This window comes from Cornus florida, unplaced genomic scaffold, assembly GCF_030987335.1.
Source record: "Cornus florida cultivar Cherokee Brave unplaced genomic scaffold, ASM3098733v1 CherokeeBrave_3.0.0_Hap2_Chr03, whole genome shotgun sequence".
NCBI classification, from domain to species: Eukaryota; Viridiplantae; Streptophyta; class Magnoliopsida; order Cornales; family Cornaceae; genus Cornus; species Cornus florida.
In genome coordinates this window covers 87,247,332-87,319,420 of record NW_026775573.1, presented here as the reverse complement: position 1 = coordinate 87,319,420, position 72,089 = coordinate 87,247,332, and positions in this window count along the sequence as shown.

Sequence of the window (72,089 nt, the reverse complement as noted above, 5' to 3'; positions counted from 1 at the left end):
GAGATGTTGGTTTTGCTGTGTTGAGGGTTTGGGGCCTTAAGCATAGCGGTACCTATCGCATTATTGTCAGAGTTTTGGGATTGGCTAGGATGGTCCAGCTAGATATCTTTAGACCATATCTCAACTCTAACAAAATGTTAGTCTCCATAGTGCTTTTGGCAATGATCATTTTTTTGACATTGATGTCATTTGTATCGAGAGGTTTCTTAGGTAGACCTAGTGGGGGGCAGGTTATGAATTAGTGCCTTATACTGTCATGCTACCGTACAAAGTTGTGTGTTATGGGCGGGTACTAGTTGTCGTCGATGCTACCTTACTGACGTAAGTGTGGGCGGGCACTAGGTAATATCATTGCTACCACACATTTGAGTGCATTGTGGGCAGGTTTTGGTCACCATTCATACTTCCACATTGTGTTTATTCTATACCCTGATTTGATACGTAGATATCTTGGAGTTCTTTTGGTAGTTGTTTTCAGATCCGTACGATAGTTCGTCAGAAGGGATGCTTACGGTTGTGGTCTTCTGTTCCTTTGTTTGACCTTAGGTTCTGTGTGTGACCTTTGACTTGTTGTGTGGCCATGTAGTCGCTTTTCCTTTAAGAGGTTGTCTTGTCATAAGCACGTGGGTGCAAATGACACTAGGTTGTGGGGTTCCTTTCAACTTTGAGGTCGCTGGTATAGCGTGTTGTGTGGGATACTCGGAGATGTACTCTGTGGTTTTCTTGGTTTCGCCTTTTGTTGGTTGGGGCTGGATTTCGGGGACAAAATCCTTTTAAGGTGGGAAGGTTGTAATGACCTGGTCATTTTCCTTCCTTTCCTTTTCTCAGATTTTCACGGATATTTTTTTTTCCGTTAATCTTTTCCTTTCTGAGTTCAGTTTCTCAGCACTTAGTGTCATCTTGAGTACTCAAGAATGGTTTCTGAGGCTCTTTTCAGTGAATTGACGACTTCCTTTGAGGACCGAGTCATTTTCATTTTTTCACTTTTGTGACACTATTCACTTTCGTCTTTTTTTCGGTTGTCACTTTGTTGGCATAACCTCACTTTTCGTGTTCGGATTTGATTCCGGTTTTGCATGCTTCCACGATATTTAAATTCCATACTATGTGTATTTTCACTTTTGTAGAAAAGCATGCTAAGTGCTTACTTTTCTTGTAAAGGGTATAGATGCATGACTATTTTGTAATTTTCTAAACTTTAGGGGTTTTGTGTAATTACTGTAAAGTAATTATTTTTCGTTTTAGGGACCATTTTGCAATTTAATTTGGAAGATATTTTCAAAAAGGATTTTTTTGCAATTTTTAGAAAGTGTGACAAGTGTCACACTCTCATTGGTCCACTTGTTAACATGTGTGTGGAAACACTTTGAGGCCTTGGATGAGGACATGTGGAGGGTGGAGATTTAACCACTTGTTGGCTTCGATGGTTGACAAGTGTAGGCTTGAGATTTAACCTAGGATGGAGCATTGGATTTATGACAAGTGTAGGCTCACAATTTGATCTTGCATTAGTGTGTGTGTGAGAGGTAGTGTAAGAGCACATAGGGAGTGGAGGATCTCTATCCCCTCCACTCACATTTAATCTTGATCATTTTTCATTTCCTCCCTCTTTTGTAAAGAAAACCCTAGCCTCTATGGATAGAGCCTAAAGCCTTAAGCTTTGACCTTGATTTTTAAGAGCCTTCCATTGATTTCCAAGCTTGAACTTGGGAATACATTTTGTTCCCCTCATCTTCCTCTTCATAACCCTAGAAGGGTTTGCCATTTTGTGTTGATTTTGCCTTGGATTCTAGAGAGACACTTCTCTAGTGAGGTAGGGAATGTTATAGGGTTATATGTTTGTTGTCTTGCATGTTTTTGAAGCTTATAGAACTTGTATATACATGTAGTGTATTAATTTAAGAAATTATGATTAATATTAGTTTGCTTATAACTCATTTTAGACTTGGTAAATGGCATGGCCCTGAGTTAATCTTTGATATATATTAATTTGGGTTAATTTAGATGAGTTTTCAAATCTAGAGATTAAATGGATTTAATTTGGTTTAAATTCTAGTAAATTGTGTTTTGCTTGTAATCCATCTTAGACTTGATATATGGTATGACCATGACTTAGTGCTTGATATAAATTAATTTGAGATCATTTGGACAACTTTTGAAATCTAGAGATTTAATTGATTTAAATTAATTAAATTCTATTTAATGATATCTTGCTTATCTTGCACTTTTGATTTGATATATGTAAAGACTATGATATGTTGCTTAACATATATTAATTTGAGGTTATTTGAAATCTAGAGAATTTAATCACCATGTTTAATTAAATTCTATCTAATGGCTCAATGGATCTATTGGTATTTTAGAAGTTGTTTCTATATTCAAATCATGGACTTGAACTTGTTATGTATTCACTTTATTGTGTTTTGAGCATTGGACAACTTTGTTGTTATATTTATATTTATAAGAACATGTTTTTTTTATAGAATATATTGATGCCATGTGTAGTGAATTGCACACTTTCTAATTCACATTACGTATGTCATTTTAGAATTGAAACTCTAAGGCATGGATTGTGTGGTTTCAACCTACTTATGCATGGAAGGTGTTTTCATGCATTATATAAGTTATGTATAAGTTGTGAACTTATTTGGTTTAATTTTGGAATCTTGGAACATTGTTGAGTTGAGATGGCTAGGGTTTGGCTCTAGTACGGGGACGTGAGTCCTCTAAGTCATTGAGATAGTGCGCACTTAGGGTGGTCTTCCCTGCGGGTTAGTGCCCGGAATAACCATTGAGGTCTCGGCAGAATTCCGAGCGTAGATGTCCAAGTCTTCCATTATTTGTTTTCACATTCAATTCCAAGTTAACAATCATGTTTATATTGTAACTTGTGGTTTTAGTTATTGGCGATTTTGATGTTGTTAAGTACATCCATACTAAATTAATATATTTAGTTGATTTCACACTTTTAGATTTCTAGTTGATAACCTAGAGAACCTATGTCTTGCTTTGTGTAAGCATGCTCCTATGTTGTTGCTTTGTGTAAGCATGACCCTATGTTGCTAAAATTGCATGAATGAGGTGATTGATGCTAGAAATGATCACAGGTAGCTAGGATGCTCCTTGAGTCTCACCTTTGACATAGACGTTAGGTGGAATGAACCACAATAATTAAATCATGCGAACTTGTAAAACGTAGGTCGATGCATGCTCATTTCTACGAGTAGCTTTATGTTACTCACCCCTACGATACTGGGGCATATTTCAGGTACAAGAATCAAGGTTACGATTCTCGTCATGCTTGGATAATTGGTGGACTTAAAGATTTTCATTTCTTGTAAAGGTTGGCTTGAAAAGCCATTTGTAGCCTTATATGTCAAAAAATGTATATTTGAATTTAACTATGTAGTGTGTACATGAGTACACTCCTTATAATGTATTTGACATGTATGAGATGAGGCCAGAGGCCAATGACATGTATTTGTGTCCTATGTAGTTTTGGCTTCATGAAATATTATGAAAATATTGAAAAATGTTAAGTTATTGTCTCACTATGTTTGCATCGGGTGTGGGAAATCCATTCTTACTCTTTCATAGGATTTCATTAATCATGTATGAAGTGTGGCCAAGGGCCAAATGGTAATTTCCAATCATTTGCTAATTTGGTTTTCAAAATTTCCATTTCATTTTCATTTTCGCCTTTTTGGCCGTCGGGGGGTCGGATTTTGACTCAACCATTTCCGGGAGCCGCGGACCATTCCCGCGTGCTCAAAATAATTTATTACGTTTGCGTGCATATTCATGCCAACCTAGAAGTGCACTTGGGGTCAAAAGTATGTTTGGTGCAAACTTACATTTTTTGCCGTTTTGAGCCTAAATTGAGCATAAGGGCATTTTGAGGTTTTCACTTGAAAAATAAAGTTTATTTTGGCATGGTTGGCTAGAAAACATGATTTTGAGGGTTGTTTCTTCTTTGTGTTTTTCCCAAAAAGGCCCAGAAAGTCCTCAAAATTGCATTTCAAGTTAGCATTTCTGGAGCAGCCTACAGGAGTTCGAGCGCTCTAAATGGGGAGTTCGAGCGCTCGAACTTTGGGAAGATTTCTTAGGGCAAATTTCGAGCTCTCGAAGTCCTTGTTCGATCGCGCGAAGTACTATTCACGGGTGTGTGTGTCTTGGTTCAGCACTGCAGCTCCGACTTCAAATCATCATAACTTCTTCGTTTTAGCTCCGAATTGGTCCGTTCTTGAGTCTAAATTGATCGCGTCGAAATAGTCTTTCCAATGGTACTAATTAGAGCTTCAGATTCTTCTTGTGCCTTAAGTTATTCAAGTTTTAGTAAGGTAGTGTCTGTTTTTGGTTCGAACCGAGATAGAGTTTTCCTTCCTTCGACTTCAGAACTTGATATCTTTGCCGTCCGGACCCCGAATCAAGTGATTCTTGAGTCTATATTTATTAATTTTTCGTTGTATTTCCAATGGTGTGCACAGTAGCACCCATTTCAGGGTGGAATGACCATTTTGCCCCTAGGTTCATTCTTTTCCATTTTTGAAACGTTGCTTCCGCATTTTCTTCCTTTGGGTTTCGTGACCTCGTTGAGGGTCACATTGGTGTCTTAGAGGAGTGTTGTATGTCTAGAGACTATTGTTTTATCTTTTGCTTGATCATTTTGGATCCGTTTTGGGTCATCACAGGACACAGTGGGTTGAAAAATCCAGGGTTGTCACACATTTGGTATTATGATATATCTCTATGCTTATATGCTTATGTGTTTAAAAGCATCCTTGTTTGGCATGTATGCTTAATTTCTTCAGTGCTTAACTATTTAAAAGGCTTTCTTTGATTTCTTTAGCATGACCGTATGTTGCATACCTTGTCTTGCTTCGTGTTTTGTGCATTCATAGTGTGAGTTGCATTCGGTCATAATAGCTTATGTTATTGTTGACCTCTTTCCTTTCATACCTTTAGCATCATGGTTGTCACGTGTGGAGAGTCTTCACGTTAGGGCATTGAAGAGTAGGTAGATGACACTGCGTTTATAAGCTGAGGAGGCCCGGGATTCCAATTCGTGCCGTGGATGCTAATCCGCCGCGAGCACCGACTTATAAGGAGCGGGTGGCTTAGGGAATTAATCAGGGGATCGTTGAATCCCTACAGGAATTCATACGTAGGCAGGTGGCAGGGATACAGATTCTGACATCGGCACCAGCACTGATAGTCAATCAGGCAATGGAGTACTTCATGCGACTACAGAGGGTTAAGGTTGCTCCATTTGCGGGGAGTTCAAATTCGCTAGTCTCCGAGGCTTGGTTGGACCTTATGGTTCACAAGTTGGACAATATAGCGGTACCCCCTTATGGTTCAAATTCGCTAGTCTCCGAGGCTTGGTTGAACCTTATTTGATCTATGTTCATGGGAGATGCAGTTATCTGGTGGAGGTCTATGACCAATGTTCACAATGTTAAGTTGATGACATGGAATGAGTTTAGAGATTTGTTCTTCGAGTGCTTCTTTCCTAGGGCTATGAGGCGAGAGATGAGGATACAGTTCACAGGTCTTTATCAGGGTACTATGAGTGTCATTGAGTATGAGACATGATTTACTTCTCTCTCTCATTATACTGAGGATATGGTAGCGACAGATGAGGCCAGGGCAATTAAGTTTCAGGATGGACTACACCTTGATATCAGGCCACCAGTCTCAATTCTTGATTTGAGGACTTACAGAGAGGTAGTCTAGAGGGCTATGCTAGCTGAGGTAGAGTAATGGGATCAGTTACGGATTAGGGGTTCACAAAAGCAGCCTCACGGAGACACTCCGTTATCATTTGGGAGTCAGTGGAAAAAGGCTAAGGCAGGGAACAATACATATTCACAAGGGGCACCACAGTAGGTTCGTTCTGCACCCACACTTCCAGTATCTTTGGGATCAGCCTGGGGTGTGATTTGTCACCATTGTTAGCAGTCGGGGCGCATCAAGCCTTATTGCCCACAGATTCGACCATAGGCCAGTCAGACATCAGTTTCTACGAGAGCAGGGCAGAGAGCTTGCTTCTATTGTAGGCAACCAGGCCATCTTAAGAAGGATTGTCCAAAGTTGTTGAATAAGTCACGCAGTGGCATAGATTCATAGGTAATACCAGCACAGTCTACAGTGGTTCAGTTTGGTTTTAGAGTTCCTCTAGCACCATAGCCAGTGGCCACAGTTGACCCTTATCCATCTAGGGGCTCTACACCTACTGTTTCTACACATCAGTCAGGCTACCATGGTAGTTTACAGCAGGGGACGAGCCTACGCTCTTCCATAGGCTGACGAGCCTATTTTATGAAAATTAGGGGACATGTCAAAATTTGAAAATGGATTATAATAAGGCCGTGGGCCATTGTAGCAGGTCTACTTTATCATTTTACATTTCTGTGCATGCTCACATCCCATAGAACTCTTAAGCTTCAACTTTTGAACTATTTATGGATGATTTATGGAATTTTATGCAAAATTCGTGCATTGGAGTGTGGCTTAGAGTTCCTTTTTGATTTAGCATGTTATGGACACTTGCATGAGGCTAGGGAGTATTTTAAAACTTGTTCGGATCATTTAAGATGCATGCACAACCTTAGGAATAGACCGAACACCTTTTCCTTTCATTGCAGCAGCTTTTTCTGCTGTTGGCAGGTGCGTCGGCCGGCTAATAGCACACATCAGCCGGCTGACTAACTCTCAAAACCAAATCCAGTAGGCTTTTAAGGAAAAGAGTCATTTTGGCAGGCTGATGATTGGGGTTCGGGCTGCTGATGTTGGGGGTTCAGCTGGCTGGTCGTTGCCATTGGTCAGCTGATCCTCCCTGGAGCCTTCATCTTTCAGTTTTCTTAAACAGTTTTGTTGCATCAACTTCAGAGAGTCATAACTCTTTCATTTCTAATCCAAATCAGGTCGGTTCTGAGTCTAAATTCAAGAGCTTGAAGTCAGCTTTCCAATGGTACTAACCATAAAAAAAACTCTAACCATAGTGAGAGTTATTGTATTTTTAGTGAGATAGGTTCGTGGTATCTCCTAATCGGAGAATGTCACTTTGTTCCAATTTCATATCTTTTCCATCAATCGGAGAATGTCACTTTGTTCTAATTTCATATCCTTTTCGTCTGGACTCTGAATTAGGTGATTTTTTAGTCTAATTTTATTCATTTTTCATTGTCTTTCCAATGGTGTGTACGGTAGCACCCATTTCGGTTAGAAATTTTCATTTTACCCTTGGTTCATTACTTTTCGAGTTTGATATCTTTGCTTTAGTTCTCAACTCATTTGAGGTCCTTGGCTTCGTGGGGAGTCATTTTCATGCCTTAGGGATGATGTCCATCTCTAGAGGCCATTTTGCTTCTTTTAAGATCCGTTATCGGGTCATCTTTAAGTCATCACTGATGCACCGGGTTTATAAAACTTGGGCCATCACATAAAAAAAAAAATTTGAAATTTGATATTCAAAAAGAAGTCAAAGTCAACAGGAAGCACATAGATCGATCGAGCTTAGAATATAGATCGATTTAAGCTCGATCGATCCAATAGGTGAAAACCTATAGACATGATCGAACGATACACAAAGAGGTGATTTTTCATGGTTTCAAAACTTTTTCTAGGTATGGGACACAGATCGATCTAAGGAAACGCGAGATCAATCTAGGAATACTCAGATTGATCAGGAAGAATGTTCGTACGAATACACAGAGAGCTAAAGTATGCAGGAAATTTACGCACGATGGGATAAAGAGATGATTGGATGCAGGGATGATTATTCGATCGATCTAACTTCTTCTTAGATCGATCGAATAAACACTAAATTTCAAATTTGAAAATGAAAGTGCAAGCATTCTCAATCAAAGTCTCAACAATGTGTATGAACCCAGAATATATCTAGACGACGCAAGAAATGAAAGATAAAATAGAAATGAGGGGGGAATAGGGTTATGAACCCTATGAAGCACTAGTGTTTAACGTCTCTAGCAAGACATTGGGCTCTTTTAGCCCAAATCAAAAATTTTGTTATGTATCCCCTCCTTAATGGGGTGAAAAGCACTTTGAACCCTACCCAACAAATTATTCCCTAGAGAACTCATTAGATTTGATTCAAAGGAGATTGACGGTCCTTTGTCAAAGCAATTCTTGGGCTTCCATTCCCTTATAACATTAGGTTTTAAAACAACATCTTTTGAAATCAAGTTTGAAGATAGACCTTTCGAAATTCTACTTTCAGGCGAAGACTCAACTCTTTCTAAGTCATTTTCAAGACACTTTTCCACAACACACACTTCTTCTTGCTTGTCCATTGAATTCGAGGTTGGATTAAATATGTTCTACTTCACTTTCATATGGCCAAATGAAATTTTCATTATCCCCGTCCTACAATATATGTTGGCATTTGCGGTTACCAAGAAAGAACAGCCAAGGATAACGGGAATTTGGCTCTTGGTATTTGGATCCGGTTCCGTGTCAATGACAACGAAGTCAACCAGGAAGAAAAATTTATCAATCTTGATCAACACATCCTCAATAATATCCCGGGACTTTTTGATGGATCGGTCGGTAAGTTGCCAAACTACCGACGTCGGTTTTAAGTTTCCTAAGCCCAATTTCACATACACCGAATATGAAAAAAGGTTAACATTTGCTCCTAAATCAAGAATAGCCCGATTAATGACATGGTCACTAATGATGCAAGAAGTAGTGGGTGAACTGGGGTCTTTAAATTTTGGGAAAGTGTTGTGTTATGAAATGGAGCTCATTGGCTCGGTCAAGACGACTTTCTTTGGTGCTTGGCTCTTGTTCTTCCTCTTTTGGGTGCAAAGATCTTTCAAGAATTTGGCATAAGCCAGAATTTGTTTGATTGCATCTAAGAGCGGAAGATTAATGTTTACTTGCTTAAATATTTCAATTATTTCATTAGCTTTGATCTTTTGCTTTTCAATAGAGATGGATCCTTTCAAGGCATCTGGAAATGGAACTCTTGGCTCAAAATTTTGTTCAAAACCTTTTTGAGAATCACTTCCAACACAAAAAAAATTCAAATTATCTTTCAAAATGCAATAAAGTAGGAATAAGATGTGAAATGGGATGGGTGTCAACTTTTCGTTGCACCGGTTCACTCTTTTCATTAGAAACTCTAACTTGATTGTCAACAATTTTTTCACTTCTCAAGATTGTCACCGCATTGACATACTCAATTGTGTGACCTTCCGAAGAGGAATTGGTCTCCACAACAAACTGTTGCTTGGGTGGTGGGTTTAAAGGCATCTTCCCTTTTTCTCTAGCATTCAATGTACTAGCTATTTGCTCGACTTGGGTTTTTAGATTAGCAATGGATTGGGAATGAGAATAAAGTAATTGAGTGTTTGTCTCTAAAGTACCCAAAGCGGTCAACACTTTCTCCTCAAAAGCGGGACTCCTAGAATTTCCTTGAGAATAAGATGATTGATTAGGAAAATGAGGCAAATTGATTTCCATGTGATGATTGAAAAGATGATCTATAACCTTGGGAACCTTAGCCTTGCATTGGGGGCAGAACATACTTGCCTTAAAACCACTTTGGGGAGGGTTTGAGCCTTCCCCTTAGCTTTTCCAAGATAAGATTGGATGGTTCCTCTAATCGGGATTGTAATGAGTGTCATAAGGGTTATTCTCTTGGTTGACAAATGCGGTATTTACTTGTTCTTGGTTCTCACTTTGCACATGTCCATGGGGACAATAGGAAGTAGAATGTAGGATACTAGAACAAGTCATGCAAGATTCATTAGAACTGCGATAAGAATGATTAGGGGAGGAAGATACTTAATTGACCGAATTTTGGTTGATCACAAATTAATTAAACCTTTGAGATAAGGGTTTCACCTCGGCGGCCAGGTTATTGGAATTGCCAACTTGATATAAGCCGACATTCTTCCTTCCACCTAGATTTATACCATATTTGGAAGACAAGGATTGATGCATTGAATTCTTACTCATGCTCTCATATCGATGCCATACAACATCCTCATGCCTATCAAAATAAGAGCCTCCCATAGAAGTATTAACCATTCCTTTAAAGTAATCAGACAAACCTTCAAAGAAAAATTGAACTATTTGCCATTTATGCATGTCAGGGTGTGGACACTTCCTAAGTAAGTCATTGAGGCACGCGCATGCCTCATGACACAATTCCCCATCCCCTTGAGAAAATTCTCTAATTGAAGTTCGCATGGCATTGGTCTTTGAAACCGGATAGTACTTCTTCAAAAACTCTTGTTGCATCTTCGCCCAAAAAGTTATTGAAAAAGGCCTAAGATTGTTGAACTAATATTTTGCCTTATCTTTAAGGGTGAAAGTAAAAATTTTAATTCTTAAAACCTCTTACGGCATGTCCATGTACTTCACGGTGGAACACACTTCAAGAAACTCATCCAAATGCTTGTACGGTTCTTCACTTGGAAGTCCACGATAGTTGGGAAGCATCTGAATGGTTTATGGTTTAATCTCATACTGATGTGCTTCAAATGGGGGCAATTGAATGCATATAGGTGCATTATATTCATTTGGCACATAATTGATCGGTTGGTCAATTAAACATCAACCTTCGCAATAGCACGAATCATTGTAAAATAGGGCTATTGGTCGGGTAAGTCGAACCACTGGGACTGCGCAAGTCTAAGGCAACCTAAGTGTCTAGAGTTATTCTTAGGATGATGAAGGGGTATAGAGTGTTTGTTTGTCACTAAAGATAGGAATGTAAACTTGCATAAATTAAGAACTTGCAAGAATTTAAAAGAGATAAAATGTGGGTAAAAGAGACTAGGGAAGTAACTTCACCACCTACAATATAAACATGCTAGAATATGATTCATTCGGGGAAAAACAACATAAATATGTGGCTATGATAAGTAGTTACTCATGGTTACTACATTACCTTCAAAGGATTCATGGAATCAATAGGCAAGAACAATTTATCAAAGATTTTACATGCTCAATTACCTAAACTAAAGTGTAATTTAAGACATGTTCACTAAGCTAGAAATTGTGAAACCATCAATCACATGATAAGAGCACATGAAGCTAAGAATTAAGAATAAGCCATTAAAGGAAGAACCTAAGCTATGGCCTATCAAATCTCTCAACAACATGCCATTAAAACCATTCAAAAAATCTCATCTTCATTGTCACCATGAAAATGTAAACCATATCATGAAAACATACATTCTAAGACAAGAAAGTAGGTCCAACATGATCATTAAATCAAAATCAATTCATTACATCAAGTAAGAGTTCTAGATTATGGAATCACCACAAAAATACATTATTTTCCCCAAACTAGAATCAAAAGTAAAGCATGCTTACAATGAGGGGTTCCATTACCTCCCTAGAGGAGGAGTTAGTTACACATGAGAGCCTTAGAATGAAGAAGAACCATGGATCCTCCTTCCATTTTTGAGCTCCCCTTTATTTGCTCCAAGAACTCTCTTCTTGCTCCTCTTTCTCCCTCCAAAAATCTGATCCAAAAGTGAGATTAATAATGTGTGGCCTCCCTTCTCTTCTTTTGTATAGGTAAGGCCTCTCTCTCCCTTCCAAAAACATTCCCAACCACCTCATAAAGAAGTAAGTAGAAATGAGGAAACCAATGCACAAGTGGCTACCAAACTGAGAATTCCCGAAGGTAATTCTGCCTGAATTTTGAGCACTCGAAGCAAGGCCTCGAGCACTCAAAATTGGAGCAAATTGCTCCATGCTTGCTTTGCTTCGCCCTGGACCTACTTTGGTAAAATGGCTATAACTTTGTGTTCTGAACTCCGAATGACAAACTATTTAAAGATTTGGAAAACTAATTCAGAGGTCTAAAAACTTTATGTTTTGGTGGAGATCCAATTCTCAAGTTTGGTTGGTATAAATTGAAGAACAAGGCAGACTTTCATTGCTGCCAGGCAGTTCTGAGCACCTCTAATAAGAAGATCATAACTCTCTGCTCCAAACTCCGAATGATGAACCACTTGAAGAATTGGAAAGCTGATTCAGAGCTCTAAATCTTTCATGCTATGAGGAAAGTCTAGTTCTCGAGTTTGGTAGGTCAAAATGGCGAACAAAGTTCGGGCTTCACTGCTGCTAGAATTTCAGAATTGGCACCTTGATATTCAAAAACTCTACAAAACACCCTTCTTGCTCCTTTATTGCAATTGAACCTGAAAATGCACAAAAACATACAAATGAAAGTAATCTACATAATTAAACGAACAATGGACTTTACTAATGCAATTAAGGGAGCTTGAATATGCAATATTCGGCGCTTATCACACCCCCAAACTTACATTTTGCTAGTCCCTTAGCAAAACTACAATGAAAAACTTAATGAAAAGACAACCATGGGCATGCTACTACAAAAATATCATCCATGGTAAAATGAGATATATACATAGCTTTAAAATAACTTGAAACAGAAAAAGAGCTGGAGATGGGGTCATTGGGAAGACTACCTTGCATATATGAAGCATTGATACAAAACACATTTCAACATGCATGTATCAACATCATAGACTATATAAATAACTCAATTATCATCTCTTGAATGGAAATCAACTCTAGCTTCAGTGAAAGTGAATTAGATTCTCAACATGCGGCTTTTACTTTCTTTTCCAATTTCCAAGCACAAGTTTTCGAATCATTGAATTCCCCTTTAAATGAGGTCCCTAAGGCATGATTTTATTTACAAGACAACTTTTGTTGCTTGTTGACAATTTATTGTAACTCATAAGCGAAACATAAAATGGTTGTGCAATGCTGAAGTCCCTTAAGCTTTCTAACCAACCTATGTAGCAAGCGTTAGGCCAACAACTCCCAAACCAGATGGCTTTAGGGTGTTAAGTGTAGAGACACTCCTAGGGCTTAATAGCTCAAGTTGGAAAGACTACGAACTCCAACGAACCATGTTTATTACAAATTTTTTTTTTTTTTTGAATGACCGTGCAATGTTTAAGTCCTTTAAGCTTTCTAACCAACCCATGTAGCAAGCGTTAGGCCAACAACTCCCAAACCAGATGACTTTAGGGTGTTAAGTGTAGAGACACTCCATAGGGCTTAATAGCTCGAGTTGGAAAGGCTACGAACTTCAACTGGTCATTATTTTCTTTCTCTCATTTTTTTTTTTTTTTTTTTTTTTAGACAACTTAAATCATGCCAAAGATATTCATCTATCAGGTTCATCAAATCAGATTAACTAGGCCAAGGTCAAGGTTGATCAAGTTGCATGCCTCATAGTTAAGTTTCCAATGTGCATCTGTGCATTGTGAAGCTTAAAAGAGTGTCAAATCCAGTGAGAATCTAATTAAGACATTTATACAGACTAATTTGAATCCACATGATCATTTCAACTCAAATTTTTCTTTATTTTCAAAAATGTCAATTGCTTCTATACACAAAGTATTAAACATATGCTTCATCTCCAACCAGTGTCAAGTTATACTATCATTGCTTAGCAAAAATTATGAAACCAAAAATGCATAAATGCACCCCCAAACTTGAATGTCACATTGTCCTCAATGTGAGAAGACAAGTAAATGAAAATAAGAACAGAGAGGGTTAAAGAACAATAATACCAAGTCGAGTGATGATGACGTAAATGTTCAGCCATGTGAGTGCGCAACGGCGTCCCCCAAACTTGGATATGAAGACCTATCAAAACACAACTAAAATATACAGGTAAAAGCATTGGTCTCGTAAGGAGAACGAGAACAGACAAAAAATAGGACTAACAGGAATTGTAATAAAAGATAGAAATCTATAATAATTTTTTTTTTTTAAAGAGAATGCAAGAAGGTTGGATGGGTGGTGGGTTTTGGAGGTTGAAGCCGAGATGGGTTTGGGGTGGTGGGGTTGCTTGGTGCAGCGAGGGGTGGTAGAGGAAGCAAGGATGGTGAATTGGTTAGTGAGAGAGAGAGAAGCCGAGAGAGAGAGTTGCTGCAGCGAGCACTAGAAGTGAGCTCGCATGGGGTTGGTTGAGGTGTGAGGTTGAGCAATGCATGGGGAGAGTTGGTGCTCGGCTGGGTGGGTGGTGGGTGACATGCAATGCATGCATGAGGGGGTGGTTGGTTGTTTTGGGGGGGTGAGGTGGTTTGGTGTAGGTGGTGAGGTTGGTTGCTGTGGGTTGTGAGGAGGTTGGTTTGCAAGGAGTGAGCATTGGGTTTACATGCAGGATGGGCTGCATGCATTGAGGAGGTGGTGGTTTGTGAGGGTGGCCGAGAATGGGATGCATGAGGTTGGAGTTGGTGTGAGGTGGAGGGGCTCGGTTGTGTAGAGAGAGGTTGTTGTGGGTTGTGAGAAGGTTGGTTTAATGCAGAGGGTGGAGGTGAGATGGTTGGTGTTGAGGTTGATGAGGTTGAAAAGAGTTAGGGTAGTGAAGTGAGGGATGCCGAGAGCTGGGTTGTTGGTTTGGGTTGTGGTGAGCATGCATGGAAGTGGTGGACAAGAGAGTGAGGAAGCAGATTCGAGTGCTCAAATTGAGCCTGCGAGCACTCGAATTGAAGGCAGTGGGCTCGGCATGGTTAGTGCAGGAAATTCGAGCACTCTAACAGGAATTGAGAGTGCTCGAAAATGAGGCAGTGGGTTGGGAAGTTGGGCTGAAAATTTGGAGCAATCCAAATGGAATTTAGAGTGCTCTAAAATTGGGCAGTGGTGCATGCAAGATTGGTTCACATTTAGAGCACTCTAAAATGGAATTAGAGTGCTCTAAATACAAGCAGCAGCCTCGGAATGATGGTGGAGAAGTTTGGAGCAATCCAAATGGTAGCTAGAGTGCTCTAAATGAAGGCAGTAGGCTCAGGATTGTGGGTTGAAGAATTTGGAGCACTCAAATTGGAATTTAGAGTGCACGAAATTGGCTCAGTAGCTTGTAAATGAATTGGCACATGGAGATGGAATGTTTCAGCCAACTTGAATGCATGGATGATCTTGCATGGATGTATTGCATGGCTGCATTTTGAGTGCATGGATGAATGCATTTGATGGATTGCCATGCATGGTGCTTCCAACAATCCATCCATCATGTAAGATTGCAACAAAGAAATGCATGGAATGCATGCAACATAGAAATGCATGTAACATAAAAAAAATGCATGCAACATAGAAATGAATGGAATACATGCAAGCAAGGTGTCTATGCATGCAAAAATGCAATATTGCATGGATGAACTTTCAACTTTTGAACTTCAATCCATTCTAATGCAAAGAGGGAAAATTGTCAAACTCTACACTTCATTGCAATGCATGGAAAATTTTGAAAATTTTTCAAATTGTGCAAATTTTTTTTTTTTTTTTTTTTTTTCAATGAGTGCATGGATGATTTCAAGAAGATTTCCCAACTTTTGAAACCTCACACAATGCATGGATGATTTTGAGAAAATTTTCAAGCTTTAGAACATCTCTTCAATGCATGAATGAGATTAAGAACATTTCAACAATGCATTGAAGATGAGAGGTTATGCATGTGAGTGCCATGTCGAAAGTCCGAGAAAATTGCCTGATAGAGCCGGAAACTTCGGGGAATGAAAACAAGAGTTGAGAAGGTCTAAGAAGCCGGTCTAAAATTATGGAACACAACTGAAGAGCATTCCAGGAAAATCAAATTTTTGGCTTTTCGAAACCATTTCCCAGAAAATTTCAAGGCTCAGGCAATTGAAAGGAGGGAAGCTTGGAAATTGAAAGAATTGTTTCCCATGAGTGCTAAAGTTAACGTCGATAGCTAGACGCACCGAGATCAGGTTAGTCCTTATCACCCTATACCATGTCTCTCTAGAGAGTCATGTTTCCCCAAATAGGATAATTCTTTTAAAAGCGGAGGAGGAAGAGCTTGAAGACAAAAGTGGAAAAGAGGTAACGGTAAGACCTTAACCCACTCTTCATCCTCAATGAAGAACTTTGGATTATGGGGCTTATTTAGATTTTGGGAAGATGGATTAGGTGAGGGTGCACCAAGCAAAGACTGATGAAGTGTCATATTGAGCACGGGAATGCTCGACAAGTTATCCTTTAGACTTTCAACATCCTCCTCACACTTATCCGGCAGTTCGGGCTCAACAGCCTGAGATAACTCAAGTGAGGGAATGGGATGAGATACAAGCTCCCAAGAGAGGGGTGCATTTGATGTTGCCCAAGGAAGAGAATGAATAGGTGGAGGAATTTCAAACAAAGAATTTACCTCCAGAATAGAATTGTCAACATCAAAATCCTCATAATTGAAATGAGCTAAGCAACCTTTTAGAGGATCCTCCATTAAAGGAGGTGCATTAAGCAAGGGATTATGTAGGGGTCGTGCTGGATTTTTATAGGATACAATCTCATCATCATTAATTTCCTCATTTTGAACCACAAATTCTTCAATTTTTTGTGTGGCTACAATTTGATCTTCACCCACTATTTCTTCATTTTCACATGCAGTAACCACTTGAACATTCTCGTGATGAAAATTACTAGAAGTAAACTCATCATTCATAGAATTCTCTTTTGGATTGACCACAAGTTCAATTGGAAATTCTTCTTCCTTTTCCTGATTTAGAACATCAACCATTTGTTGAATTTGGGCTCTTTGGTCATCTAAATCAACTCTAGATTCGGAATGAGAATAGGCGGTGGATTGCATGCTAACAATGTCATCCAACAGTTGCTTGTTGGACTCCATCATTTGTGTATGCATATACTCTATCATTTGTTCGTTGGCAGCTATTAACTCATCCAATGGAGACGGTAGAAAAGGAGAAGAAGAGGGCTGGAAATAATGATCATTGGGTTAAAAATTGGAGTGAAAATGTTGCCCAAGAGATTGTGGGGCGGAATTTCCTATGTCAAGCCACAAGAAGTTTTGATGATCTCCTGAACCCGAGTTATAACCATTAAAGTATGGATCACTACCCGGTTCAGAGAAATTTGCATTTGGTTGCTCTAGATAGAAATCCGAGAATTGTCTCGTTGGAAGACAATCTCTTGTATGATGTGTATTACTAGAGCAAAAAGCACAAAACGCATGTGGTGTGTAGAATTGAGTTGGGAGATAATTATTCTCCATCTAGGAGTAATTCAACAACACACAAAGCAATCAACACAACACTTCATCACCATAACCTCCACATATGATATTCCCTCTCTCCTCAATTGTCAAGACAGAAAATAAATGGCCACGACAAGGACCGATGCTTGAACACGAAATTAAAACAATAATATAGCCTCAACAAGGGCTTACAAATAAATTAACTACTTCTAAGCTTAACACATGCACAAAATATAACAATGCGAAACTAAAAGGTCAAGAAGCTTACCTAGGGTCCTCTAGACTTACACTTTCCTAGCGTTCCCACGGCGAGAGTCGAGTCCCGAGAATCTTACAACACTTAAAACACAAAGATGGTCAAAACACACAAGGAATATTCACAAGACACAATATTCACAATCAAACTAAAATTAACCCTAGAACTTTGGTCGCTAAACCGTTTGCAGCCCCCGGCAACAGTGCCAAAAATTGATCGGTTGGTCAATTAAACATCAACCTTCGCAATAGCATGAATCATGGTAAAATAGGGCTATTGGTCGGGTAAGTCGAACCACTGGGACTGCGCTAGTCTAAGGCAACCTAAGTGTCTAGAGTCATTCTTAGGATGATGAAGGGGTATAGAGTGTTTGTTTGTCACTAAAGATAGGAATGTAAAGATGCATAAATTAAGAACTTGCAAGAATTTAAAAGAGATAAAATGTGGGTAAAAGAGACTAGGGAAGTAACTTCACCACCTACAATATAAACATGCTAAAATATGATTCATTCGGGGAAAAACAACATAAATATGTGGCTATGATAAGTAGTTACTCATGGTTACTACATTACCTTCAAAGGATTCATGGAATCAATAGGCAAGAACAATTTATCAAAGATTTTACATGCTCAATTACCTAAACTAAAGTGTAATTTAAGACATATTCACTAAGCTAGAAATTGTCAAACCATCAATCACATGATAAGAGCACATGAAGCTAAGAATTAAGAATAAGCCATCAAAGGAAGAACCTAAGCTATGGCCTATCAAATCTCTCAACAACATGCCATTAAAACCATTCCAAAAATCTCATCTTCATTGTCACCATGAAAATGTAAACCATACAACCATGAAAACATACATTCTAAGACAAGAAAGTAGGTCCAACGTGATCATTAAATCAAAATCAATTCATTACATCAAGTAAGAGTTCTAGATTATGGAATCACCACAAAAATACATTATTTTCCCCAAACTAGAATCAAAAGTAAAGCATGCTTACAATGAGGGGTTCCATTACCTCCCTAGAGGAGGAGTTAGTTACACATGGGAGCCTTAGAATGAAGAAGAACCATGGATCCTCCTTCCATTTTCGAGCTCCCCTTTATTTGCTCCAAGAACTCTCTTCTTGCTCCTCTTTCTCCCTCCAAAAATCTAATCCAAAAGTGAGATTAATAATGTGTGGCCTCCCTTCTCTTCTTTTGTATAGGTAAGGCCTCTCTCTCCCTTCCGAAAACATCCCCAACCACCTCATAAAGAAGTAAGTAGAAATGAGGAAACCAATGCACAAGTGGCTGCCAAACTGAGAATTCCTGAAGGCAATTCTGCCTGAATTTCGAGCACTCGAAGCAAGGCCTCGAGCACTCGAAATTGGAGCAGATTGCTCCATGCTTGCTTTGCTTCGCCCGGACCTACTTTGGTAAAATCACTATAACTTTGTGCTCTAAACTCTGAATGACAAACTGTTTGAATATTTGGAAAGCTAGTTCAGAGTGCTAAAAACTTTATGTTTTGGTGGAGATCCAATTCTCAAGTTTGGTTGGTCGAAATTGAAGAACAAGGCAGACTTTCATTGCTGCCAGGCAGTTCTGGGTACCTCTAATAAGAAGATCATAACTCTCTACTCCGAACTCCGAATGACAGACCACTTGAAGATTTGGAAAGCTGATTCAGAGCTCTAAATATTTCATGTTATTAGGGAAGTCCAGTTCTTGAGTTTGGTAGGTCAAAATGGCGAACAAAGTTCGGGCTTCACTGCTGCCAGAATTTCAGAATTGGCACCTTGATATTCAAAAACTCTACAAAACACCCTTCTTGCTCCTTTATTGCAATTGAACCTGAAAATGCACAAAAACATACAAATGAAAGTAATCTACATAATTAAACGAACAATGGACTTAACTAATGCAATTAAGGGCGCTTGAATATGCAATATTCGGCGCTTATCAATAATGATCATGCAAAGCAAGAGTAGGATTCACAACCGGTGGTGTAACATAAGCACCTTGATTCACTTAAGCAATAGGAGGTGGGTGTAATGGCCCAAGTTTTTCAACCCGGTGCGTCAGTGATGAACCAAAAGTTGATCCGATAACGGATCCGAAATGCGGAAGCAAATGATGAACCAAGGTCTTAAGAAATAAGAGTCACTCCTAAGACACAAATGTGACCCTCCATGAGGTCACGGAACTTAAAGAGGATAAAAATGGAAACAAAGGTCAAAAAGGATAAATTTACTATCCAAGGGGCAAAAAGGTTAATTCACTATTAAAAGGAGAAGCTTGACTCTAAACAAGTCAAACAAGGTTAATACAACCTAATCTAATCATTTTGAAACATTCCAAGAGGTTCCATAGACTTTGGCTAAGAATCCCACAAAATGCCCCGTCCCGGATGAAGTGAAAACTAACACTAAACATACATAACTCCCACTGTGTTTGGAATTTGAGAATGGAATTGGTACCGTTGGAAATATGACTCAAAATTATTGAGTTTAGGCTTAAGAATCACCCCATTTGGATTAGAAACAAAGAAGTTATGACCCGTTGAAGTCGGATGATCAGTGCTGAAACTCAACAGAAGCTAGACTCAGGTTCTAGCTATTTCGGTTGACCGAAATGAAGTTTTGGACGACCGAAATGAAGATGATGAGACCTAAAATCATGAAGAAAAGGTTCCAATTGGTTCGGTAGACCGAAATAGAGGTTCGGTCGACCGAAATGACCCTTGAATAGTGTTTTTGGCTACTGGAATGTGAGATTACTGTACAAAAACCAAACCATTAACCATCGGTCGACCGAAATGGAGTTTCGGTCAACCGAAACACCTCGAAAACCTGCTGCTGAACCTGCTATGAGCCTAAGGTGCTAAGGTATAAACTCAACTTTGAATCCCTTCATGAATTGGTTCATAATGCATGTGTAGAACTAATTTTCATGAAGTTTTGAGAATGTGAACATGTCAACAACTTTGTTATGAGTAATTGAATGCAAACCAATGGCCCATGGCCTCATACACATCAATTACAAGAATTTCACATGTCAAACCTTAAAATTTGATTAAGAGATATTTGAAGCAAAACTTTGTTACCAAAGGTGTCTAAGTACAAAAGTAGGCATGCTTGGCCCTTGGCCTCTTTACATACATACTTAAGATGTCAAAAGAAAATATTTATGTGGTATTACATGTCAAGAAGGCTACTAAAGCTCCAAAAGTACCATACACCCATGGCATTCAAAATATGATATCAAAAGTCAAGTCATGCTAAACACTTGCATGTTAATATATAAAAATGCTTCAAATAGCTCAAAAGCTTCTAAGGATGATGAGCATCCATGAACATGGTCTCTTTACCTAAAAAACAACCCAAATCACTAGGGTGAGTAATCAAGTTACTCGTAGGAGAAGCATAAGCGTATACCCTAAAGTTTCAATATCATTACAAGATCAATATAGACGAATACAAGGGATCATTCCACTTAACGTCTATGTTCGAGGTGTTCTAAGGGATCATCTTAAACTAACTTAAATGATTCTTTAGCAACACAAATAATTATCAATGTACTCAACAACATCAATTCGCCAATAACAAGAATTACAAGCTACAATTAAACATTGGTTGTCAACTTGAAATTTAATACGAAAACAAGTAATGGAAGACTTGGACATCACGTCTCGGACTTAACCAAGATCAATACGGTTATTCCGGGCATTAACCTGCTGGGAAGACCACCCTAGTGTGCACTATCTCTGTTGGGGAGAACTCATACCTCCCGCACTAAAACCAAACTTTAGCCATGTCACATGTAACAATGTCCCAAGAGATTCCAAAATATATATCAAGTTCAAAACTTATATATATATAATAAGGCATACAAACCACCTTCCATGCACAAGTATTTTGAAACCACACAAACCATGTCTAAGGGTTCTAAATCTAGAATGGCATGCCAAATGACAAATTCGCATCATGATATTATGCACAATACAATATCACAACTTTATCAATTCAAGTCATGCCTCAATAACAAGCTCTATATACAAATTATCAACATCATAGCAATAAGCTCCTAAATAATTACAATTAGTAATTCACAAGGGCATAGAATTATTGTAACAACAATATATCAATTCATACCAATAGAGATTGCATATAACATCAATAATTCTACAAGTGTCCCACATCACTAACACATGTGAAATTTCTAGAATTTAGCATGCTACTAAATTATATAATCCTCCTACACATGGTTTACACATATCATACATGCTTAAATCAATAAACCCTAAGTTAAGAAGTGAGGGTTTCCTATAATATGCAATACTATCATATCAAAAGCATGTACACAATATATATTAAACCACAAGGACTATAAAACACTTAGAATATAAACATACTACCACCCCTACCTCAATAGAGAATTGAATCTCTATAATCCAAGCTACCAAGCACAAAATGAAAAATAAGCTTAGGATTTTTAAAGAGGAGAGTGAGAGGAATCATTTCTCTCCCAAGGTCAAAGGTCTAGGGTGAGTGGAAGAGTGCCAAATGTGAAGTCAAAGTTCTATACTAAGCTTTCGTCTAATGGAGTCTTTGCTAGGGTTCATGAGAGATAATGAAATGAAGAAGGTAAAGTGTAAAAATGGTGAGTGGAAGGACTAGAAATCCTCCACTCACTATGTGCTCTTGCACTACCTCTCTCACACACATAATGCAAGACTAAACCTTGATCCTACACTTGTCACTAATCCAATGCCTCTTCCAAGACTAAATCCTAGACCCACACTTGTCAACAATCAATGGTTATATGTGCACCAATCTAAGGCCAACACATAGATGAATCTCCACCCACTAAATGTCAAGAAGTAATGGTGCAAGTCTCTTCACCTAAATGCCAACAAATGGCTCCATAAGAGTGTGACACTTGTCACACTTTCCAAAAATTGCAAAATGGTCCTTTTTCAAAATATTTTCCAAAATAAATTGCAAAAAGGTCCCCAAAATGAAAAATAATTATTTTACATAATTACACTAAAATCCCAAAAGTTATAAATAATTACACTAAAGTATGCATTCATGCCCTTTACAAGAAAAGTACTAATCTAGTATGCTTTTCAAGAAAAGTAAAAATACCAATGTCATGGAAATCCAATATCATGAATGCATGGAAAATTGGAATCAAATCCGAGCACAACAAGTGAGGTTGTGCAAGGAAAAATGAAAAATGACTAAAAAGATGAAATAAGGAAAAGACAAAATAGGAAAAAGACGAAAAAAGAAAATCACCGAAAATGGAAAAGGAGGAAAAAGATCGGGTCATTACAACCTACCCTCCTTAAAAGGATTTCGTCCCTAAAATCAAGTCGTACCTGAAAGAGAGAACAAATGGGGATACCGAGAACGAACCTCCTGTTCGAGCTCCCAGGTAGCCTCCTCAACGCCGTGATGTCTCCACAAGACCTTAACCAATAGAATGGTCTTGGTTTTGCAAAACCTGCTCCCTTGAATCAAGAATCTGGACCGAACCCTCCTCGTAGTTCACGTCCTCATCAACAACAACATCTGTCCCCCGTAAAACATGCGATGGATCCGACTCGTACTTCCTCAATATAGATATATGAAAGACGTCGTGAACCCTATCCAGGTCTGGCGGTAATGCCAAACGATAAGCAACTTCACCGACGCGCTCCAAAATCTGAAGTGGCCCAATGAACCTAAGAGACAACTTGCCCGTCTGCCGAAATCTCAGAAGTCCCTTCCGTGGAGAAATCTTGAGAAAGACGTGGTCCCCTTCGTCAAAACACAAGGATCTCCTCCTCTTATCATCATAACTCTTTTATCTGCTTTGAGCTATAGCCAACCGCTGCCGAATCAAATTAATCTTCTCTGTAGTCTCAAAGACAATATCGGGACCTAAGGCGACTGTATCACCTACCTCGGTCCAAACAAATTGGAGATCTGCAAGGTCTGCCATACAACGCCTCAAAAGGTGCCATGCCAATACTGGTCTGGTAACTGTTGTTGTAGGCAAACTCAACCAAGGGTAAGTAGTCTTCCCAGCTACCCCCAAAATCCAAAATGCAAGCCCGTAGCATATCCTCCAATATCTGAATGGTACGCTCTGACTGACCATCAGTCTGACGATGGAAAGCTATTCCGAAATGAAGCCCCGTGTCAAGAGCCTCCTGAAAACTCTGCCAAAAGTGTGATGTGAACCTGGGATCCTTATCCGAAAAAATGGACACTGGAACCCCGTGAAGCCTGACAATCTGCCCCACATACAGTCCACTAAGTCTCTCTGCGTCATCTGTCACTACCATAGGCAAAAAGTGAGCCGTCTTTGTCAATCTATCAATAATGACCCAAACGGCGTCATTCCCTGCCTTGGATCTCAGAAGTCCCGTCACGAAATCCATAGTGATGTGCTCCCACTTCCACTCTACTACTGGTAGTGGTTGCAATAAACCTGCAGGTCACTGATGCTCTACCTTCACTTGTTGACAAGTAAGACATTTAGCCACGAACTGAGAAACATCCTATTTCATACCTTTCCACCAAAACTGTCTCCGCAAATTGTGATACATTTTTGTACCACCAGGATGAACTGCGAGTCGAGAATGGTGAAAATCCCCTAGAACAACGTCACGACAAGACAAAGGGACAAACATCCTCCCTCTGTACCTGAGACCACTGGCTGAATGCAAGGTCCAACCCTCTACATTCCCGCCGCCTGAAATCTGCTAGTGGATGGACTTCATCTCCCTATCCTCTCGCTGTGCCTTAATAATGACAACAATGCTATAGATACCACTATGCTTAAGGCCCAAAATCCTCAATACAGTAAAACCAACATCTCTAATGTCTCAAAATACCCCTATTAACAACATTAATCAGGAATCCAAAACTTGACAAGCAAATCAACGCCTACAGAAATCAAAACGAACCTCACAATAAGACATTTCATCGAAAGTCCTTCACATTACTCCTTGAAACAGATCAACTACAAGACCAATCACCATGATCAAACATCAGATCCACATCCCTATCACGGATAACTAAATCCTCAAAATACAAATCCACCAAGTGGTACACACATCAAAATGCCAACAACCAAGGTCACAAAATGAATCTCTCAAAACCGTACTTGGAAACACCAAATTAAATCAAAATTCCTCAATTTTGATCCACGACCAATCATCAGAACTACGATTCCTCAAAACTATGCCTAGTAATAACTAGGACGATAAACTTCACAACAAGCCATATCCAACAACAATCCTCAAAAACTTTTCCTAAAAGCTAACCACATCCAGGTCTCCAAAACGGAAACAAGTCTCCAAAAGACATTCTCAAAAGAGCATCGAGCTCACCTCACAATCAAACAAATCCTCAATGATATGGACACAAGTCGCCATAAAATGATCTCACACCAATCAACTCACTCTGAGCACTACAACTCCGTTAACAACTACATCAGAAACTCCCCAAGGGAAGACACGAAAGAAAGGGAACCACCAGTCCTAAAAAGGACAACACCATGACTTCATCTCTGAAATGAAAGACAAAAAGGTCAAAGACTTCACCCCCTACATGGAAGTAAGTCGACCAAAATCCATCAAATCCTCACCAAGGACTCAAGACAATGATAGTGATCCTCACGGATCAACCAACCCCAAAATTGTGCACAATGCAACGAAGAGAAAAGATTCACTCCTTGTGAAGTCCCTAACACGAACCAACACAAAACCCTTGTGGAAACCCGCATACACACTACGTGTAACCGAGGGAAACGAATGGGAAACCAAACCTGGAAGTTATGCATATGGCAAGGAAATGCAACTACCAAGAAGTAAATCTACTCACATAGATAAAAATCAAAGGTACATGCAACACGTCTCCACGTAAGCACAAAAGCATCTCACAAAAGTACAGTAACAACATGGCATCTCTAAGCATATAAAGAAGGCATGCTAATTCCATACAACAAGAAGGCAAATGTGGATAGACCTCCACCTACTCATGCATCATAATAACATAAATCATACTCCTAATATGGTAGTAAACGAAACTGCATAAGACAAAATGATGCAACAATGAACCCTATAGACATCATGTCCTAGAGTATCTAGGTAAAAGGAAGGACAATTCCTAGCTATAAACTGACTCCAAAACCAATACAACAACAACCTGTCTTCAAACAAACGTGGGCCCTTACCATAATGGTAAGATTCTAATAATCTAACTCTGAATCTAAAGGTGACACTACAAGTGACACTAACAATGCGGTGCTCTCACTACCTGAAACATTAATCAATTAACTTGATCCCAAAAGCGTCATCACACAAGAACTCCTCAAGGAAAAAGGCAACGACAGCCATACCAATAACAACTAAATCAATCAGCACAACTGATCCCAAAAACAACCATCATCATCACCGATCAAAGGACAACGCTTATCAAAACAAAACCAACACTGATTCCATCCAAACCGCACTTGTAGCTAGCCAGTACGGTAGCATGACAATTCCATGCACCCGCCCACAAACGTACCCGCCCACGAAAAATGCAAGTTCTAAAGGAATCTTCCTAGACAATCAAGGATCCTAAGAGGTCCATAACCTCATAATGGCCCAAAACCAACAAATCCACCACTACGGTAACACCAAATGACTCATCTCACAAGAGCCTAAACAAAAGGTGACCATCCACCTATCTCAAAACCAATACTAGGTCAACAACAACCTATACTACCATGAAACTGTGACTACAATCACCATCAACCTCAACTCGTGCCTCAATGACCAATCCCGTGTCATGCCAAATATGCAACACAATTATGCATATACATTGTAAGAAAGTACTCTGGTTGCTCCAAGTGTCCATAGGGGCATGGATGTATAGTTCTTTGGAATTATTTTCTTTTCTTGGGGTGTTTTTCGTAAATAACTTTTGAAGATATTTTATTTCAGGGATTTTTAAGAAAATATTTTTGGAAGATATTTTCATTCTAGGCCAGTTGTGCAGTTTTCACGTTTTGGAGGGGCCATTGTGCAATTAATGAAAGTTATTGCAAAATGCCTCGTCTGGAGCCTGGATCCCCGTACGGGATTCATTTTCACATTTCGTCAAGTCATGGACTCTTGGAAATTCCTTCTGATCATTTTTCTCCAGTTTCAGAGTTTCTGGACCCGGTTGCCATCGAACTTGTTCGAGGCATAACTTTATGCTCGGGACTCAGTTTTCGACGCCATTTCTTTTGTTGTTCATATTTTATCATTTTGAATCTTCTTCTTTCATGATGTTTTTCCGGTTGAGCATGTTTATGAAATTTTCACTATTCATGGCGTTTTGGGGCCTTTTTGTAATTTTGTAAAGTTTTGGGGAAGGATCGCGATTACTGAAAGTTAGGGATTATAAATAGGACCAAAAATAGAAAATTTTCTATTTTTTTCCAGATTTGCTCCTCTCCCAGTCATGGGTTCTCTCTCTCTCTCCCAAAAACATTTTTTTTTTCTTTTTTTCTTGCCTTCAAGCTTCCCTTCCATTTTTTGGCCGATCGGTTGGTCTTCTGGGCTTGGTTCCTTGATGGAAAATGTTCCCCTCATTACTCTCTACATCATACACGAAGGGCTTAATTTTTGGAGTTATGTAGAATATTTTATGAATTTTTGAAAGTTTGAATCTAGGAATTTCAATGGGGGTTTTGAACCATTTGTAGCTAGATTCCGGGGTGGATCCTTTAGGGAAGAATGATCTCCTTGGCGTCAGCCACGTTCCCACCAAACAGTTTTCCATTCTGCCACCATTGACCGGAGTTGACCGGTGTTGACCGGCGTTGACTTTCCGGCCGGGAATGCATTTTGAGGTAGGGGATGTTATAGGGTTATATTAATGTTGTATTGATTGTAATATGAGCATATACAACTTGTAAGCATGCCTTGTTTAAGTTATAGAATTTAATTTAATTATTTTCTTTGTTTAAGATTTAATTCTCATGATGCTAGGCAACTTAGAATTAAATTGTGACATGCTAGAAATTTAGTTCTTGGTATGGTGGTTGGTATATGTTAAATTGGGATTATTTGAATAAGAATTGCAAATTTTATTTAATATTTATCTTTTGTGAAAGTTTAATTCACCTAGTTGTATCAAGCATAGAATCAACTTGTAATGTGATATTAAAGTAGGCCTTGGTGAGTTCTTTAACATATATTAATTTGAGTTTATTTAGGATTAATATTCAATCTAGAGACTTTTCATGTTAGGTTGAAAATCCCTTTTAATGTAGTGAAATTAATTACCTTGTGAGCATATTACTAATTGGATGTAGAATTAGTACTTGGGGTCTCTTAAAATGGTAAGTAGACTTAGTATGATATAAAATATCATTGACTTGTAAAGCTTGTTTAAATATATCTTGTGTTGGTATACAGCTTGTTAGAATATTACAATTGTTTACCTTGAAAGCTTGTTACTAAATTAAAGCTTATTTAGAGCTTGTGGCTTACGATGGTAATGTGATTCAATTGTTGTAAAATATTCTTGCCTTGTGTATAATTGCATATTGGAGACTTGACATGTCATATGCTATTTAGTCTTGAATCCTAGGACATGGTTTGTGTGGATTCAACCTTATTTGTGCATAGAAGATGGTTTTGTGCATTATTGATTTTGATATAAGTTTGGTCGAACTTATTGATTTTGGTATAAGTTTTGAACTTATTGATTTTGGGAAGCTTGTAAGGACATATTTCATGTGATGGCTAGGGTTTGGCTCTAGTACGGAGACAGAGTCTTCTAAGTCATAAGTGCGCACTAGGTAGTACCTTGTGGGTCGTAATTGCCCGGAATAACTTATGAATGTGCGCACTAGGTGGTTACCTTGTGGGTCGTAATTACCCGAAAATACTTGCTTGGTCTAACGACCGCATGTCCTAGTCTTTCCACTATTTGATTTTGCATTTAATTTCAAGTTGTTAATCATGGATTACTTGTAACTTAAGAATTAATGCTTGTTTTGGGTATTTAGATCTTATTTAGTATACTTGAAACTGTATACTTGTTTTGTGTATTTAGATCTCATTTAGCATACTGATAAGCGCCGAATATTGTATATTCAAGCGCCCTAAATTACATTAACAAAGTCCAGTTATTAATTATTTTATGTAGATTAACTCCATTTGCATGTTTTTATGCATTTTCAGGTTAAAGTGCAAAAAGGAAGCAAAAATGATGCCTTGTGGAATTTTGAACAAAAAGGATGCCATTTCTGAATTTCTGGCAGCAGTGATCCTGACTTTTGTCGCCATTTTCGACCTAGCAAAGTCAAGAACTAGACTTCCATCATAACATGAAAGATTTAGATCTCTGAATCAGCTTTCCAAATCTTCAAGTGGTTCATCATTCGGAGTTCGGAGCAGAGAGTTATGATCTTCGTAACAGAGGTGCGCAGAACTGCCTGGCAGCACTGAAGTACTGTCTTTCTCCCCATTTTCGACCAACCAGACTTGAGAATTGGGTCTTCATCAAAACATGAAGTTTTTAAAGCACTGAATCAGCTCTCAAAATCTTCAAACAGATCATCATTCGGAGTTTGGGGCACAAATTTATAGCAGTTTTACCAAAATAGGTCAGCGCTGAGCAAGAGGAGCATGTTGCACATTGCACTAAGTTAGAGTGCTCGAGATCACTTTGCGAGTGCTCGAAAATCAGGCAGATTGCACTTAGAAATGGCTCAATTTCAGCCACTTGCACATTGGTTTCCTCAATGCCATCTTCCTTCTTTATGAAGTGGTTGGAGGTGTTCCTTGGAGGAGAGAGAGGGTGTTGTTGGAGCATAAAAAGCTACCCAAGGGCCACACATCTTTATCTTTGATTTTTAGCAAGATAGAGGAGAGAGAAGAGAGCAAAAGAAAGAGAGTTCTCCAAGCTTGAAGAAGGGAGCTCGAAAATTGGAGATGGAGTTCAAGCTTCTTCTTCATTCTAAGGCTCCAATGGGTAACTAACTCTTCTTCTAGGGAGGTGATGAAACCCCTCCCTTGTAAGCATGTGTTAGTATAGTTTATTTTTGGGGATTACAATGTATTTTTGATAGTCTTTCCATGGTCAAGAGCCTCATTTTTTTTGTAATGAATGTTGAATGTTTATAAATGATTATTGTGAGTTATTCATCTTGTCTTGGATGGTTGCTTTTCGTAATCATATTGCTTGCACTTCCATGGTGACAATGGAAGTTAGATCATGGAATGGTTTCAATGGCATGGAGTTGGAGAACCTAGATAGTTCATGGCTTAGGGTTTCCCTTTGATGGTCTATACTTGATTCTTTGCTTTATGTGCATTCACCATTTAAATTAGGGCTTGATAATCCTTGACTTAGTAAGCATGTTCTAAGCTACATTTTAGTTTAGGTAGTTGATCATGTGAACCTTTGATGGTTTATTCTTGCCTTCCTATTTAAATGAACTTCTTGAGGATATTATAGCAACCTAGTATTGTTATGTATCATGACTATCATATATGTTGTTTTTCCCTTAAATTATTCTTAACCTAGCATGTGTATAGGGATGGAGGTGGATTCATTTCCCTAGCCTTCTTTACTTGTACTTCACTCCCTTGAATTCTTGCAATTTATTGTTTTATGCACTTTTAATTTCCACATCCAACAAACCTCTATAAACCCCTTATCATTCTAAGAACAATTCTAGACACTTAGGTTGTCATTGACTAGCGCAGTCCCAGTGGTTCGACTTACCCGACCAATAGCCCTATTTTACAATGATTCGTGCTATTGCGAAGGTTGACGTATGATTGACCAACCGATCAATTTTTGGCGCCGTTGCCGGGGACTGCAAACGGTTTAGTGACCAAGGTTCTAGGGTTAAATTTAGTTTGATTGTGAATACTGTGTTTTGTGAATATTTCTTGTGTGGTTTAACCATTTTTGTGTTGTAAGTGAGATTCTAGGAACTCAAAGCTCGCCGTGGGAATGCTAGCAAATTGTAAGTCTAGAGGACCCCTAGTAAGTCTCGTGACTTCTAGTTTCAAATTGTGAATATCGTGCATGTGTTAAGCTTAGAAGTAGATAAATTGCAAGCCCTTGTCGAGGCTTTTTCAATTGTGTATTTTCAATTCCAAGCATCGGTCCTTGTCGTGGCCATTTATTTTCTGTCTTGATAATTGAGGAGAAAGGGAACATCGTATGTGGAGTTGATGATAAAGATTTGTTGTGATGCTGTTGTTGTGAATTGTTGATGTTTGGCCGTAGGTCACTCTCTCTTCCCACACTTGACTCGCCTATTGATATAAATTCACTTGAAAGAACTCTTAGACGGAACCTTAGGGAACCTACTCTTACAAGGGACCTTGAAACTAAATTCAATATAATGGGGGATAACGTAGGAAATCCGGGGAATGAAAGGGCTGAAATTCCTAATGTAGAACCAATGACTCTTAGAGATCATTTCATCCCTACCACCTATGCTTCTCCTTCTTGCATAGTAATGCCAAACATCGATGCAACTCAATATGAGATCAAGTCTAGTACCATTCAAATGCTTCCATCATTTCATGGCTTTGATAATGAAGATCCATATAAGCATCTTGATGAGTTCCTTGAAATCTGTTCGACCATCCGGTTGAGAGGTTTTCCGGACAATGCACTTCATCTCCATCTTTTCCCATTCTCCCTAAAGGATAGGGCAAAATATTGGTTGAACTCCCTCGCTCCCAACTCTATTACTTCTTGGGCTCAATTGCAACAAGAATTTCTTAAGAAGTACTATCCGGTGAGTAAAACCAACCAAATGAGGCGTTCCATTCTAAGCTTTTCTCAAGTTGATGGAGAACAACTCCACCAGACTTGGGAAAGGTTACAAGATCTTCTTCGAAAATGTCCTCATCATTTGATCCCAAAATGGCAATTAGTGCAAGCTTTCTATGCTGGCTTGACCGAAACCCATAGATTCATGGTTGATTCTTCTTGTGGTGGGATGTTTATGTCCAAGAATGCGGATGAGGCTTGGACCTTACTTGAGAATTTGAGTGAAAATTCAATTCAACACAATTCTCGTAGGGCTTCGACTGCAACCACTCCAAACAACACCAACCCTTGTCAACCAAAGTCAATAAGGGAGGAATCATCTCAAGTGGATGCCATCGCTCATAAATTCTACCAATTGATGGCACCACATCTTCCTCCTTCATTGTCTCAAAATTCGGCAAGTTCAGTTTGTGCTTCATGTACTAGTCCATTCCATCTCTCGGAAGATTGCCCCACACCGGAGCAATTTACTAGTCCCAACCAAGAGCAAGCTAATGCCATGTTCTCGCGGCCCGGGAACAATCCATATTCCAACACCTACAATTCGGGTTGGCGAGATCATCCGAATTTCTCGTGGCGGCAACAAGCCCCACAGAATTCCCAATTCCAAAACCAAGGGCGGGAAAATCAGCCCTCTTCTCAATATCAAGGTAGACCTTTCCAAGCCTCTTCAAGCTACTGTCCTCCTTACAATCCAAATGTCTCCAATCAACCTCCTGTGTGTCCAACTGACGAGATAGTAGCTGCAAACAAGCAAATGATGGAATCATTAAATAAGCAAATAATGGATGCCAACAAGCAACTCTTGACATCCTTGCAGCCTACTCTCCAAATGGTTCACTCTCATACTCAATCCATAGCTAATCTCGAAAATCAAGTGGGCCAAATAGCTAACTCGGTGAATCAATTGCTTCAAAAGGACAAGGGCAAGCTTCCCTCTCAACCTTTTGAAAATCCTAGAGGAATGCATGTGATTGACGAAACCCCTCCTCCGAGTGGGCCGACTCATGAACAAGTTCAAGCTATCACCACCCTTCGGAGTGGTAGAGTGGTTGACAACAAGGTCGATGGAGACAAAAGTGAGGAAGTTTCTCCTTTGAAAAATCCAAATTCAAGCTCTTCTAATCCAAATTCTTGTCCAAATACCATTCACGGAAATCCCACACATGTCTCCCCAAATGTGGAAACTACTTATGAGCCAAAAGCTCCGTTTCCTCAACGTCTTCAAGAGTCGACACATTTTGGGAACAAGAATTGTAAAATTCAAGACATGTGGGAAGTTTTCAAGCAAGTGAAGATTAACTTGCCCCTCTTAGATGCTATCAAGCAAATCCCTCCCTATGCAAAATTTCTCAAAGATTTGTGCACTTAAAAGCGCACTTCTAGAAATCATTTGCCAAAAAAAGTGAGGTTGACTGAAAATGTTAGTGCTATCATTCAGCACAGCACTCCCCCGAAGTATAAGGATCCGGGTGCCCCCACAATCTCGTGCGTCATTGGTGACAGCAAAATCGAAAGGGCCCTCCTTGACTTAGGAGCTAGTGTGAATTTAATTCCATACTCGGTCTACCTACAACTTGGTTTGGGAGATCTTAAGCCGACTTCCGTGGTTTTGCAACATGCCGATAGATCGGTCAAGCATCCACGAGGTATTCTCGAGGACGTTATCATCAAAGTGGACAAATTCTACTTCCCGGTAGATTTTGTGGTTCTTGATACGGAACCGGTCCATGACCCAAAAAAGCACATTCCCGTGATCCTTGGTAGGCCATTTTTAGCCACGGCTAATGCATCAATTAATTGCCGAACCGGGGTGATGGACATTGCTTTTGGAAACATGCAAGTCAAACTCCACATCTTTCATGCAACTCAACATCCCTCCAATGAGGATGATTGTTTTCTTGTGGATGTCATCGATGAAGTGGTCGAAGAATCTCTCCCCTTCATCCTAAGCAAAGATCCCCTTGACACTTGCATGTCCCATTTTGACTTCTCAAACTTTGATGTTGATCAAGCCATTCAAGAAGTCAATTCCTTGCTTGATATTAATGCTATCATGGATGTACCTCCTTGGAAAATTCCAAAAGAACCACTTCCCCAACTTTCCACCACTCCTCCGGTCCCATCATTGTTATCTCCGCCACAACTTGAGCTTAAGCCGCTCCCGGCCCATCTCAAGTATGTGTTCCTTGGTCCAAAGCAAACCCTTCCGGTCATTATTGCCTCGGACCTTCGAAAAGACCAAGAGACCAACCTTTTAGCGGTGCTCCAAGAGCATAAAGAAGCTATTGGTTGGACAGTGGCAGATTTGAAAGGAATTGACCACTCCATTTGTATGCACCGCATTCATATGGAGGATGACGCAAATCCAAACATGAAGGAAGTGGTCATGAAAGAGGTGATCAAATTGCTAGATGCGGGAATCATCTATCCTATCTCTGATAGCAAGTGGGTGAGCCCCACACAAGTTGTCCCCAAGAAATCCGGGCTCACCGTTGTTGAAAATTCAGCGGGCGAGCTCGTGCCACAACGAACCACCACCGGGTGGCGTGTGTGCATTGACTATCGTAAACTCAACTCATCAACTAGGAAGGATCATTTCCCACTCCCATTTATTGATCAAATCCTAGAAAGGTTAGCCGGCCAAAGCTTCTATTGTTTTCTTGATGGTTATTCCGGCTATAACCAAGTGGCCATCGCCCCCCAAGATCAAGAGAAAACAACATTCACATGTCCCTTTGGTACTTTTGCCTATCGACGCATGCCTTTTGGTCTATGCAATGCACCGGCAACGTTCCAAAGGTGCATGATGTCCATATTCTCCGATATGGTTGAAAGGTTCTTGGAAGTTTTCATGGATGATTTTTCCGTATTTGGCTCCTCCTTTGACTCGTGTCTCAAAAATTTATCTCTTGTGCTCCAAAGATGCAAAGAGACGAATCTCATTCTAAGTTGGGAGAAAAGCCACTTTATGGTCCAAGAAGGCATTGTTTTAGGACATGTCATTTCTAAGCGGGGAATCGAGGTAGACAAGGCAAAAGTTGAGTTAATCTCTAATCTTCCTCCTCCGAATTCCGTCCGTCAAATCCGTTCTTTTCTTGGCCATGCCGGATTCTATCGTCGCTTCATCAAAGATTTTAGCAAAATCTCACGGCCCTTGTGTAATCTCTTAGCCAAGGATGTTCCGTTCAATTTTGATGACGCTTGCATGGAAGCTTTCATCAAACTTCGCATTCTCCTCTCCTCTGCCCCGATCATGAAACCCCCTAATTGGTCTCTTCCCTTTGAGATCATGTGTGATGCATCCGACTATGCATTAGGGGCGGTTTTGGGCCAACGTGTGGATAAACTTCCGCATGTCATTTATTATGATAGCAAAACTCTCTGCGATGCCCAATTGAACTACACCACCACTGAAAAAGAATTGCTAGCTGTGGTGTACGCCTTGGATAAATTTCGCTCCTATCTTCTTGGCTCCAAGGTCATCGTCTTTTCAGATCATGCCGCTCTTAGGCATTTATTAGCGAAAAAAAAGACAAAACCCCGCTTAATTCGATGGATCCTCTTACTTCAAGAGTTTGACATTGACATCCAGGACAAAAAAGGGACCGACAATGTTGTCGCCGATCATCTCTCTCGCTTACTTATTGAGAAATCTTCAGAATTTGCAGCCATCCGTGATTCCTTTCCGAATGAGTAACTTCTTCAAGTTTCACACTCTACTCTTCCATGGTTTGCGGACATTGTCAATTATCTTGCGGTTGGCAAAATTCCAGCTCATTGGTCCAAACAAGAGAGGGACCGGTTTTTCTCCCAAGTCAAGCATTTCTTTTGGGAAGATCCAGAACTATTCAAGTATTGCCCGGACCAAATCATCCGGCGATGTATTCCTGAAACCGAGGCCACAAGCATTTTAAATATTTGCCATACTCTTGCTTGTGGAGGCCATTTCAGTGCCAAAAAGACCGCTAACAAAGTCCTTCAAAGTGGATTCTTTTGGCCTACCTTGTTCCGGGATGCATACAATTTTTGCAAATCGTGTGAACGATGTCAAAAACTTGGATCCATGTCCCGAAGAGACATGATGCCCCTCACCAACATTTTAATTGTTGAAATTTTTGATGTGTGGGGGATTGACTTCATGGGACCATTTCCATCTTCTTATGGCTATGAGTACATCCTTGTAGCGGTGGATTATGTGTCTAAATAGGTTGAAGCCGAGGCTACCAAAACCAATGATCATAAAGTCGTGATCCATTTCATTCAGTCTCACATCTTTAGTCGTTTTGGTACGCCCCGAGCAATCATTAGTGATGGCGGATCTCATTTCCGAAATCGTTATCTAAAATCCGTCCTTGCTAGGTATTCCGTCATTCATAAGGTTGCTACACCTTACCACCCTCAAACGAGTGGTCAAGTAGAGATTTCTAACCGGGAGATTAAGCATATTTTGGAAAAAACGGTTAGACCGGACCGCAAAGATTGGTCCGTAAGGCTAAACGATGCGCTTTGGGCTTACCGGACAGCTTATAAGACACCCATTGGCATGTCACCATATCGACTTGTCTTTGGCAAAGCATGTCATCTCCCGGTAGAATTAGAGCACCGTGCTTATTGGGCCATAAAAAGGTTCAATTTTGATCTCAAACAAGCCGGCTCTAATCGTGCGTTGCAATTAAATGAACTTGAGGAATTGCGTAATGACGCGTATGAAAGCGCAAAAATTTACAAGGCAAAGACTAAAGCTTTTCATGACAAACACATCGTCAAAAAGTCTTTTACCCCGGGACAAAAGGTCTGGCTTTTCAATTCCCGCTTGAAACTCTTTCCCGGTAAACTCCGGTCAAGATGGGATGGTCCATACATTGTCACTACCGTCTTTCCTCATGGAGCAATCGAACTTCATGATCCTGCAAGTGGATCACTCTTCAAGGTAAATGGCCAAAGGCTTAAGCCTTGCATTGACGGCACAATTCTAACTCGAAAAGTTGAGGAAGTCCTCTTGACGGATCCAATTTATGAGGATTAGTGCCTGCTCTAGCTTGGTCTAGCTATCGACAGAAAATTTAGCAAAACAAAGGAAGCAATTCTTTCAATTTCCAAGCTTCCTTCTCTTTGAAATTGCTCGTGCCTTGCAAAATTTTCTGGGAAACGGTTTAGAAAAGCCAAAAATTTCCATCGCTTCCTTCATTTTCATTCCCGGAAATTTCCATCGCTTCCTAGCAATTTCATCGGATCTTGGGAATGCTACTCATGTGCATAATGTCTCATTTGTAATACATTCTTGAAAATTTTCGCAAAATCATCCATGCATTGAAATTCTTGCACTGTTTAACATTTTTCCATGCATTTGCAATGTTTGAAAATTTTTCAAAATTCCCCATGCATTGTCCCATGCAAAATCTCAATTTCTTTCCATGCATGCAAAGCTTCAAAAATCCATCCATGCATTAGATTGGAATAATGTGCAAAGTTTTAAAATTTTCCATGCATGACTTGAATTGAAGCTGCTGCTTGCAATGATTTTTCAATGCATGGGAATGACATGAAAAATTTTTGATGCATAGGAATGGCATGCCAAGTTTAAAAATTTTCCATCCATGCATTGGATTGAGGTTGACAAGTTTTTTTTTTTTTTAACAAAATAAAAAAAAAAAAAAAAAAAAAAAAAATTCTATGCATTAGAGAAAAGTTGCCAAGTTTAAACATTTTCTACATTCATCCAAGCATTGGCGCACAATTGCAAAGTTTAAAGAATTCTCAAAAATTAATCCATGCATTGGATTGACATTGCAAGTTTTAAAAAAAAAAAATTCCATGAATTGTGTGATGTTGCATTGAAGAGATATTCAAAATTTCCAAAATTTTCAAATTCATTCAAAGTCTGGAAATTTTCCAAAGATGATGCAATTTAAAAATTTTCTTCAGTTCATTCAAGCATTATGAGACAATTTAAAAATTTTCAGAAATTCTTCCATTCCATTCCATTGCATTTCCAAGTCGCCAACTTGCAAAATTCCTGGAATGATGTTGCAAATACATCAACATGCATGAAAATGCATGCAATAGTGCTCACTGTCTCCCACGGAATGAGATTGCAAATGCAAATGCATGGAATTTCCATGCATGGACTCCATTTTGAACAGCTTCCATTTCCATGTTGCTCACATTCCATATTCCTTTGCAACAAATTCAACTTCCATGGTGCTCACTGTCTTGCATGTTGTCCCCTTCACTCCTTGCTTCAGTCCTCCCAGTCGAGCTCACCCCCTAGCCTACTGAGCCATTTTCGAGCACTCTAAATTCTAGTTTGAGTGCTCGAATTTCATTCCCCAGCCCACCCAACTCACTGCTCTTATTTCGAGCACTCGAGCTCCCTATCCGAGTTCTCGAACTCCCCATACAAACCACCCGAGCCTACTGTCTCCATGCAGAGCACTCGACCTCCCCCTTGCGAGTGGTCGAAGCACCTCAACCCAGGACAAGCACCTCAATCCATGTAGAGCATTCGAATCTCCTTCCTCACCCCTCAAAAACTCCACCATCCACCCCCCAACCATCTTCACCATTCATTGAACCACCAACCTTACCACCTTTCTTCCTCCTCTCAACCAACCTCAACCTCCATAACCACCACCAACACCACCCACCCACCTCAACCCCACCTCCCCATCCCCACATCATCCTCACCAACCCACCATCCACCACCCTCACTCTTGGCACCTCAAACCCAACAAACTTCATCCACACTCCACCACCAACCTCACCCCCTCCAACCACCCACCCTCTCATCGACCCACATCTCTCTCAAACCTCAACCCACAGCACCCATCTCTCTCTCCCGCAGCCTCAAACTTCACCACCTACCTCAACTCCTCTCTCTCTCCACCACACAACACCCTTTACTCATCTCCAACCAACCTAAAACCTCCAGCATCCCGCTTCATGTCCTGCATGCATGGATGTAAACCCATGTATGCACGACCACCCCACACCATCCCACCCCCAAGCTCACCACCCTCTCGGCATTTTCAACCCACCACAACCATCCCAGCCACCCCCATGCACCAAAACCTCCACCAACTCACACAACCTTCCTCATCTCCTCTCGGCCACATGCATGCAACACACCATGCAACCTTCACCAACCTGCATCCACCTCCCAAACCCACCCATGCATGCTCCAAACTTCATTCCAACCTCATCTCCCACCCCAACCACCAAACCAAACCCTCTCTGCCCAATTCTAGAGCACTCGAAGCCAAGCTTCGAGTGCTCGCCATTCCTTGAGTCCTCTCACCCAAGCCAACCGAGCCCACTGCCCCATTCTCGAGCACTCGACGTCCACCTTCGAGTGCTCGAACCAAGCTTACCCCCTCCTCTTTTAAAACCCACTCCCCCCAACCACAAACCAAACACCACCCCACCACCTTCCCCCTCCCGGCACCCAACCTTCCTTCTCTCTCTCACAAGCAACCATCCTCAACCCAACACTCACACCACTTCTCACTCACCTCAATACCCCACCACCCCATCCTCTCACCTCCCTCTTCCTGCCTTCCTTCTTGCTCTCGGATACCCTGAAATTCAGGTTTGTGTCCTCTTCATTTGTTTTTCTTTTCCTTTGTTCATTCATGGTGTTTTACAAGGAGGATGGGCTTGTAATGTTGGAGTTTGGTTCTGTTGATGCTTTGTTGTTGATTGTTGATAATAGGGCTTGTTTGTTTGTCAAAAATTTTGGGTTTCCTCCTCCTCCCCACTCATTTTCACCTTCTTCTTTTTGTGGTGCACGCTAGGTGTTCGCTGAAATTCCTCAACCAAGTCCACCTCTCTAAATGTCTCGTGCCGGTCCTTCTCGCCCTCCTAGACCCTCTTCAGGTGCCCGTGCTGTCACTCATGAGCGACCACGTGATCCTTGGGATCGCAAACAACTCAACTACGAACTCTCATTTCCGCTCACGGATGCCTTTAACATTCTACCCACAACTTCGTGGGCTGTAGCCGAATTGACTAACCGGCGTCTGCAACACATTTGCGCACCCCTTGCCAGGGTTGCCTACCCCCGTGTAGTGCGCCTCTTCTACCAGAATCTCCAATGCCCTGAAGAGCCACCCATTTCTCTCACTACATCCATTGATGGCACCGCCTATGCTTTCACTATGACCGACATCATTCAGGTTTCTGGTTGCCCCATTGAGTGCCCCGATGACATTGTCAATCGTGAGAATTTCCCTTTCTATGAGGAGCCGGATACATTAATTGTGGCGCAGATTGCCGCTGCCATTTGCACTATTGACGATCCTACTAGGCCCCGGTCTTTTATCCGCAAAACCAATCTTCTGGAACGCCTATGGTTCATTGACACTGTCTTCAAGCACAATGTCTGCCCTTTGGTGCATAGCACCAAGCGTCGGGGCCTCCTTCTGCAAGCCTTATATGCCATGGACCAAGGCCAATGGTTCTCCATCCCAGAGCTCATTTGGACCACATTTATGAAGTTTTGGCATGATGCTCATAATACACGGGCTCCGCGAGTTGAAAATCGGAAATTGCCTTTGTCGTTTTTCATCACTCGGCTCCTTCAGCACAAGGGTTTCGTTGTTCCTCCCCATGAACCAAAAGGCGACAAAATTAAATTTTTACCCAGCACCGGTGGATCAATGTTCTGAGCCATTCTAGTACCCCTCCGCCTCCTGCCCCCCTGTTCATCCACGCTCCACCTCCTCCTCCTTTTGAGGCGGTTTCCACCGCCGCAGCCGCTGCAAGGGTAGAGCCTCCGGTCGACTCTCACCAGGACCAGGCTTTCCTCCGGGCTTCCATTGCCGGTATTCATGAGCGACTAGATCGTTTTGAGAATTCTTTGTCCGCGTGCACTCAGACTCTTTGTGAGACTTCTTCACATGCTGAAGAAGATCATCGTCTTGCTGCTGAAGACCGCCATGTCACTGCTGAGGACCGTCGTTTGGCTTCCGCTGAACGGCGTAAGACTCAATCTCTCCTCCATTCCATCCTCGCCCATTTACCTTCTGGACAGTAGCTTGTTGCGAGTGTGGACCTTCTCTTTTTGTTTCATCTGTAACTATTTCTCTTGTATCTTTTGTTTTCCTTTTAAACTGTAAGAATTTGCTATGTATAGGTTGCTCTAGTCGACATGATCCCTGTACAACTCTTTTTGTCATCATGTAAACTCTTTTTGCAATGCAAATTCTTTCTGTTCTGTTAACTTTCGCTACATTCTTTTTCTGTATTTATGCTTGTGCTATTAATGCTGTGTGTGGTTGTTTCTTTTTGTTCTTCATGTTGCTCTCCAGGTTGCGCAGTCCAATTCAAGTTTGGGGGTTTTTGTCTCAAAACTACCGTTTCCTCCCCCTGGGTATTGTTGTTCCTTTTATACTCTTTGTCATTTTTGTCTCTAACTTGCATCCATGTCCCACATTGAGGACACTGTGTAGTTTAAGTTTGGGGGTGCATCAAATCATTCTTGGCATATTTTTGGTTTCATAATTTTTGCTAAGCAACGATAGTATAACTTGACACTTGTCGGAGATGAAACATATGTTAATACCTTGTGTATAGAAGCAATTGAAATTTTTGAAAATAAAGAAAAATTTGAGTTGAAATGATCATGTAGATTCAAACTAGTCTGTATAAATGTTTCAATTAGATTCTTGCTGGATTTACACTCTTATAAGCTTCACAATGCACAGATGCACATTGGAAACTTAACTGTGAGGCATGCAGCTGATCAACCTTGACCTTAGCCTAGTTAATCTGATTTGATGGACCTGATAGATGAATATCTTTGGCATGATTTAAGTCTTAAAAAAAAAAAATTAATTAAAAAAAAAAAAAATGAATGAAAAATGACCAGTTAACGTTCGTAGCCTTTCCAACTCGAGCTATTAAGCCCTTTGGAGTGTCTCTACACTTAACACCCTAAAGCCGTCTGGTTTGGGAGTTGTTGGCCTAACGCTTGCTACAAGGGTTGGTTAGAAAGCTTAAAGGACTTAAACATTGCACGGTCATTCAAAAAAATTGTAATAAACATGGTTAGCTGAAGTTCGTAGCCTTTCCAACTTGAGCTATTAAGTCCTTTGGAGTGTCTCTACACTTAACACCCTAAAGCCGTCTGGTTTGGGAGTTGTTGGCCTAACGCTTGCTACATAGGTTGGTTAGAAAGCTTAAGGGACTTTAGCATTGCACAACCATTCTATGTTTCGCTTATGTGTTGAAATAAATTGTTAACAAGCAACAAAAGTTGTCTTGAAAATAAAATCATGCCTTAGGGACTTCATGTAAAAGGGAATTCATTGATTTGAAAACTTGTGCCTTGGAATTGGAAAAGAAAGTAAAAGCCGCATGTTGAGAATCCAATTCACTTTCACTGGAGTTTGAGTTATTTCCATTTAAGAGATGACAATTGAATTATTTATATGGACTATGATGTTGATGCATGCATGTTGAAATGGTTTTTCCCATTTTTTGTATCAATGCTTCATATATGCAAGGTAGTTTTCCCAATGACCCCATCTCCAGTTTTTGTCTGTTTCAAGTTATATTTGAGCTATGTATCTATCTCATTTTACCATGGATGATATTTCTGTAGTAGCATGCCCATGGTTGTCTTTTCATTATGTTTTTCATTGTAGTTTTGCTAAGGGACTAGCAAAATGTAAGTTTGGGGGTGTGATAAGCGCCGAATATTGTATATTCAAGCGCCCTAAATTACATTAACAAAGTCCAGTTATTAATTATTTTATGTAGATTAACTCCATTTGCATGTTTTTATGCATTTTCAGGTTAAAGTGCAAAAAGGAAGCAAAAATGATGCCTTGTGGAATTTTGAACAAAAAGGATGCCATTTCTGAATTTCTGGCAGCAGTGATCCTGACTTTTGTTGCCATTTTCGACCTAGCAAAGTCAAGAACTAGACTTCCATCATAACATGAAAGATTTAGATCTCTGAATCAGCTTTCCAAATCTTCAAGTGGTTCATCATTCGGAGTTCGGAGCAGAGAGTTATTATCTTCGTAACAAAGGTGCGCAGAACTGCCTGGCAGCACTAAAGTACTGCCTTTCTCCCCATTTTCGACCAACCAGACTTGAGAATTGGGTCTTCATCAAAACATAAAGTTTTTAAAGCACTGAATCAGCTCTTCAAATCTTTAAACAGATCATCATTCGGAGTTCGGGGTACGAAGTTATAGCAATTTTTCCAAAATAGGTCAGCACTGAGCAAGAGGAGCATGTTACACATTGCACTAAGTTAGAGTGCTCGAGATCACTTTGCGAGTGCTCGAAAATCAGGCAGATTGTACTCAGAAATGGCTCAATTTCAGCCACTTGCACATTGGTTTCCTCAATGCCATCTTCCTTCTTTATGAAGTGGTTGGAGGTGTTCCTTGGAGGAGAGAGAGGGTGTTGTTGGAGCATAAAAAGCTACCCAAGGGCCACACATCTTTATCTTTGATTTTTAGCAAGATAGAGGAGAGAGAAGAGAGCAAAAGAAAGAGAGTTCTCCAAGCTTGAAGAAGGGAGCTCGAAAATTGGAGATGGAGTTCAAGCTTCTTCTTCATTCTAAGGCTCCAATGGGTAACTAACTCTTCTTCTAGGGAGGTGATGAAACCCCTCCCTTGTAAGCATGTGTTAGTATAGTTTATTTTTGGGGATTACAATGTATTTTTGATAGTCTTTCCATGGTTAAGAGCCTCATTTTTGTTGTAATGAATGTTGAATGTTTATAAATGATTATTGTGAGTTATTCATCTTGTCTTGGATGGTTGCTTTTCGTAATCATATTGCTTGCACTTCCATGGGGACAATGGAAGTTAGATCATGGAATGGTTTCAATGGCATGGAGTTGGAGAACCTAGATAGTTCATGGCTTAGGGTTTCCCTTTGATGGTCTATACTTGATTCTTTGCTTTATGTGCATTCACCATTTAAATTAGGGCTTGATAATCCTTGACTTAGTAAGCATGTTCTAAGCTACATTTTAGTTTAGGTAGTTGATCATGTGAACCTTTGATGGTTTATTCTTGCCTTCCTATTTAAATGAACTTCTTGAGGATATTATAGCAACCTAGTATTGTTATGTATCATGACTATCATATATGTTGTTTTTCCCTTAAATTATTCTTAACCTAGCATGTGTATAGGGATGGAGGTGGATTCATTTCCCTAGCCTTCTTTACTTGTACTTCACTCCCTTGAATTCTTGCAATTTATTGTTTTATGCACTTTTAATTTCCTAGCTTAAGTGACATCCAACAAACCTCTATAAACCCCTTATCATTCTAAGAACAATTCTAGACACTTAGGTTGCCATAGACTAGCGCAGTCCCAGTGGTTCGACTTACCCGACCAATAGCCCTATTTTACAATGATTCGTGCTATTGCGAAGGTTGATGTATGATTGACCAACCGATCACATACTTGAACTTGTATCCTTGGTTGTGTATCTAAACCCTATTTAGTATACTTACGCACTGTATGTTTGATTTGTATAATCGGATTTCATTTTGTATACTTGTGTCGTGTATGCTTTTCTTGTGCGTAATTCATTTAGCTTAGTATACTTGTGCCTGTATACTTGATTCATGAGTTTTCCATATTAAAATGTATACTTGTGTAGGTATTCTTAGACATTGCATGACTTGTCTTAATATGGTTTAGTGTACTTGGAAATGTATGTTTATATGTCGTATAACATGTTTTTGCATTGTTTAGTATACTTGAACTTGTATACTTGCTTCGTGAGTTCAAATTCCATTTAGTATGCTTTTGCCATGTATACTTGTCTTATGTGTATTTAGTTTAGTTTAGTATACTTGTGCTTGTATACTTAATCTATGAGTACTCTACACATGTCGAATACTTGCGTATGTATGTTAGATATTTGTTTATCTTGTTTAACATGATTTAAGGTACTTGAACATGTATGTTTGTATGTTGTGTATCATGTTTTAATACGGTTTAGTGTACTTGTATGCCGTAGTTCATTTCAACTGTATGAGTAGCTTAGGATGATCCCTGAGTCTCACTTTGACGTAGACGTTAGGTGGCATGAGCCCTTTGACATGTTTCACCATAAGGTGTAAATTTTGTAAAATGCTAGGTCGATGCATACTTATTTCTTACGAATAGCTTTATGTTGCTCACCCCAAAGTTACTGGGGTATATTTCAGGTACAAGATTCAAGATCTGGAGGATTGCACTTTCCTTGGGTGATTTATAGATTTAAAGTCCATTTAAATGTATTCTTGTACACATGCAAGTGTTTGCATGTTTGAGTTTGCCATTGAAATGTAATTTTTCTAACTTGGAGGTTTGACATGTCAAATGTTGTAAATGAGTTGTAATAAGGCCATGGGCCACTGTAGCGTGTTTAAAATACCATTTTACACTTGCGTGTACGTTCACATCATCACACAATAGCATATCATGCAATTTGATCATGCCATGGGGAGTCATTTTGATGCCTTAGGGATGACGTACATCTCTAGTGGCCACTTAGTTTCCTTCGCTTCCGCATTTCGGATCCGTTATCGGGTCATTCTTTTGGTTCATCACAGGACATACTGGGTTGAAAAATCTAGGGTCGTCACATTCCCTACGAAAGTTGCATTATCCATTTATTGTTTTCTAGTTCATAGGTTTATAATTGTTCATTTCATTCCTTTACTTTTTAGTTCATTGCTAGGGACTAACAATATTTAAGTTTGGGGGTGTGATGAGCGCTGAAAAGTGTGTATTTAAACCCCTTAAGCTTAGGCATTCTAGCACCTTTATCTATCTTACTTTACTGTTTTAGATTGATTTCATATTATTTTCATTTTCAGGCACTTATCCCGAAAATAAGCTAACTCAGCCAAATAAAAGCTTAATTGAAGCAATTCTGGGATTAAACAAAGAAAGTAGCAATGTGGAGAAAGAAGAAAGCAAATGAAGCCAAAGGTGGGAAGCATCAAAGTTCGATTGATCCAAGTTCAAGGTTCGATCGATCGAACAATAATCGATCTCAGCACTTTAAGATAGATCCAAGCCTTGACCCAAAAGCATAACGTCCCAAAAGTTCGATCGATCCAACACCATCCTTCGATCGATCTAACACTTTTGTCCTTATTCAAATGATTGATCATATCCACTGTTGTACCACCCACTAACCACTTTTGTCCTTTTCCCATAAATATCTCCCAAAATATCTTGGATTTGTCTTTTTCCAAAAAGCTCAGCTAGTTGGATTGATCCAGCCTAAGTTCGATAGATCCCAGCCAATTCGATCGATCCAAGACCAAGGTTCGATCGATCGAACTTCCTCCAGTGCGAAAAAGTTAAAATTCCATCTCATTGAAAGTTGTCCTTTATCCAATCATTAGAGAATATTGTATGCACGACCCCAGCTCATTTTGGGTGTAATTTTGACCTACCTATATAAGGATAAGGATTGCTTTTTACAAAGGAGAGCCAATATTATTTTCATATCATCTCTTGGGGAGGAAGCAAAGAGGAGGAGGCTAGAGACACCATTGGAGTTCTTCATCAACAAGGAGTAGATTTCCACTATGGATTTAGCCCTTGAGGGTTGGAACAACATCACCATGAGTGGCTAGACATCCTCTTGGGGCTAGAGTTAGCCCCAAGCATGCTTTCTATATTTTAATCTTGTGTATTATTGAGGGATTAGTGTTGTAATTAATGTTTTGACACCTTGATACATATATAGATCTTGTTTATTCAATGATTTATGTGGTTTAATGCTTCCAATTAATCATTTCATTCTATCCATATGTCTATGTATACTAGAATAGATGTTCATGTGTTTGTCTCTAGATTTTGTGTTATTGATGCATGTCTATGTGTATTGATGCTATAGATTTGGAGATTGTCAAAACATAGTGCTTAAAGGAATGCTCTTGTGATTCTCTTGATGGTTCATACTTATTCCTTGATGGATTGTGCATCTCTCCTAGTTTATTTTCATGCTAGCAGTGTAGTTGTAGTGTAGTGTTAAATGGGAGGACAATCCATGCTTGTTGTTTGATGATTCAAGCTTTTGAATGCAAGTAGCATATGTCTCTATCTTTGTATTGTATTTGGATTGTGAGCTTAATAAAAGGATTAATAACTTGTTTTGATCTATTGTGCCTTTCACATGTTGTTTAGACAATATATGCTTCATTGCTTAGATATATTGTACCTTTCACATAATGTTTACACAATACATGCTTTACTAGTCATCCTTGCTTGTTGAATCAACCAAACACACACACACCAATATTGCAACACTCCATTTGCCCTCATTAATCACTTGTCAATGGTATAGAAATGCATTGCTTGGTGGTGATCTTTAAACCCCAAGATCTCTCTCTCTCTTACTTACTCTTAATTGCATTCTTTGTTATCACTTAGTTTAATTTAGTTATTCTCTAATCAACCAACCAACCAATTGTTTGATCACTCGACCTACTAGCCCTAATAACGATTCCACGACATTGCTCGATCCTCACAAATCCCTTGAGACGATCCCTACTTGCCCTAGCTATATTTATAGCGAAAGGTAGTAGTGGCTTCTATAAATGTAAAACTCTTGGCCCTCGCCTTAAAATTCACACTCTTAAGCTTATGGTAGGACGATGACCATCAAGTATCATTGAGGATGTATTGATTAAAATTGATAAATTCTTTTTTCCCGTTGATTTCGTTGTCATTGACACAGAACCGGTCCCAAATCCTAAGAGCCAAATTCCCGTTATCCTTGGCCATCCTTTCTTGGCAACCGCGAATGCCAACATTAATTGTAGGACGGGGATAATAAAGATCTCATTTGGCCACATAAAGGTGAAGTTGAATATCTTCAATCTAACCCCTAATTCATTTGACAAGCATGAAGAAGTTAATGGTATGGAGAAATGTCATGACCATGAATGTGAAGGAATTGAGTTTTTGTGTGAGACCAAAGTTTCAAAAAGTCTATCTTCAACCTTGAAACCAAAGAAAGTTGTTTCAAAGTCTTGTTTTGAAAGGGCGTGGAAGCCCAAAGATTATTTTTACCAAGGACCGAAAACGCCTTTTGAGCTTAATCCAACAAGTTCCTTAAAGAACCATTTATTGGGTGGAATTCAAAACACTTATCACCCCATTAAGGAGGGGATGCACTACAAGATGTTTGATCTAGGCCAAAAGAGCCCAACGTCTTGCTAGAGACGTTAAAGACTAGCAAGGCATTTCATAGGGTGTGAAAACCCTATTCCTCCCTCATTTCTATCTTTAATTTCATTTCTTGCGAAGTTTAGATATTGGCTTTGGGTTCATATGTATTACTAGGAACTATGATTAGGATTGCATGCACTTTTATGTTGAAATTGAGCATTTTGCATAAGTTCGATCGATCTCAAAATGAGTTCGATCGATCGAACTACCCACCTGCATCAAACCTGCATCCAAATCACTCTCTGTCCAATCATTCGAACAAAACCTGCATATTTCAGCTCTCTGTCCCATTGTTCAAACTTGTTCATAGATCGATCTTTAGTTCTTCGATCGATCCAACTATATCTTGGATCGATCCAACTATATCTTGGATCTATCTGCAATTCCAACACTTAGAAAATTTTTGAACCTGCATCCAAAAGCCTCTCTGTCTCATCAATCGAACATTTCTTCAAATCTATGCATTCTCGATCAATCGAAAGTATTCTGAGATCGATCTTGGAGAGATCGATCTTTGTTCTTCGATTTTCAATTTTGACTTTGTTTTAACTTTGTTTTAATTTCTTAATTTCAAAAAATAAAAAATAAATAAATAAATAATAAATAATATAAATAAATAAATATTTTTCAAAAATCCTAAAAATATTTTTACTTTTTATTTTATTTACTTTTTACTTTTTATTTTTCAAAAATCCCAAAAATATTTTGTCACTTAAGAGGAGAGATCGATGTTAGTTCGATCGATCTGAGGATTCAATTCGATCGATCGAACTGGCAAGAGAATGTTTTTAAAAATCAATTCAGGGTCATTCGATTGATTTCACAAGAATCGATCTCAAACCTTCGTTTCACCCTTCGCCGTTGTATCCCAACTTTTCTCCATCTCCGACGAGACTCTGGCGACCATCCCAAGCGTCGAATCTTTCTCTCTTCTCGGATCTAAGATCTCATCTTCATCACACTTTCTCTTTCGATTTCGGTAAGATCCAAGACCTCATCTATTTGATTCAAGCTTCAATTTCATGAATACATGCTTTAAATGTTAGATCTATGTTGTTTTCAAGATGCCTATTGCTAAGGAGGAAGCTTCAACCTCTTTGTATATATGTGTATATATATATGTATATATGTTTAATATTTTCTTGATTTTGATTTGATTTTGGGGTTATGGGCCTAACCAAGTGACCCAAAATGTGGATTTGTTGTGTAGATGGGCCCATAACCATGTTCGTGAAGGCCCCGTGCCATCCACGTCACAGATCTGTGACTTTTCGAGTTACACCTCACAGTTCGATCGATCGAACTTTTTATTCGATCGATCAGTAACAAATCGATCTCACTTATTCTTGATCGATCGAACTTGCATCGATCTCACATTTTTGTGATCGATCGAACTTCACAGATTTATTTCACACATTTCATACACCATCTCTTGCATTCCATGCTATCTCATACATGCTCAATGCTTGTGTTTTCCACATTGGATGCATTCCATACTTATACTATCTAGCATATTTCACATCATGTCACTCATTCCTTGTCACTTGCATAGATTCATGTTCCTTATCTATTTTATCTATCCTATTTGATATACATGATTCTATCAACTGTGCTTTAATTCTTTATGCTGGCACTGACCGCATTTTGCAAGTTTTCCATTTATTGTGCAGGCCTAGGCTAGGGTTAAGACTGTAGCTCACGGACACTATCACCATAGGGCCAGGCAGATTTTGGATGACAAGGCAGGTCCATCTCATGCCTAGGACCCCATTCAGGAGGAGCCAGCAGAGCCCACTCCACCTCAGCCTCCAGCTGACAGTCGACTACAGTCTTCCGTCGAGGCATCTTCTTCACAAGCTAACGATGAGGCTGAGCATATACCATCTCCATCACCACAACTAGCTCATCCAGCCTAGCACTTAGACCGACCATTACATAGATACTCACGCCTTTGAGTGGCGCACAAGTCGATCTTCGATACAGACTTCTTTTCCCGATCGGTACTTACCTGATCAGCATATGATGATATATTATGGAGGGGCTTTGTAGCCATTCTTGCCCCTGTCACATACCCAGTGTACCCGAGGTTGGTCCGGATGTTCTTCTAGAACCTCTGACCTGCCCCGAGTAACCTGGTGGAGCTGCAGACTACCACTGATGGCCACCCTATCCGTATCACGGTGGATACATTGTGCAGATCATGCCACTGTCCACATGTCTGCCCTCCAGAGCTTCAGAACACATATCATATTCTCTACAGGCCCACATATGCAGACATGGCTGTTTTACTCACAGGTCACTATGTCAGTGGCGAGACCTTTGCCACCTGGACTTATCTGTAAGACAACCTATGGTTTTTCGATTCGGTGCTATACTGAAACATTTTCATAGCCGGCCATAAGACAGAGGCACGACGACTATCTTACAGCTCTATACGCCTTCTATACAAGGCACTGGCTGTCCATTCCTGTGCTCATTTGGAGTGTCATGATGAAGCTGTATGTCGACCACATCATCAAGGCAAAGCCCAAAAGGGCTAAGTATCTCCCTTTTGGCCATCTCATCACACAGATTCTGAGAGACCAGCGCTATCCCTTCCAGCCATGGGAGCAGACTGAGTCTGGGGCCTCTTTATTCAAGAAGAATGATTGAGATAAGAGCTACAATGCTCTTATTAAGAGTCTGCAGGACGACGCTGTAGAGGCAGCTGAGGATTTAGAGGCAGAGGAGCAGGCAGCGGCAGCAGCAGCAGCAGCAGCGCAGGCGGCGGATGACGTTGCAGTCGATCCGGTTGCCGTACACATGGATATTGATTTGGAGCAGCCTGCAGAGGACCTAGAGCAGCACTCTCCAGTTGGGTCACCCATTCACAATGAGGAGCAGGCTCAAGATCATCATTCTCCCGATCCAGCCACACCTGAGGCTCCTGCACACATACCCGACTTCGGAGAACGACTTCAGAATCTGGAGGACGCCGTGGTATCTATCCTCGCAGAGACTGTCTCCATTAGAGCTGACATTGGTTCCCTCCTCAAGGATGTCATGACTGCATTTAGAGATCTATCCAGAGACATCCGCGGAGTGCGCCCTGCCCGTCCTACCTCTTCTTCATGATTTCCAGATCTTCTTAGTCCTCTTATATATCTGTGATATCTGTATATCTTTGAAACTGTTATATTATTTTTGTGGCCAGTCTGTTGGCCTTGATATCTCACTGGATGTATGATCGGTTGGTCAATTAACATCAACCTTCGCAATAGCACGAATCATTGTAAAATAGGGCTATTGGTCGGGTAAGTCGAACCACAGGGACTACGCTAGTCTAATACAACCTAAATGTCTAGAATCATTCTTAGAATGATGAAGGGTGTATGGAGGTTTTGTTGGATGTCACTTAAGCTAGGAAATTAAAAGTGCATAAAACAATAAATTGCAAGAATTCAAGGGAGTGAAGTACAAGTAAAGAAGGTTAGGGAAATGAATCCACCTCCATCCCTATACACATGCTAGGTTAAGATTAATTAAAGGGGAAAACAACATATATGATAGTCATGATACATAACAATACTAGGTTGCTATAATATCCTTAAGAAGTTCATTTAATTAGAAAGGCAAGAATAAACCATCAAAGGTTCACATGATCAACTACCTAAACTAAAATGTAGCTTAGAACATGCTTACTAAGCCAAGGATTATCAAGCCCTAATTTAAATGGTGAATGCACATAAAGCTAAGAATCAAGTATAGCCCATCAAAGGGAAACCCTAAGCCATGAACTATCTAGGTTCTCCAACTCCATGCCATTAAAACCATTCCATGATCTAACTTCCATTGTCACCATGGAAGTGCAAGCAATATGATTAAGAAAAGCAACCATCCAAGATAAGATGAATAACTCACAATAATCATTTAAAACATTCAACATTCATTACAACAAAAATGAGGCTCTTGACCATGGAAAGACTATCAAAAATACATTGTAATCCCCAAAAATAAACTATACTAACACATGCTTACAAGGGAGGGGTTTCATCACCTCCCTAGATGAGGTTTAGTTACCCATTGGTGAGCTAGAAGAAGGAAGAAGCATCATCCTCATCTCCATTTTCGAGCTCCTACTGTAGCACTCAAGAACACCCTTCTCCTTGCTCTCTTCTCTCTCCTTTCTCTTGCTCAAGATAAAGCTTGATCATATATGTGGCCTTTGGGTAGCCTTTTATGCTCCAACAATACCCTCTCTCCTCCAAGGAACACCTCCAACCACTTCATAAAGAAGGAAGATGGCATTGAGGAAACCAATGTGTAAGTGGGCTGAAATGAGCCATTTCCGAAGGGCATTCTGCCTGATTTTCGAGCACACGCTTGGTGATCTCGAGCACTCTAACTTAGTTCAATGTGCAACATGCTCCTCTTGCTCAGCGCTGACCTATTTTGGGAAAACTGCTATAACTTTGTGCCCCGAACTCCGAATGACGATCTGTTTGAAGATTTGGAGAGCTGATTCAGTGCTTTAAAAACTTCATGTTTTGATTAAGACTCAATTATCAAGTCTGGTTGGTCGAAAATGGGGAGAAAGGCAGTACATCAGTGCTGCTAGGCAGTTCTGCGCACCTCTGTTGTGAAGATCATAACTCTCTACTCCGAACTCCGAATGATGAACCACTTGAAGATTTGGAAAGCTGATTCAGAGCTCTAAATCTTTCATGTTATGAGGGAAGTCCAGTTCTCGAGTTTGGAAGGTCAAAATGGCAAGCAAAGTCCAGGCTCTACTGCTGCCAGAATTCAGCATTGGCACCTTTTGTTGCTCAAGATTCCACAAGGCCTTATTCTTGTTCCATTTTGGCCAATGAACCTGAAAATGCATAAAAACATAGAAATGGAGTTAATCTACATAAAATAATTAATAACTGGACTTTGTTAATGTAATTTAGGGCGCTTGAATATACATTATTCGGCGCTTATCACACCCCCAAACTTACATTTTGCTAGTCCCTTAGCAAAACTACAATGAAAAACATAAAGAAAAGACAACCATGGGCATGCTACTACAAAAATATCCTCCATGGTAAAATGAGATAGAAACATAGCTCAAATACAACTTGAAACAGACAAAAACTGGAGATGGGGTCATTGGGAAAACTACCTTGCATATATGAAGCATTGATACAAAAAATGGGAAAAACCATTTCAACATGCATGCATCAACATCATAGTCCATATAAATAATTCAATTGTCATCTCTTAAATGGAAATAACTCAAACTCCAGTGAAAGTGAATTGGATTCTCACATGCGGCTTTTACTTTTTTTTGTCCAATTCCAAGGCACAAGTTTTCAAATCAATGAATTCCCTTTTACATGAAGTCCCTAAGGCATGATTTTATTTTCAAGACAACTTTTGTTGCTTGTTAACAATTTATTTCAACACATAAGCGAAACATAGAATGGTTGTGCAATGCTGAAGTCCATTAAGCTTTCTAACCAACTTATGTAGCAAGCGTTAGGCCAACAACTCCCAAACCAGATGGCTTTAGGGTGCTAAGTGTAGAGACACTCCATAGGGCTTAATAGCTCAAGTTGGAAAGGCTACGAACTCCAACGAACCATGTTTATTACTAGTTTAATTTTTTTTTTGAATGACCGTGCAATGTTTAAGTCCCTTAAGCTTTCTAACCAACCCTTGTAGCAAGCGTTAGGCCAACAACTCCCAAACCAGATGGCTTTAGGGTGCTAAGTGTAGAGACACTCCTAGGGCTTAATAGCTCGAGTTGGAAAGGCTACGAACGTCAACTGGTCATTTTTTTTCTTTCTTTCTCAATTTTTTTTTTTTTTTTTTTTTTTTTTTTTTTTTTTTTTTTTTGAATAGATACATGCCAAAGGTATCCATCTATTAGGTTCATCAAATCAGATTAACTAGGCCAAGGTCAAGGTCAATCAAGTTGCATGCCTCACAGTTAAGTTTCCAATGTGCATCTGTGCATTGTGAAGCTTATAAGAGTGTAAATCCAGCAAGAATCTAATTGAGGCATTTATACAGACTACATTGTATTTACATGATCATTTCAACTCAAATTTTTCTTTATTTTCAAAAATTTCAATTGCTTCTATACACAAGGTATTAAACATATGTTTCATCTCCGACAAGTGTCAAGTTATACTATCATTGCTTAGCAAAAATTATGGAACCAAAAATATGCCAAGAATGCTTGATGCACCCCCAAACTTAAACGACACAGTGTCCTCAATGTGGGACATGGATGCAAGTTAGAGACAAAAATGACAACGAGTATAAAAGGAACAACAATACCCAGGGGGAGGGAACGGCATTTTGAGACAAAAACCCCCAAACTTGAACTGGACTGCGCAACCTGGAAAGCAACATGAAGAACCAAAAGAAACAACCACAAACAGCATTAATAGCACAAGCATAAAGACAGAAAACGAATGTATCGAAAGTTAACAGAACATAAAGAATTTGCATTGCAAAAAGAGTTTACATGATGACAAAAAGAGCTGTACAGGGATCATGTCGACCAGAGCAACCTATACAGAGCAAATTCTTACAGTTTAAAAGGAAAACAAAATATACAAGAGAAATAGTTACAGAGGAAACAAAAGAGAAGGTCCACACGCGCAACAAGCTACTGGCCAGAAGGTAAACGGGCGAGGATGGAATGGAGGAGAGATTGAGTCTTACGCCGTTCAGCGGAAGCCAAACGACGGTCCTCAGCAGCAACACGGCGGTCTTCAGCAGCAAGACGACGATCTTCTTCAGCACGTGAAGAAGACTCACACAGAGCCTGAGTGCACGCGGACAAAGAATGCTCAAAACGATCTAGTCGCGCATGAATACCGGCAATGGAAGCCCGGATGAAAGTCGACCGAAGGCTCTACCCTCGCAGTGGCTGCGGCGGTGGAAACTGCCTCAGAAGGAGGAGGAGGTGGAGCGTGGATGAACAGGGGGGCAGGAGGCGGAGGGGTACTAGAATGGCTCAGAACATTGAAACACCGGCGCTGGGTAAAATTTTTAATTTTGTCGCCTTTTGGTTCGTGGGGAGGAACAACGAAACCCTTGTGCTGAAGGAGTCGAGTGATGAAAAACGGCAAAGGCAATTTCCGATTTTCAACTCGCGGAGCCCGTGCATTATGAGCATCATGCCAAAACTTCATAAAGGTGGACCAAATGAGCTCTGGGATGGAGAACCATTGGCCTTGGTCCATGGCATATAAGGCTTGCAGAAAGAGGCCCCGACGCTCGGTGCTATGCACCAAAGGGCAAACATTGTGCTTGAAGACAGTGTCAATGAACCATAGGCGTTCCGGAAGATTGGTTTTGCGGATAAAAGACCGGGGCCGAGTAGGATCGTCAATAGGGCAAATGGCAGCGGCAATCTGCGCCACAGTTAATGTATCCGGCTCCTCATATAAAGGGAGATTCTCACGATTAACAATGTCATCGGGGAACTCAATGGGGCAACCAGAAACCTGAATGATGTCGGTCATAGTGAAAGCATATGCGGTGCCATCAATGGATGTAGTGAGAGAAATGGGTGGCTCTTCAGGGCACTGGAGATTCTGGTAGAAGAGGCGCACTACACGGGGGTAGGCAACCCTGGCAAGGGGTGCGCAAATGTGTTGCAGACGCCGGTTAGTCAATTCGGCTACAGCCCACGAAGTTGTGGGTAGAATGTCAAAGGCATCCGTGAGCGGAAATGAGAGTTCGTAGTTGAGTTGTTTGCGATCCCAAGGATCACGTGGTCGCTCACGAGTGACAGCACGGGCACCTGAAGAGGGTCGAGGAGGGCGAGAAGGACCGGCACGAGACATTTAGAGAGGTGGACTTGGTTGAGGAATTTCAGCGAACACCTGGCGTGCACCACAAAAAGGAGAAGATGAAAGTGAGTGGGATGGAGGAGCAAACCCAAAAAATTTGGCAAGATAACAAGCTCTAGCATAGAGCAACATCAACAACAAGCAACCCAAGCATCAACAAAATCACCGACATGCAATCCCATCCTCCTTATGATGAAATAAAGACAAGGAAAGGAGAAAAATAGGAAGCTCACATACCTTGGGACAGAATATGAAATGGGAACTGCAGAGATGTAGGGGTGGTGGCAATGTGGGTGGGCTGGTGGTGGATGAGAGATGGATTGGGTGTTTTGGGTAGAGAGAGGAGGTGGTTGCATGCATTTGGTGCATGGAGGGGTTGGTGGGTGGGGTGCCGAGAGAAAGGTGGTGTGAGGGGGTGAGGGTGTGGGAGTTTTGTGGGTTGAAAGGGAGATGGAGTGGGGAGGTTGGTTGGTTGGTTTGGGGAAGGGGAGGAGCCGAGAGAGAGGGAGGTGGTTGTGAGGTGGAAGAGGGGTTGGTGGTGGTTTTGTGGGTTGAGAGGGAGGGAGCTGCGAGGGAGAGAAGGGGTTTTAAAAGAGAGAAAAGAGAGCTTGGTTCGAGCACTCGAAGTCCCACTTCGAGTGCTCGAAATTTGGGCAGAGAGCTGGGTTTGGCATAGGGTGTGGGTATGAGGAGTTCGAGCACTCGAAGCTTGGTCTTCGAGTGCTCGAAAGTTGAGCAGTGTGAGGGTGTGAGTTGGTTGAGGTGCATGGCATGGTGAGGGTTGATGGAAGGTGGAGGGGTGGTGGGTGTGGCATGCATGCATGGGCGTGCATGCATGCAAGCAGGGTGGGGATGGTGTTGCATGGAAGTTGGTTATGGTTGGTGTATGGAAGAGAGAGAGAAAACGAGAGTTGGGGTTGGGGTTTGGGTTGGGTGGTTTGTTGTTGAGGTTGCCGAGAGATAGGAAGGTTGGATTGAGAGGTGTGGCATGCATGCATGGGCGTGCATGCATGCATGCAGGGTGGTGATGTGTTGCATGGCCGAGAGGGTAGATGGTGTTAGAGAGGGTAATGGAGGTTGAGAGGTGTGGCATGCATGCATGGGCGTGCATGCATGCATGCAGGGTGGTTGGGAAGGATGTGGTGGGTTGGTGAGTGAGTGGGGGTTTGCATGCATGCATAGGCGTGCATGCATGCAAACAGGAGGGTTGATAGGAGGGGTGATAAGAAGTTTGGAGGTTTGGCATGCATGCATGGGCGTGCATGCATGCATGCAGTGTGGTGAGCTGGGTGGTGAGGGAGGTGGGTTTGGTGTGTGGATTGGGAGTTGGAGCACTCGAAATGGCCTTTTCGAGTGCTCGACATTGTGGCAGAGAGTGAGTGTTGGTTGGGGCATGGAATTCGAGCACTCATACCAGAATTGAGAGTGCTCGAAATGAGGGCAGTAGGTTCGGCAGTATGGGTTGAAGAATTTGGAGCACTCAAATTGGAAGCTAGAGTGCTCTAAATGAAGGCAGTAGGCTCATGGAAACTTGGTTAAAGCCTTGGAGCACTCGGCAGTGAGCATGGAGGTGGAGAGATGAATTGTTGCATGCCTTGTAACATTATGTGCTTCATTCTTATGCATTGTGAATGTGAATATGATCAACTAAGAGCTGAAGAATTGATACAACCTTGAAAGATGCTTCCAAATCAATGCATGGATAGAATAGTTGCACCTTGCATGCATGGATAGAAAGTGAAACTTGGCATGCTATTCTAATGCACTGCAGGGATGGACTTGTGGGATGGAAAAATTGCCAAGCTCGAAGCTTCAATGCAATGCATGGACATGTAGAAAAAATTTCAAATTGGGCAAAAATCTTTTTTTTTTTTTTTTTTTAATGAGTGTATGGATGATTTCAAGAAGAGTTCCCAACTTTTGCAACCTCACATAATGCATGGATGATTTTGAGAAAATTTTCAAGCTTTGGAACATCTCGTCAATGCATGGATGAGATTAAGAACATTTCAGAAATGCATTAAAAATGAGAGATTGCACATGAGTTGCATGCCAAAGATCCTATGAAATTGCTCGAAAGCGATGGAAATTTCCGGGAATGAAAATTAGAGCTGAGAAGGTCTAAGAGGCCAGTCTAAAATTGCGAAACACAACTGAAGACCATTTCAGAAAAAATCAAATTTTTGGCTTATCTAAACCGTTTCCCAGAAAAAAAATTTTTTTTTTGTAAGGCACGAGCAATTTCAAAGAGAAGGAAGCTTGGAACATCGAAAGAATTTATTCCCTTGCTTTGCTAAATTTAATGTCGATAGCTAGACCAAGCTAGAGCAGGCACTACTCCTCATAAATGGGGTCCGTCAAGGGGACTTCCTCAACTTTTCGGGTTAGAATTGTGCTGTCAATGCAAGGCTTAAGCCTTTGGCCATTTACCTTGAAGAGTGATCCACTTGCAGGATCATGAAGTTCGATTGCTCCATGAGGAAAGACGGTAGTGACAATGTATGGACCATCCCATCTTGACCGGAGTTTACCAGGAAAGAGCTTCAAGCGGGAATTGAAAAGCCAGACCTTTTGTCCCGGGGCAAAAGACTTTTTGACGATGTGTTTGTCATGAAAAGCTTTAGTCTTTGCCTTGTAAATTTTTGCATTTTCATACGCGTCATTACGCAATTCCTCAAGTTCATTTAATTGCAACGCACGATTAGAGCCGGCTTGTTTGAGATCAAAATTGAACCTTTTTACGGCCCAATAAGCACGGTGCTCTAATTCTACCGGGAGATGACATGCTTTGCCAAAGACAAGTCGATATGGTGACATGCCAATGGGTGTCTTATAAGCTGTCCGGTAAGCCCAAAGTGCATCGTTTAGCCGTAATGACCAATCTTTGCGGTCCGGTCTAACCGTTTTTTCTAAAATGTACTTAATCTCCCGGTTAGAAATCTCTACTTGACCACTCGTTTGAGGGTGGTAAGGTGTAGCAACCTTATGAATGACTGAATACTTAGCAAGGACGGATTTGAGATAACGATTTCGGAAATGAGATCCGCCATCACTAATGATTGCTCGGGGTGTACCAAAACGACTAAAGATGTGAGATTGAATGAAATGGATCACGACTTTATGATCATCGGTTTTGGTAGCCGCGGCTTCAACCCATTTAGACACATAATCCACCGCTACAAGGATGTACTCATAGCCATAAGAAGATGGAAATGGTCCCATGAAGTCAATCCCCCACACATCAAAAATTTCAACAATTAAAATGTTGGTGAGGGGCATCATGTCTCTTCGGGACATGGATCCAAGTTTTTGACATCGTTCACACGATTTGCAAAAATTGTATGCATCCCGGAACAAGGTAGGCCAAAAGAATCCGCTTTGAAGGATTTTGTTAGCGATCTTTTTGGCACTGAAATGGCCTCCACAAGCAAGAGTATGGCAAAAATTTAAAATGCTTGTGGCCTCAGTTTCAGGAATACATCGCCGGATGATTTGGTCCGGGCAATACTTGAATAATTCCGGATCTTCCCAAAAGAAATGCTTGACTTGGGAGAAAAACCGGTCCCTCTCTTGTTTGGACCAATGAGCTGGAATTTTGCCAACCGCAAGATAATTGACAATATCCGCAAACCACGGAAGAGTAGAATGTGAAACTTGAAGAAGTTGCTCATCCGGAAAGGAATCACGGATGGCTGCAAATTCTGAAGATTTCTCAATAAGTAAGCGAGAGAGATGATCGGCGACAACATTGTCGGTCCCTTTTTTGTCCCGGATGTCAATGTCAAACTCTTGAAGTAAGAGGATCCATCGAATTAAGCGGGTTTTTGTCTCTTTTTTCGCTAACAAATGCCTAAGAGCGGCATGATCTGAAAAGACGATGACCTTGGAGCCAAGAAGATAGGAGCGAAATTTATCCAAGGCGTACACCACAGCTAGCAATTCTTTTTCAGTGGTGGTGTAGTTCAATTGGGCATCGCAGAGAGTTTTGCTAGCATAATAAATGACATGCGGAAGTTTATCCACACGTTGGCCCAAAACCGCCCCTAATGCATAATCGGATGCATCACACATGATCTCAAAGGGAAGAGACCAATTAGGGGGTTTCATGATCGGGGCAGAGGAGAGGAGAATGCGAAGTTTGATGAAAGCTTCCATGCAAGCGTCATCAAAATTGAACGGAACATCCTTGGCTAAGAGATTACACAAGGGCCGTGAGATTTTGCTAAAATCTTTGATGAAGCGACGATAGAATCCGGCATGGCCAAGAAAAGAACGGATTTGACGGACGGAATTCGGAGGAGGAAGATTAGAGATTAACTCAACTTTTGCCTTGTCTACCTCGATTCCCCGCTTAGAAATGACATGTCCTAAAACAATGCCTTCTTGGACCATAAAGTGGCTTTTCTCCCAACTTAGAATGAGATTCGTCTCTTTGCATCTTTGGAGCACAAGAGATAAATTTTTGAGACACGAGTCAAAGGAGGAGCCAAATACGGAAAAGTCATCCATGAAAACTTCCAAGAACTTTTCAACCATATCGGAGAATATGGACATCATGCACCTTTGGAACGTTGCCGGTGCATTGCATAGACCAAAAGGCATGCGTCGATAGGCAAAAGTACCAAAGGGACATGTGAATGTTGTTTTCTCTTGATCTTGGGGGGCGATGGCCACTTGGTTATAGCCGGAATAACCATCAAGAAAACAATAGAAGCTTTGGCCGGCTAACCTTTCTAGGATTTGATCAATAAATGGGAGTGGGAAATGATCCTTCCTAGTTGATGAGTTGAGTTTACGATAGTCAATGCACACACGCCACCCGGTGGTGGTTCGTTGTGGCACGAGCTCGCCCGCTGAATTTTCAACAACGGTGAGTCCGGATTTCTTGGGGACAACTTGTGTGGGGCTCACCCACTTGCTATCAGAGATAGGATAGATGATTCCCGCATCTAGCAATTTGATCACCTCTTTTATGACCACTTCCTTCATGTTTGGATTTAACCGGCGCTGGACCTCTCTAGTAGGCTTTGCGTCATCCTCCATATGAATGCGGTGCATACAAATGGAGGGGTCAATTCCTTTCAAATCTGCCACTGTCCAACCAATAGCTTCTTTATGCTCTTGGAGCACCGCTAAAAGGTTGGTCTCTTGGTCTTTTTGAAGGTCCGAGGCAATAATGACCAGAAGGGTTTGCTTTGGACCAAGGAACACATACTTGAGATGGGCCGGGAGCGGCTTAAGCTCAAGTTGTGGCGGAGATAACAATGATGGGACCGGAGGAGTGGTGGAAAGTTGGGGAAGTGGTTCTTTTGGAATTTTCCAAGGAGGTACATCCATGATAGCATTAATATCAAGCAAGGAATTGACTTCTTGAATGGCTTGATCAACATCAAAGTTTGAGAAGTCAAAATGAGACATGCAAGTTTCAAGGGGATCTTTGCTTAGGATGAAGGGGAGAGATTCTTCGACCACTTCATCAATGACATCCACAAGAAAACAATCATCCTCATTGGAGGGATGTTGAGTTGCATGAAAGATGTGGAGTTTGACTTGCATGTTTCCAAAAGCAATGTCGATCACCCCGGTTCGGCAATTAATTGATGCATTAGCCGTAGCTAAAAATGGTCTACCAAGGATCACGGGAATGTGCTTTTTTGGGTCATGGACTGGTTCCGTATCAAGAACCACAAATCTACCGGGAAGTAGAATTTGTCCACTTTGATGATGACGTCCTCAAGAATACCTCGTGGATGCTTGACCGATCTATCGGCAAGTTGCAAAACCACGGAAGTCGGCTTAAGATCGCCCAAACCAAGTTGTAGGTAGACCGAGTATGGAATTAAATTCACACTAGCTCCTAAGTCAAGGAGGGCCCTCTCGATTTTGCTGTCACCAATGACGCACGAGATTGTGGGGGCACCCGGATCCTTATACTTCGGGGGAGTGCTGTGCTGAATAATAGCACTAACATTTTCAGTCAACCTCACTTTTTTTGGCAAATGATTTTTAGAAGTGCGCTTTTGAGTGCACAAATCTTTGAGAAATTTTGCATAGGGAGGGATTTGCTTGATAGCATCCAACAGGGGCAAGTTAATCTTCACTTGCTTGAAGACTTCCCACATGTCTTGAATTTTACAATTCTTGTTCCCAAAGTGTGTCGACTCTTGAAGACGTTGAGGAAACGGAGCTTTTGGCTCATAAGTAGTTTCCACATTTGGGGAGACATGTGTGGGATATCCGTGAATGGTATTGGGACAAGAATTTGGATTAGAAGAGCTTGAATTTGGATTTTTCAACGGCGAAACTTCTTCACTTTTGTCTCCATCGACCTTGTTGTCCACCACTCTACCACTCCGAAGGGTGGTGATAGCTTGAACTTGTTCATGAGTCGGCCCACTCGGAGGAGGGGTTTCGTCAATCACATGCATTCCTCTAGGATTTTCAAAAGGTTGAGAGGGAAGCTTGCCCTTGTCCTTTTGAAGCAATTGATTCACCGAGTTAGCTATTTGGCCCACTTGATTTTCGAGATTAGCTATGGATTGAGTATGAGAGTGAACCATTTGGAGAGTAGGCTGCAAGGATGTCAAGAGTTGCTTGTTGGCATCCATTATTTGCTTATTTAATGATTCCATCATTTGCTTGTTTGCAGCTACTATCTCGTCAGTTGGACACACAGGAGGTTGATTGGAGACATTTGGATTGTAAGGAGGATGGTAGCTTGAAGAGGCTTGGAAAGGTCTACCTTGATATTGAGAAGAGGGCTGATTTTGCCGCCCTTGGTTTTGGAATTGGGAATTCTGTGGGGCTTGTTGCCGCCATGAGAAATTCGGATGATCACGCCAACCCGGATTGTAGGTGTTGGAATATGGATTGTTCCCGGGCCGCGAGAACATGGCATTAGCTTGCTCTTGGTTGGGACTAGGAAATTGCTCCGATGTGGGGCAATCTTCCGAGAGATGGAATGGACTAGTACATGAAGCACAAACTGAACTTGCCGAATTTTGAGACAATGAAGGAGGAAGACGTGGTGCCATCAATTGATAGAATTTATGAGCGATGGCATCCACTTGAGATGATTCCTCCCTTATTGACTTTGGTTGACAAGGGTTGGTGTTGTTTGGAGTGGTTGCGGTCGGAGCCCTACGAGAATTGTGTTGAAGTGAATTTTCACTCAAATTCTCAAGTAAGGTCCAAGCCTCATCCGCATTCTTGGACATGAACATCCCACCACAAGAAGAATCAACCATGAATCTATGGGTTTCGGTCAAGCCGGCATAGAAAGTTTGCACTAATTGCCATTTTGGGATCAAATGATGAGGACACTTCCGAAGAAGATCTTGTAACCTTTCCCAAGTCTCGTGGAGTTGTTCTCCATCAACTTGAGAAAAGCTTAGAATGGAACGCCTCATTTGGTTGGTTTTACTCACCGGATAATACTTCTTAAGAAATTCTTGTTGCAATTGAGCCCAAGAAGTAATAGAGTTGGGAGCGAGGGAGTTCAACCAATATTTTGCCCTATCCTTTAGGGAGAATGGGAAGAGATGGAGATGAAGTGCATTGTCCGGAAAACCTCTCAACCGGATGGTTGAACAGATTTCAAGGAACTCATCAAGATGCTTGTATGGATCTTCATTATCAAAGCCATGAAATGATGGAAGCATTTGAATGGTACTAGACTTGATCTCATATTGAGCTGCATCGATGTTTGGCATCACTATGCAAGATGGAGAAGCATAGGTGGTAGGGATGAAATGATCTCTAAGAGTCATTGGCTCGATATTAGGAATTTCAGCCCTTTCATTCCCCGGATTTCCTACGTTATCCCCCATTATATTGAATTCAGTTTCAAGGTCCCTTATAAGAGTGGGTTCCCTAAGGTTCCATCTAAGAGTTCTTTCAAGAGAATTGATATCAATGGGCGAATCGATTGTGGGTAAGGAAAGTGACCTGCGACCGAACATCAACAACAAAGCATATACTCAACAAAGCAATTCATCAACCACAACTCCACATACGATGTTCCCTTTCTCCTCAATTATCAAGACGGAAAATGTAAATGGCCACGACAAGGACCGATGCTTTAACACAAAATTTAAACAGGATAAGAGCCTCAACAAGGGCTTCACAACTAAACTAAAACTAAATTTAACACATGCACAATATTCACAATTCGAAACTAGAAGTCACGAGACTTACCTGGGGTCCTCTAGACTTACAATTTGCTAGCATTCCCCAGGCGAGCTTCGAGTTCCTAGAATCTCACTTACAACACAAAAAAGGTTAAACCACACAAGAAATATTCACAAAACACAGTATTCACAATCAAACTAAATTTAACCCTAGAACCTTGGTCGCTAAACCGTTTGCAGTCCCCGGCAACGGCGCCAAAAATTGATCGGTTGGTCAATTAACATTAACCTTCGCAATAGCACGAATCATTGTAAAATAGGGCTATTGGTCGGGTAAGTCGAACCACAGGGACTACGCTAGTCTAATACAACCTAAATGTCTAGAATCATTCTTAGAATGATGAAGGGTGTATGGAGGTTTTGTTGGATGTCACTTAAGCTAGGAAATTAAAAGTGCATAAAACAATAAATTGCAAGAATTCAAGGGAGTGAAGTACAAGTAAAGAAGGCTAGGGAAATGAATCCACCTCCATCCCTATACACATGCTAGGTTAAGATTAATTAAAGGGGAAAACAACATATATGATAGTCATGATACATAACAATACTAGGTTGCTATAATATCCTTAAGAAGTTCATTTAATTAGAAAGGCAAGAATAAACCATCAAAGGTTCACATGATCAACTACCTAAACTAAAATGTAGCTTAGAACATGCTTACTAAGCCAAGGATTATCAAGCCCTAATTTAAATGGTGAATGCACATAAAGCTAAGAATCAAGTATAGCCCATCAAAGGGAAACCCTAAGCCATGAACTATCTAGGTTCTCCAACTCCATGCCATTAAAACCATTCCATGATCTAACTTCCATTGTCACCATGGAAGTGCAAGCAATATGATTAAGAAAAGCAACCATCCAAGACAAGATGAATAACTCACAATAATCATTTAAAACATTCAACATTCATTACAACAAAAATGAGGCTCTTGACCATGGAAAGACTATCAAAAATACATTGTAATCCCCAAAAATAAACTATACTAACACATGCTTACAAGGGAGGGGTTTCATCACCTCCCTAGATGAGGTTTAGTTACCCATTGGTGAGCTAGAAGAAGGAAGAAGCATCATCCTCATCTCCATTTTCGAGCTCCTACTGTAGCACTCAAGAACACCCTTCTCCTTGCTCTCTTCTCTCTCCTTTCTCTTGCTCAAGATAAAGCTTGATCATATATGTGGCCTTTGGGTAGCCTTTTATGCTCCAACAATACCCTCTCTCCTCCAAGGAACACCTCCAACCACTTCATAAAGAAGGAAGATGGCATTGAGGAAACCAATGTGCAAGTGGGCTGAAATGAGCCATTTCCGAAGGGCATTCTGCCTGATTTTCGAGCACACGCTTGGTGATCTCGAGCACTCTGACTTAGTTCAATGTGCAACATGCTCCTCTTGCTCAGCGCTGACCTATTTTGGGAAAACTGCTATAACTTTGTGCCCCAAACTCCGAATGACGATCTGTTTGAAGATTTGGAGAGCTGATTCAGTGCTTTAAAAACTTCATGTTTTGATTAAGACTCAATTCTCAAGTCTGGTTGGTCGAAAATGGGGAGAAAGGCAGTACATCAGTGCTGCTAGGCAGTTCTGCGCACCTCTGTTGTGAAGATCATAACTCTCTGCTCTGAACTCCGAATGATGAACCACTTGAAGATTTGGAAAGCTGATTCAGAGCTCTAAATCTTTATGTTATGAGGGAAGTCCAGTTCTCGAGTTTGGAAGGTCAAAATGGCAAGCAAAGTCCAGGCTCTACTGCTGCCAGAATTCAGCATTGGCACCTTTTGTTGCTCAAGATTCCACAAGGCCTTATTCTTGTTCCATTTTGGCCAATGAACCTGAAAATGCATAAAAACATAGAAATGGAGTTAATCTACATAAAATAATTAATAACTGGACTTTGTTAATGTAATTTAGGGCGCTTGAATATACATTATTCGGCGCTTATCAATGTACTGTACTTTATTATATTTTTCTATTTTACCCATGATCTTTTGGATGTCATATTCTTCTATTGATATATATCTGTTTGTGATTGACTCCATCAGGTGCATCCCAGTGACTTCAGTGAGAGAGAGTACTGCCCAAAATTTTTAGGACCACCCTTATACTTCTCTTTATTTTCAGTTGCTATCTCATTTACACTTCCATGTCCACTATGCATTATGCTTATCCCTTTTGTTATCTGATGAATTTTATCCAAGTGCCAAAATTTTAGGACCACAGTTAATCCCAAGTTTGGGGGGGCTATGCCACCTACTTTGGATACTTCTGTCCCGGCTATTCTTTGCTATTGTTGCACTGGTATACTCTTTCCTTTTGTTTTCTTTGTATATTGAGGACACTGTGCCATTTAAGTTTGGGGGTAATGGTACTTTGCAGTGTTTGTTTTTAACTTCAAAATTTTGAGCATGACTTGTGTATTTGAGGGATTTTCTATGATTGGTCCATGATTAGCTCTGTTCCGGCTATTCTTTGCTATTGTTGCACTGGTATACTCTTTCCTTTTGTTTTCTTTGTATATTGAGGACACTGTGCCATTTAAGTTTGGGGATAATGGTGCTTTGCAGTGTTTGTTTTTAACTTCAAAATTTTGAGCATGACTTGTGTATTTGAGGGATTTTCTATGGTTGGTCCATGATTAGCTACGATTTTGATCTTTTGAGGACTATATTGCTTAAAATTTAAAAATTGCTTGACTTGAGAGTCCAATACTCTTTGTATGCCTTGTGGATGCCATGTAGAAGTAAATTTTTTGAAAGATTGATATCATGCTTGCATTTTTGGTCATCCTGATTTTGTGATTGTTTTGAGATTCACTCTAGTATTCTACACTAGCACAGGCGCACACTAGCACTCATTTGTGGGGTACATGCTTTGTTGATTGTTAAATTGGTTATATCCCAATTGGGCTAGTAGTGTATTAAAAGCTTTTATTCTTGACAAAGGTGGATAAAAACCCATTTTCACTAAGTAGCCGGGATTCTAGCCTCATCAAGTACTGAACTTCTAGCGCCAAAAGGTGGAGGGCCCAAACTCTAGGTTAATAATTGAACTTAAAAAAAAAAAAAAACAAAACAAAATAGTTGCAAAAGTAATAAAAAGTGAGGATTTCTCCCAAAAGGTGAGATATGGGAAATGATTAGATGGAGGTTGTCTTGATTTGTAGCCTAGTTGATTTGAGCTTGTAAGTCCTTCGGGGTGTTTGAACACCTAGTGCCCTAAAGCCGTCTGGTTTGGGAGTCATTGATCTAACGCTCGACCTCATAGATCGCTAGAAAGCTTAATAGATCAACACATTATACCATGCTTCCATCTTTGATCCTATAAAAAAAAATAAAAAATAAAAAATAAAAATATCGAGTGAAAAGAATAAGCGCACCTAGAACAAAAAAACTTTAATAAAAGGTCCACTCTTTGTCTTGATGATTGGTACTAGATTTGTATGCTAGTTTGAGGGTAAGGATGTGATTAATTCTTTAGTTGGCTAAGATACCAACATATTTGATGCCGGTCCACTCAAAAAGGATTCTAGAGTTGTTTTGATTTTCATGATCATTTTCTTGATGTGTGGAAGACCATACTTGCTTGCTTGATGTTGAAATTTTGGAAGATTGCTTGGAAATGTTTGAAACATTGCATACTTGAGGTAGTTTTCTCCCAATACTTGTTTGCAATATTGATACCTCTTTTGAAAGAATGAGTTTAATGTTTGTGGGTATTATTTCTGGAAACCCTCACGAGACTTCACCCATCTACTAGGGGTAACCTAGGGTTTAAAAGGCTTGTTGCATATGCTAAATGTAATCATGTTCCCTACGAAAGTGGCGTTATCCATTTATTACTTTCTAGTTCATAGTTGTACAGTTGTTCATTTCATTCCTTTACTTTCTAGTTCATTGCTAGGGACTAGCAATATTTAAGTTTGGGGGTGTGATGAGCGTTGAAAAGTGGGCATTTAAACCCCTTAAGCTTAGGTGTTCTAGGACCTTTATCTATCTTATTTTCCTTCTTTAGATTGATTTTGTATTATTTCCATTTTCAGGTATTTATCCCCAAAATAAGCTAACTTGGCCAAATAAAAGCAGAAATGAAGCAATTCTTGGATGAATCAAAGAAAGGAGCAAAGTAGAGCAAAAGGAAGTAAAGGGTGGAATTTCAGCAACTTCGATCGATCTCAAAAAAAGTTCGATCGATCCAACTTTCATCGATCTCAGCACTTCAAGATGGATATGAGCCATGTTTGTCCCTATTCAAAGATCTCAAAGTTCGATCGATCCAACTTCATTCTCTGATCGATCGAACCATCTTGTCCATATCCAAATGATTGATCTTATCCAACTGTACCACCCTACCAATCACTTTTGTCTTTTTCCCAAAAATATCTTCAAAATATCTCAGATTTGTTTTTATCCAAAAAGGTGCCACCATAGAAGTTCAATCCAGCTTCAATTCGATAGATCTCAGCCATGTTCAATCGATCTCACCACAAGTTTGATTGATCGAACTTCCCAAATCCAATCATTGGAGGAATATTTGGTGTACGAGCCTAGCTCACTTGTGGTGATTTTTGACCTACCTATATAAGGAATAGAGCCATTTTTTAAGAGATACTTAGAGGAGAATTAGAGACTTTGGATAGACTTAAGAGGCACAATTTTTCATATCTTAGCAAAGAAGAAAAGAAAGGATGGGGCTAGAGACACAAGCTTGGAGTTCTCCCATCAACCAAGAAGATGAGCAATCTCTACCATGGAGTTAGCCCTTGAGGGTTGGAGGATACCATCCATGAGTGGCTAGACATCCTCTTGGGGCTAGAGTTAGCCCTAAGCATGTTTTCTACATCTTGATTTATGTATTTTTGAGGGGTTTTGTATTGTGATACATGTTTTGACACTTTTATATATATAGATCTTGTTTATTCAATGATTTATATGTTTAATACTTCCAATTGATCATTTCATTCTATCCATATGTCTATGTATGCTGGAATAGGTGTTCATGTGTTTGTCTCTATTTCTTGTGCTATTCATGCATGTCTATGTATATTGATGCTATAAATTTAGAGATTGTCAAGACATAGTGCTTAATGGAATGTTCTTGTGGTTTATTTGATGGTTTATACTCATTTCTTGATGGATTGTACATCTTCCTTAGTTTAATTAGTTTAATTTCATGTCATTAGATTAATTGTAGTGTAGTTGTTGTTTAGATTTTAAATGGGAGGACAATCCATGCTTGTTGTTTGATGTTCCATACTTATGAAAGCAAGTAACATATTTCTCTAACCTTGTGATGTGTTTGGTTGTGAGCTTAAAGAAATGATTAATGACTTAATTTGATATGTTGTGCTATGCACCATGTTGCTTAGAAAATATATACTTAATTTGTCATCCAAGCTTATTAAAACAACCACACACACACACTTTGTTGCAATACATGTTTTCCTCCTCATTAATCATTCATTAAAGGTGTAGAAAAGTATGCTTAGTGGTGATCTCTAAACCCAAGATCTCTCTCTTATTTTCTCTCCACTACATTTAATTACCTACTTTAGTTTAAATTGCATCTTAGCTTAATTCAACCACCAACTAATCTTTTGATCACTCGACCTACTAACCCTAATCTTGATTCCTCAACCTAGTACGACTCCACAATCCCTTGGGATGATCCCTACTTGCCCTAGCTATATTTTTAGTGAAAGGTAGTAGTGGCAATTTCTAAATGTAAAACTTGGCCACATTCATCATAGCTCTACACCACTATCTTTTGGCATCACAAACTGTGGGTTCTGGGTTGATGACCCGAATCAACCAAGTTTTTGGCACCGTTGTCGGGGATTGATTGGCAACGTCGTATTTGTGGAATCAGTTAGGAATTAGTACTCTTTTGATCGTGTCTTTACTTTATTTTCATTTTGATTACTTCATGTGTTGGTTCTTGTTTGACTATGAGCATCGGGCTATAAGGTGAGCAAAGGAGCATCCAAGCAAAGGAGCTAAGTAAGCAAGGAAAAAGGCTAAAATCATTAAAAAATAAAAAATAAAAAAATAATAATAATTGCTAAGCTAAAAGCTAAAAAAAAAAAAAAAAAAAAAAAAAAAAAAAAAAAAAAAAAAATTGGAGTTGAAGTGCTAAAGGACCTTTGTGATCTTTTTCTTACTCAATCTCTAGTTAAATCGTCGGCCCGTGTGGAGGCTTGTATTTCAATTCTTAGATAAATCATGAGCCCACGTGGAGATAATTTACTTTTCTTGCATATTGTTGATAGCATGGGAGTATGGGAACATTGTATGTGGAGGAAGTTTGTTGATTGATTTGTTGTGAATTGTTTGTTATTATTGCTTGTTGTATTGTATTGTGCATGCATGGACCCACTCTAGTCCCTTTAAATTTTCATCTTGAATCCATTGTTCAAAATCCTAGGGGAAGAGGAAGTTCTAGTCAATCCATTTCATCAATGGAAGGACATAATGAGGACCATGTGGAGGACCTTGGTCACATAGACCAACAAGGCATCCTCCACCCCAATGTGCATCATGATAGCATACAAGTACCATTAGGCATGCCGAGGCCATTGGTTCATCCACCAAAACAACAAGGCCAAGTTCCATTGGGAATGCCAAGGCCAATATATGCTCCACCACCTCCCATCATTCAAGGCAATCAAGGTGCCCACGTTACACCTCTAATTGCTAATCCTCCCCTTGCTTTAAGAGATCACTATGTGCCTAATGAATACAATGCACCCACATGCATTCAATTGCCACCATTTAGAGCACACCACTATGAGATCAAGCCACAAACCATTCAAATGCTTCCTAACTATCATGGACTTCCAAGTGAAGAACCTTACAAGCATTTGGATGAGTTTCTTGAAGTATGTTCCACTGTGAGATACACAGACATGCTGGAAGAGGTCTTAAGGCTTAAACTTTTTCCATTCATCCTTAAAGACAAGGCAAAATATTGGTTTAACAATCTTAGGCCTTTTTCAATAACTTCTTGGGCAGAAATGTAACAAGAGTTTTTGAAGAAGTTCTTGAAGAAGATTCAATGAATTGCTTAGGAAGTGTCCACATCATGACATGCCCAAATGGCAATTAGTTCAATATTTTTTTGAGAGCTTATCGGACAATCACAAGGGCATGGTTGATGCTTCTATGGGTGGCTCTTACATTGATAGGCATGAGGATGATGTGTGGCGTCTTTATGAGAGCATGAGTGAGAATTCTTTGCATCAAACTTTATCTTCCAAGAATGGTAGGAATTCAAATGGAAGTAAGAGTGTTGGCTTACATCAAGTCGACTATTCCAATGAAATAGCCACCGAGATGAAATCCTTATCTCAAAGGTTTGATCAATTCTTGATCAACCAAAACTCGGTAAATCAAGTATCGTCCATCCCTAACCATTCCCATCATGCATCTAATGAGACATGTATGACTTGTTCAAGTGTTTTACATTTTACTTACAATTGTCCCCATGGATATGTGAAAAGTGAGCATCATGAACAAGTCAATGCAACTTTTGTTAATCAAGGGAACAATCCTTATGGCAATCATTACAATCCTAGTTGGAGGAATTACCCGAATTTCTCTTGGAAAAACCAAGGGGAAGACTTAAACCCTTCCCAAGGCAGTTTCCAATGGAAATATGTTCCACCTCTGATGCAAAGTGTTGGTTTCCTTGATGGAGTCGCCACAACCAACAAAGCTTGAAAGTTGTGTGAGAATTTAGGAGGTGGCCAAGTTTTACTTTTATAGAAAGCCACTACTACCTTTCTCTATATAAAATATAGATAGGGTGAGTAGGGATCGTCCCAAGGGATTATACGTGTTGGAATTTTAACTTCGACTCTAGCGTACCAAATGATTGCAAAAGAGAATTGGGTTGGTTGATTACTTCTAGAAAAGAATTAATTAAAATGCAATTAAAATAAAACTAAGTAGAGATAGGGATTTAAGAGATGAGAAGAGAGGACTTAGGGTGTTGGAATCACCACTAAGCTTGTGTAATTAACCGCTTCCTTTCCATTAATAGGGAATACATTGTTGTGAACAAAATTGGTTCGACTAGCAAAGGTGACTCAACAAGTGTATAATGTCTAAACAACATGTGAAAGGCCACAATATATCTATTGGAAGAGGAATATATTGTCTAAACAACATGTGAAGAGAACAAAATATCAAATCAAGTCATTAAACCTTTCATTAAGCTCATAGTCCAAATAATTCACAAGGATGACTTAGTTAAACATGTATTGTCTAAACATCATGTGAGAGGCCACAATATATCTATTGGGAGAGGAATAAATTGTCTAAACACATGTGAAAGATACAACATATCATAACTAGTCATTAATCCTTCATTAAGCTCAAAATTCCATTACACCACAATATTAGAGCATATGCTTCTTGTATTCAAAAACATGGAACATCAAAGAACAAGCATGAATTGTCTCCCCCATCTAACACTACACTACAACTACACTACTAGCATGAAAATAAACTAAGGAAGAGGTACAATCCATCAAGGAATAAGTATGAACCATCAAGAGACATAACAAGAGCATTCCATTAAGCACTAATGTCTAGCCATCACTAGATTTTCAATCAATCACACATAGACATGCAATTAATATAGAAAAACTAGTGTAGAGATCAATTCCCCAAATAATCACACATAAGACAACATGTAATTAAAATAGAGAATCAATGGAAGAATTAACCCATATGAATCAT